A 72,089-nucleotide genomic window follows, 5' to 3' on the forward strand; every position below is an offset into this window, starting at 1 on the left:
AAATCTGACAGTCAATATCCAAGGTAGCTGATGCTAATGGTCTGCCTCTTTAAGAACTCAAGATGCTCACAAAAGGTATTGATGTGATTTTGGGGTTCTGACTTGCACATTCTGTGTGAACAGACTGGCAAGATGGAAACCTACTCCGGAACATTTCAAGGCTGATGAGTAAACTCTTTCTGTAGTATTTGCTAGTGCCTCATCCTATCAGAAACAGTGCAGTAATCAGAATTTATTTCATTATTCATTGGGGAAAAAGATTGTCCTCTATAGCCATCTGCTTCTGATAAAATCCAGTTATGGATGTGTGTACCTTTGCAGACTGAGGAGTAGAAATATAAACACAATGTCTGCTTCATTTAATGTGGTCGTGGATCCAGACTACCCTCCATAGAGAATTCACTACAACGTATGTAAAACTTCAGCTGTCTGTAATAGGTCTGTTCACAGTGACAACAGATAAGACCGTGTCATCACAGAGTAGGGATTTGGTCAGCTAGAGAGGAAGCCTGTAGATAAAGGAAAGCTCTCCCAGCAGACCTGCTTTTTGTCAAGACGGACGTGTTTCTGGACAGCTGCTTGATACACTACCTCTGCCCCAAACTGCTGGTGGGCTCCAGAACTACGTTTAGATATTTGGTCCTTTTTAGTTGAAGGGAGGAACATTGCAGGTAAGGAAGCAATGATACTCTCTTCTCTAAGGCTGTCATGAGCATACAATGAATCCTTACATGGGAGGGTTAGGCTTTTGGTTTGTAAGTTTAATTATTTCCTCTCAGCGCATGTGCAAGGTGATCTCCAGATGGACATGCTATTAAATTCAGTATCCCATTGCAGCGAGCAAATGGAAAGATTGGTTCAGTATTTGGCATGTTTTCAAGGCCAATTATTTTCTTACTACATTTTCAATATAAATTTGTAAAGGATGACTTTTTAAGTAGTGAACTGATGCCTGAATCTCAACCTTATATGCCTCTCCTCTTGTCTTGTGTCACTGTCATGATGCGTATTGCAGTACAGAGGGCATGAGAGCAGAATCTCCTGCTCTAGCAGGTGTGACCGAAAGTATTTTGGGTGCTGCTGTATTCTGATGCAGCTTGGCTAGTGGTCATTCAGCACAAATTGTTGAAGTATACAACTGGTTACCAAAAGGGAGATAAGAACGCTATTTGGAAGGGGTCTAGAGTTGTTTCAAGTTATTTACAGGAACAGGAATAACACTTAAAAATCCTAGGCTTCAGAATGGTATAATTAATAATAAGCAATAGCATGCATGTGATGGTGTTGTTACATCTGATTATGGATCTCTGACTGGAAGTTTGTAGTAGATCTATAAAGAGTCAAAGGTGGGGTAATTAGCCCTGCACCATATGCAGAGGTAAAAGTAATTGCATGCCTGTATTGACTCTTCTGGCTCAGTAGCAGGAATAGAGCCATTTCATTACACTGTAGGTGTTGGATGAGGAACCAATGCTCCTCTTTTATGCTGAGTAAACAGTTTTTCTAGAACTGTTAATGTTTTCACGGGAAGTTAAGTACATGGCTTCTCTGTATTCTGCACGGCGTGAATAAAATACCACTGGCAGAAGCTATAAATCAATTCTGAATGGTCGTTAGTACATGGAAAAATCTAAGGAGAGTTATGTTAGTTTGGTGTGTTAAGCCTGCACTCTGCTAGGCACGTTTGTCACTCTGGGGAATGTATTTAACAAGGAACATGAGACAGCACTAATGAATATGGAGGAAAGCAATAATGGAAGTAGCTGTCAGCTTTTAATTTTTGTTATTTAAGAAAGACAAGTTTATACCATATTGAAGATTTTTAAAGTGTTATGCAATTATATAGGGATGTTTAAAAGTGTTTGTGAGGATGCTGTGCTGTTGCCAACAGCATCTTCTTGGCAAAATAATTTTTTTCTTCCCCTGTGTGTTATGTTTTGTGGTTTGGTTCACTTTATCTGCGCTACTGGCAGCTCTCCAGACCCTGTGCTCCTTCCAGAAGCAGCAGCCAAAGTGAAGCTGTGCCAAACCACAACTAATGCAGTGTTGGTTTGTTCAGTTTTCTTACAGGTACAATTTACAGCACTTAGCAAGAAGTCATTCACTGACATTCACAAGAGTGGCTGAGTTTCTTGGTATATATGCTGAAATTAAAAAAAAGAAAAAAATCAGTAAAGGCCCAAAGCAAAGTCTTGGACCTCAGTACTACCTGTGTCTTAGATATGATCTGAATCTGTATCTACTCCATGATTTTGGGTCTGTTCTGCTTTTGTAAGGGAAGAGAGATTTTGGAATTACTTTTTTTTTAACCAGACTCCTTTCAAAAGCTCATTTTTCATGTGTTTTGTAAGATGGTGTCACTTGTAACCCCGAGGGAAAAAAATATTGCTCCCTTAAGCAATATCTGGTGTTCCCCCCCACATCTCCATCGCACTGCTGTCAAAAAATCAGTAGGATAGGAATGTGGATCAAAGGCAGCATACAGTAAATTCTTTCTGTTATTTGTAATAATAAAACTATTTCTTAAAGAAACACACTGACAGGTTTTGTCAGAATTTGAGAAACTAATCACAATATTTGTACGTTCACATTTAAGCATTTAGCATCTGTGGATTACTGTATTTTATTTATACAAAGCTGTCTGATCTAATTTAAGGATGGGAGGAAGCATGCTAAAAACAGATCAGATACATGGAATTGAAAAAAGTACCTCTAAATAAAAGTATGACACTTAATTCACAGACTGCCTGTATCTTTGTAGTCACTCTTGACAAGTGCTAAGTGGCAGTGTGTTATACCTGCTTTTCACATAAGGGATTATGCAAAGAAGTATCAATGGTGGCTCTAGTCCAGTATTTGTTCATAAAGAAAGTAGCAATATGTATATGAATGATTAAAAACTCCACCTTCAAGCAGTGTGAATTAATTTTCTTTTTAACCACTACTCAAAATTTTATATTGATGCTGATTTTCTCTATTGTTTGTTTCCCCCCCCTTTTTTTTATTTTTAAGTGTGTAACCTTAGATAAAGAATGAAATTACTAATCAAAGCCAACAGTATCCAATGTTTCATCTTTTTACACTGTTTGTAAAATAATTTCTCTTAAATCTGGAAGTAATGTGATATTCCTGCATCCTAGGACAGAACTGTAGGTGGATTGAAACCAAGGCTGGAGGACTAATTTTGTCAGAAGGGATAGCTGATTTTTAGGTGCATCTTTTGGAAGGGTTGTCTCTGTTTTCACTAGATTGAAGGAGTAGCCTGATTTCTTCCCAGTTTTCTAGGGTCCCGTCAGAAGCTGTGGGGGGGGTGTGTATATATATACATACACACATATTTATCTTTAAACCATACATTAAAATACTTTAAGCTGTTTTACAGGATGTCTCAGGGTGCTGAAAAAACAGAACTGTGTAGCAGAAACGGGAATATTCTTGATTTCCCATGAAGTCCTGGTTGTCATTCAGCTTTCTTTTGTGGGGGGGGACGGGATGGGGAGGAGGACAGGACGGAGGGACGGGACGGAGGGAGGGTAGCTTGGCGGGAGATAGCAGCAGATTTTTATAACACGCTACCAAAAAAAAGTTGAATTCTCTCTACATGCAGACACAGTGCTTAAAGGAGAAAAAAGAATGCATTTTGTGTCTCCTCACCTTCTATGCCTGCAAGTATTTTTATTAAGTATCTAGGGTGTAGATGTGGTATTTCTTTTCAGTCTCCTCTTGTATTTTTTAATTCTCACTGAGGGTTCATTGAAATATTTGTAAATTGGAGTAAGAGTTTGGTCAGCCTCTTCTTGCAAGAACAGGGGAGAGTGTCTTTCACAGAGCTTTTTGTGCCCTTTATTTTTTATTAGAAGCTATTTAGATTTAAGAAGTCCAAACCCAGTGTTTCAAATCCTTCACCTGTCACTTGTTTGGGTTTCATCTTTAAAATGTTACAAAGTAGGGTTTTTTTAACTTGCTGAGGTTTCCTGATTCAGAAACAGAGAAGTGAACGTCTAGTATTTCTAAAAGCAGAGATAAATACTTTCATGGTGATGAAGCTGGGTCTTTCTCTGTGAAAAGAGAGACAGTGCATCAACGTGTTTTCCTGTCATTTGTGCATCTTTTTGATGGGCTGGAATCCATGCTGGCAGCCTTGTGTGTCAGCCCTAAGTCTGGGTAATTTCAGTCTTGCCTTAACTGTGTTTTCCCTGGAAGCATTAGCATTTGTCATTACTGTAGCAAAGGGCAGAATCTTTCAGTTGTGCTAAAAGTCTTCTGACTTCCACATGTTACTTTCAAAAAGGAGAAAATGGGGAGATAACTTTTTAACATAGATTTGTCAGAATGCTTTCTGTGTTTGCAGAGATTGTGTGATGAGGTCAGGCAGTTACGCCTTTCTGAGCCCAGCTCTTTCCTTCCCAACATCTCTGTAAGATATTAACTAAGCAACAATGAAGATTTACAGGAGTTGCATGATAGAAAAAATGATGGCAGCAGCAAGCCTGATGAGACCAGCTGTTCCCCTGCCTGTCCCTCCAGCTAATTGTGTCCTCCTCTAACATGACCAGTGTGGAGCTACCATTAAGCTGAAATAAGATCAGCAGAAGATGCAGAAGCTGCAAGTTTCTGGTTGGTTTTAATCATTCACAGGGCGAATGATTAAAACCAGCCTGGGAAAAGGCGGGATGGTGAATACGTGTCCTCCCTGTCCTGTGGCAACCAGATTTTGTGATGGAAGAGGGTGGGAGGAGAAAGAAAGAAATGGTCTGTGTTGCAGTAGTCACAATGTCAGAGGTTTGATTTTTCCTAGGACATTTTCCTTCCTAGCTGGAGGCTTATGGGAAAGAGATTTCTACAGCAAAAAAATTCATAGATACATTGTGAACTGAAAACCTAGTATCTTGCTCTTTTCCTAGAACTAGATGGTGGGAAAGAGACCTAGCTTTACAGATGTTTGCAACCCTGTGTTTTCTCATTAGTTGAGTTGATTGAGCTCCCTCGTTCTTAGATGCCACCATTTGTAGCTCTTCTGTGTGCAGCATGTGTGGGAAATGGGAGGAGAGAATAGCTGGTTGAAGATAAGAGAAGAGAAGATACCCTGCAAAAGAGAATTATAGCACATGGAAACAAAGTTTAAGCTTGAGATGCAGGAGTGAACAGGGTACAAAAATTGTGTATCTCTAAAAGGAAAAGATGAAACACACTGAATTCAACTGGGGAAAAGCCACTCCACCACCCCTCAAAAATAGTAAAGACAGGACGAGGAGTGAGAAATGCCAAGGTGATAGAGTAAATTACTTCTCCCTTTCTGATTTAAAGAAAGAAGGGATTTACACTGTGTTGTTCAACAAGTTACCAAGAAGCCTTTTAACTTGGAATTCTTTGAAGGATTTTTGACTATTAAATGAAGAGCAGGGACGAGGTCGGTAGGAATGGCAGCAGAGATGATTCCGGCTGCTTTGGGAGCTTACTTTCCAGGTGCATAGGAGCTGGGGTCATGAGTCCCCATGTCACTCACTAGTCCTAGTCTTCCTGTTCACTAGTTCTAGTGCCCACTAGTCCTGAGTATTGTATTATTGATATTACTTTGGGTTGTTTTTAAGTACTTTCACCTTTCTGAGTGCTGTAGGGGAGAGTTCATGTGTGGCAGTGCTCAGTGCTCCTCTCCACAAGAGATGAAACTTCATTGCTTCGGGTTTGCTCATCTGCTGGACAGGGATGTTGCACTGAGCAACTGTGTTTCGCTGTCCCTTTGAATTAGGTGCTGACATTTACCAGCTGCTGGCCTATCAAAATCAGGGGAGATAATGCTGCACAAGCTTAGTATACTTTAAAAGGAACAAATTTTTTTTACCCTGCATCTGGTATTTTTATCTCCTCCTTTCAAAGAAGTGAAAGGCAAAGAATGACACTGATGAGGATCACAGCTTGTTTTACAGTCTAGTCTTCTCATAAGTATGCATAGCAACTTTTAATCTGAATTTTTTTTTTTTAAATAAATAGCCACCTCAGAGTAAACCATTGCTACTTGCTGTTCAGTAGCTTTTGCACTGCTTAACATTGCAGGGTAGGAAATGATTAAGAGTACTTATACCTGCTTAGTCCTCAAGGTAGCATGAAAATTGCTGTCTAAATTACAAATAAAAATAGCCTGAAGGTTAACAACCTGTTCTTATGAAAAAGTCTTTGGCCATCAGTAGTTAACAACTCACTCCCTTGTGTGTTTGTTGTTAAGTGATCTGGCAAAGTGAGTTCTTCTGGTTAAATTCCCATCAATCCCACCACCATGCAGCACCTCCTTCATGTTTAAATATATGAAAACATTTAAAATCAGGCTTTTAACAGCTGAAGCTACATGTATTTTCAGTGCTTTTGCGATGTGGAAAATAGACTTCTGAGCTTGGCCTCTAAGTCATGCTCCATGTAAATTATTGCCATGTGTGCTGGCTCAGTCGCTAGGTTATAAGGAAGGTAAAAGATGAGAGAGTAAATTAAGTCCTAACGCATTCAGTGATTTTCTGCTACTAAAAGTTATGCTTAAAAGCATGTACAGTAGGTGAGCTCCATACAGCAGGGAAGTCTTTCCATTTGCTGGTATGCGTCTTCTATGGCCTCAGTTAAAAGAATAAACGTTTTGCAGTCTTCTTCAAAAAAAGATGTTAAACAACTTTAAATTTCTTTAATTTTGTAACTTGGAGCTGTCATGCAGTCATCTGTGTGATATGCACAGTCCTTGGCACAATAGATCACCTTGATTGCTACTGGATGCACAGGAGGCTGTAACAATAGGTTCCAAAATGTGCTGTGAGGGTTTGGGGGTGAATTATGGGCAGGGAAGAGACATTGTGAAGAGCCTGAGAGAAAACAGGCAGGACTGGTTTTAATTTGGTGTTCAGACTAGCTAACATGGCTTGTTCTGTCAGGATGGTATGACGTGGACAGCTCTCATATAATACTTTGGATATGGTATGTGCAAAATACATAGTGGTGAAGGGGGAATCTTTCTTCATTTTTCTCTTTCTTGGTAGGAAAGAAAATAGAAGCTATAAAAGCTCTATAGACAGTGCTGTAAGAGATGCACTTACTCTCTAGGACAGAGAATGCTACATTTATCTTTTGCCTTTTTATAGCACTCTTTCTGGCCATGCAGTTTTCTTAATGGAGTCACACATCTAATCCTTTCAGCTGAAAGAAAAATTGCAGCATTAATGACTAACAAGGAGATAGGGCTTTGCATGCACAAGTGAGGGCCTTAAAAATATCATGGAAAGCAGCTGTAAATGCTCAGATGATTGTGGCTCTACTAAAAGGATGAGAAGTCTGTAAAGATAGAAAAGGATAACAAAATTTTCAAGTGTTTACTGAAGTAGAACAAGATTGCAGCTAACTTCTGCTCCCTTTACCATATATGCGGGTGCAGCACAGAGATCTTTGGGTTGGTTTTTTTGTTTGTTTGTTTTTTAAATAGTAACGCAAACTAGGGATCCAAAAAGAGCACAAAAGCACTCCCTGCTGGAAGAGCGTACTCCATTGTTTCACCAATTCTGTCCTTTCTGGGTCACTTTAAAACCAAACCCGTTGAGCTGTTAGTTAAGACATGTGTGAGCTAGAAGTAGTAGAAAAAGTTATACAGTAGTAAGCTCTTTCAAAATCCTGAGTTATTTGGGAGAGTGATGCAATTCACAATGAATTCATTTTTCTCCATTTGAATACCTCTATGGGAATAAGTTTGCATGCTGTACAGTTTGTATGCACAATTAGTCATTGCAGAGGATTCACAGGTACATTTTCCCAAGTTTTTAAGGTACTTAATTTATAAAGCAGCATGGAGAAAGTTTAAAAAAAAAAAAAAAAGAATAAAGTTACCAGGGAAGCATCTGTTTGGTTTTGAACTGCTAGCATCCAAAGGTACACAGGGAGCTACTGCACAGGAATCATCATTTTGGGTTTGGAGGAAAGGAAGGAAAATAAATCCAGGGTGATGCTTGCTTCTTGATCTTGCTTTTCAGATATTGAAGTATGTGACTGTGATTTGGAGAGCAAAGTATTTGTACACAGGATTTGTATTTGTTCTTCTAAACCTTCACTATATGAAAGAAAATGGGTTATAACAATCTACCAAGATATCTGGGAGAGAACAGGAGGCTGTTTCTGGGAGTGGAAAGTGCTCTTTTTTTCAAGTATGCTAAGCTTTGAAATCTCCTTGCGAAGTTTTCATGCTAATTGTGTCAAGATTCTGTGAAAGTAAATGTAATAGCTTTAAAAGACAGAAATCACAATTACTGATAGCTGCAGCATTTGAAAGTTCAAAGCTGAAGACCAGACAGAGAAGTAATAGTGATGTATAAGCCTATGTAAATTTGACCACCTATGCATCATCTAATCATTGTCTACATTTTGTTAAAGGCCCCGTTACACTGTGCCTGCTCATTTAATATGCATAACTGCAAAAGCACATTTCTTAAATGCTCAAAATTTGGGAGGGTGGGTGGGGAAACAAACTTGGCATGCTCATTTTTTTAGTTCAGCATCTCCATGGAGTTCTACATGCTCTCCTCTTGATTCTATTTAATATGTGCAGGAAACACTTTTCCTCTAGATGTTAATGAAAAATTTAAAACTTCTCAAGATGCTTTTTCAGCTTAGAGGTGTCCTTTGTCATGTGGTATTTGATAACCACCTCATCTGCTCAGAATTATAAAGAGCTCCCACTTGGGTATGTTCCTGAAGCTCACATGAAAGGACTGGAGAAGACACATGCCCAAAGTATCAGACAGGTGAGAGTATTAGATCCCCTCCCAGTAGAAAATGGTACCTCTAGATAGGAGAGGATGGGTTTGAATTTTGTACAGTGAACAGTTATCTATGTGTTCACAACATAAATAGGAACTCTTTATTTGGCCCTATAATTATCTTGAGAAAACAATATTTTGGGGGTGCAAAGTTATACAAAACTAAGTGAAGGAGGGGTTTGTGCAATGTTAGTGTGGGTGTATGGCTGTGTACTTGTACACAGATACAAACTCAGTGCTTCTGAGTTTGTCTGGGATTGGCAGAAAAGTCTTCTGGATACATTCTGCTCTGTTTTGTTAAATAAATACATGCTATAATACTGAGCCACTTAAAGCTTTGTGTGAGTGCTTGGAATTCAGTTAGTGGAAGAAGCAGCCCCCAAAAGGCAGCACTCGTCCACAGGGATTTCTCAAGTAACTTGGCTGTATTTAGCCAACAAGATCTCTCTGCCATTTTGTGGGAAGTGCAAAACAAATAATCTTTTGATTTTATTACCATGAGTTCAGAGAAGCCGTTTGTCAAGGATAAATGCAATAAGCAAATGGATTACAGTACTTGGTGCTTTCTTTTGCATCACACAACTGAATGCCCTTCTGCTTCTGTAGAATTGACTTGGGATGTTACAGTAAAACAATGCATTCAGAAAGAGAGATACTGATAAGTTTAAGTAATCTCTGTCCTTTTAAACAAACTATCGTCAAACAATGCTGTTCATAGTTTCCGGTGCTATTCTGGAACTACATTATAATTTCTAAACAAAACCAGATATCATAAAACTGTATGTCAGCTTTTCTTATATTAAAACTTTAATAGAAAAAGGGTAGCCAGCTGATCAAAAAATCTGTATCCACAGCGTAATGTTTAAATAGCCACTTTGAGCACGCGAGGGTAATGCATCACATGGAAGTCTGTTCTTCCATCTGCTGGTCTAATGATATGTTAAGTTATAACAAAACATTCATTCCCAAGGACTTGAAATCTTGTGCCTTGTATCACTGACATCATGATCCATTTCCTTCATGCATTCAGTCAGACTCTCTGATCAATCTGTAATTTTGTAAAATGGCTGCAAGACTGTGATGTTTCAGGGTTTTTTCCTTGTGGTTTTCTTCAGGCTTTTCTTCCTTTCATTTCCTTCTGTTCCTTTTCCTTCTTTCTAGTATTAGAGAGCAAAGGGTGCAGAACTGGTCCTCTGAGAATAGAGATTTGTTTTCATTTAAGGGCCTACAGAAGTCCATGTCATAAAGCCTTAGCGAGTGGAAGAAATTATTTTTCCCCACCTATGTAAGTGTATATCAAGATAATTACACTAAAGCAGACTTCTGTTTTGGATCTGAGAGATCCAATCCTCAAAGTGATGGAGGCAAATAAAATCACTTGATAATAATCCACTGGTAGTCATTCCTCTTTAAAACACCTCTCTTTTGAGTCTGAGTATTATCTTTCTTTAGCTAGGAGTCGATACGTCTTGCTATGTCCTTGTCTGAACTGCTGAAGAGTTGCTGACTGCGGGTATCTCTCTGTAAACATTGTTTTTCCCTCCACATCTTGGCATTTTCTGCATTAAGCTTTCTTTCCTCCCTGCAAAGACTTAACCCACCCCAAGCAAGGCCAGGGTCAGAAACAAGTCTCACTGCAGGGGAGTTCTTCACCCACTACTGCAATAACGCAACCCGTCTTTTCCTCAGCAGTTTTGGTTCTTGACAACATCTAACCAAACCCACTTTGAGGTTCCTCAAAGAGTAACCAGATCTTTGCCATCTCTCTTCATGGGGCATTGTGCCTCTGTGCAGGTTGCTCTGACTCCAGAGGTGGTGGAGTCACCGTCCCTGGAGGTGTTCATAAAACAGGTAGACATGGCACTTTGGGACATGGGTTAGTAGGCATGGTGGTGTTGGGTTGATGATTGGAATGATGATCTTAGAGGTCCTTTCCAACCTTAATGATTCCTAGTTTTACTTCATTAGGAAATAATCCAGCCACCAAACTGGGAAACATGAAATTAATTATTGCTTGACCCTTAACTGGTTTAGTGGTGGACTTGGTAGTGTTAGGTTAATGGTTGGACTGGCTGATCTTAAAGGTCTTTTCCAACCTAAACGATTCTATGATTCTGTGATTCTCAGAGCTGTTTCTACCTGTTCTGTACCAAGCAGAGACAACATCTGCTGAGAGGTTGAAGGTGACTGGGCACACAAAGCAGATGCTCTCATTTTAAGCTCACAGAGATGCAAGGTGCTTTGGTTTCTTAAGATCCTTTAGAAACCAGTTGCACTGTCCTCTCTGAGGGTGGAGTACTGCCAGAAATGCTGAGTAACAGTACTTGGTTCACGTGCCTAACCTTGAAATGGGTGGCCTGGATACTTACTAATTCCACAGCTAGGACGATGTCACTGACACACTTTCTATGTATTAAGTTTCAGCTGTATGAGTCTTGGAAGCATTTATGATTAATTACTGCCAGCATTTTGGCAACATGTTCAGTTCTGTATTTGTGTGGATATACAGCTGAAGCAAAGATAACTTCCTTTTCATTATCAAGTGTCAAAATTTCAGTGTAGTAAGTGCTGAGTTCCTGCCTGGCAGGTTGCTTGCAAACAGCATTTGCATTCCTGGCTTTCCAGGTGTTTCTTGATTACTTCGCTGATCAGATGCATTTGCAGCCTGCACTTCCACTGTCTCTAAAGCACCTGTCCTTGTTGTATGCAAATGCCACTGAAACAGTCACAGAGCAAAAAAAGAGCAGAAAGCTGAATTTAACTAATTTTTTGTATGATTGACTGGTTAGCTGTATGATTGGTGGTTAGCTAAATTATCGTTGTTGCAAACCTCTGTCCTGCTGTAGAGCTGTGGCAACGAATCTGTAGTGTAGGTACAGCATAACTTTAATTTTGGCATTCTGTAATCTCACCTGAACTGTTAAAAGAACTGCTCAGTCTGCCTCAAGACTGGTATGAGCTGTTTCTGGCTGACCTGGAATTTTTAAGGTTTGAGATAGTGAAAGTAAAATTAACCACTAAATATTTGACACAGAATAGCTGAATACCAAGTGAAGAATCAGAGAGAAATAGTTTGATATTAATTTTGTCATCTGGCGCAAAGGAACTAAGTTTAATTGGTGTAAATTGTATTTGTTAGGATTATTTCTAGTTAGCAATTTTGTAAACTGGGTTTCCAGTCCTGTTCTGCAGGCATGCAGAGTATTTCATCTTGCCAAGAGCCTACAGGGATGGCCCTGTTAGGAAGCAGTAAGATGATAATGGCCAGTGCAATGGGGCCTCACTTAACAGCAAGGAAATCTAGGCCCTATTGAAGTCTACGGCAAACCTCTCCTTAAGATCAGTAGATTCATAGGTCAGCTGTAGGTGCTGGATCAGAGCTGGTATTTCCTACCTATTCCAAGAGAAGGGAAGTTAATGATGCAAGATGATGAGGCCTCAGCGAGAGCTTTAGGAAGAAGAGATGTCACACAGAAAAAGCCGGTGAAAATTAGATACCACCTCGGTGGTTGGATCTAGAGGATGGGTGGGGAGCTGACCACCTGCAATCTTGGTATGGCTTTGTGTCCTATGGGGCAGGGCCATGTGAGTGTGTGGAAACTGAATTAGCACAGTAAAGGTGAAACCTTTTTTATTTGGTTACTTTTGGAGAACGTTTAAGGTACATGTTAATGTGTGGTGCACCAAAGATACCTGAATGTCTCACTGGGTCCCTCACACCTGGTCCAGAGTAGTGGCAATGCCAACTCCATCACCTTAATTATAGGCCTTAGTGACAGCAAATGTGTTTGCTAGCAGACTTGTCATTTCAAATGCTCACAGTGGCAGATGTGCCGAAGAGTAATACCAGGACTTGATATCGGTGCTTCTTAAATTTAGGAAAGCAAATGGCCAACAGCTTCCTGCCATGGTGCTCAAACCACATTCCTACAGGAAAAAACAGCCCCCAGAGTTGCTGGAAGTAGACGGAAAGCTCCTGGTGAAATATCTAGACTTTGTATGCTGAACCAGTCACCAGGAAAGGACGGTTTGGACAGTTTTCTTTGTTTCCTTCTTCTGCTTATGTTACTTAAGATTTGTGCCTGACTAAACTCTCTCCTGCTCAGCATGCCTCGCTCTCTGCTGCCATGCTTTGTTCCTGTCACATCCTTTACAAAAATCTGGGTTTTCCCAGTCTGGATCTTTAAAAAAAGCTGCCATTTTTCTCAGGTGTTACGTGGCTGATGCTGGTTTTGGGCCAGTCCAACAGCATGTCACAGGACCAAGCTGCTGGGCCCCATTCAATTGCAATAAACTTTGGAAGCAAGCATGTCTGTTATTCTGTATCCCATTTTATTGTATGGTGTCTAGGGATGCAATTATTTAAAAATTTAAAGTCTAAAATTAAAAATAGCATTCTTTTTGTTAACTTCAGCCCTCGTGGAAAATAAGTAAATGCTTACATATGCAATCAGGTCAAATACTGTTCCTGAGAATACATAGATCTCTTTTTTTTTTTTTTTTTTGAAGAGAATAAAATAAAGTAAAAGACATTAAAAATTTGTGCTTGGCAGAAGGACAGAAACATTGAATTACCAGACACGGGTTTAAGAATAAAATACGGTGTCCTGGTTTCGGCTGGGATAGAGTTAATTTTCTTCCTAGCAGCAGGCATAGTGCTGTGTTTTGGATTTAGTAGGAGAACAATGTTGATAACACACTGATGTTTTTAGTTGTTGCTGAGTACTGCTTATGCTAGTCAAGGACTTTTTCAGCTTCCCATGCTCTGCCAGGCGCACAAGAAACTGGGAGGGGGCACAGCCAGAAGAGTTGATCCAAACTGACCAAAGGGCTATTCCATACCATATGGTGTCATGCTCAGTATAGAAACTGGGGGGGGGGGGGTGGCCAGGGAGCAGCGATCGCTGCTCGGGAACTGTCTGGGTATCGGTCGGCGGGTGGTGAGCAATTGCATTGTGCATCACTTGCTTCGTGTATCATTATTATTATTATTGTTATTATACTGTTACTATTAGCATTACTATTTTACTTTATATCAATTATTAAACTGTTCTTATCTCAGCCCAGCAGTGTTTCTCACTCTTACTCCTCCAATTCTCTCCCCCATCCCATCTGGGCAGGGGGAGTGAGCGAGCGGCTGCGTGGTGCTTAGTTGCTGGCTGGGGCTAAACCACGACATACGGGTAGATACAATATGAAGACTAACCCTCCACAAAACCATACCAAGCATTTAGGGTGAAGGAGATCAAAAATCAACACCCAGCCTCTGCCTGCAGACAAAGCTCAGGTTCCTTCCAACGCTGTCTGACAAACACATAACTTCTCATACAGAATATTGAAAGCCTCCCAAAATGGGAGAATGTAAATTTCTCTCTGAAAATATGTAATTTTTCTTAATAAGCACTAAGCTACAAATTCCAGTGATGGAATAAAGCTTATACCTTCTTATCAGATATTAAAGGAAAAGCTGTATGTGGTAAGTTATAGTCCAAGTTAAAGTAACTGTTCTGTCTGCTTTTTAAGCATGCATAGAGGTAGGCAAACATGAAACGCTTTATGCTTTCATAAAACTTAGCATACAGAGATTCCAGGAAGCTCTTCTAAAATTGAAGTGAATTAGTAACTTGATGCAACAGTCACGTCTCCAGACCTCTAGATTATCCCAAGTTCTCCAGGAAAGCCTGTCTTCTAAAAAAATTGCATTAATATAGGCAATGCTTTAATGTGACCAAAAGTCCTAGTTTTGTGTCACATTTTTCCCTATAATTTAATTGTAAGTGCTTCTAAAAAGTACTGAAAATGAAGCATAAAACTCAATTTGGCTTGAGAAAATGGCCTTTCTTCCTCTATTACTCTTTTAATTGAAATACAATGTTAATTTCCATTGGTTAGTACGTAAGGAAGCAAATGTTACTGTGTTGTAAATACAGGTTCAGGGGGTCTGTGTGAAAATCCCACTGGCTATAGCAAAGTCCTGTCTGCGGGTCATTGCACACAGCAGCCCTGTAAGCAGTGGGATAATATGCATGTGCAGCTTGGACAAAGTGTACTGATACCCAGCCTCGCCCATGGAATGAGCAAAAGACTGTGTCAGTTTATGCCCAAATGTTAAGTTTTATGGAAGGGACCCAAGCTGCTTCTCTGTAGATGCTTCTCCATGGTTCTGTGGCAAAGAAGCTCCTTCACAAATGTCCGAGATGCCCTCTCAGGCTTACTCAGAATTGGTTTCTTTTCATAGCAACATCATTAGAAGAAATACAGTATAGAGAATAAGAGGTTTCATGGATCTGGGATTTGTTCTTTGGAGTAATTAACAACTCGCTGAACTGAGGATTTGGTTATCAGTATTGTCTGTTCTTTTTGGAATAACAAAATCAGTAATAGTTGCCATTAATTTTTATTCGATAGAGTGGTGAGGGGTTTTTTGTTAGCAGAACTCAGGAAATGAACAATCTTGTTAATGTGTCCTGCTCTAAGTTGTTGGTTGTCATTGCAACACTGCTCTGCCAAGGACAAAATAATAGAAAATAACTTAGGATAATGTAGTCTATAAATTACTTTCACCTGAAGAGTTAGTGTATTCCTGTTCTGAAGGGGTCCTAGAAAAATGAATGTTAATTAACCTACTGGTAGACATTTGCTTTAAAGAAAAAAAAAATTAGGAAGAGAAAATAATGTTATTAAAAGAGAACAGAAATATCATCCGGTTTTAATTATTCAACAGTATTTAGTGGTGATTAATCATTGTTGGCAATACCAAAGCAAAGGCAAAATATTTAGGCTAACATTTTGTAAAAAAAATCTCTAAATGCTCAAGTGAGATCTTGGATCCCTTTTCTTTGATTCTTGCAGATCTTTATGAAGTTGTATCTTACCTATCAACATTCCTAACAAAGTCAGAAACTCAACCACTTGTACACAGGAGAAATCAGCTGTTACATTATCCTGTCATTATGTATTATCTTCATCCATAACTTTTCACTACCATTTTTGTTTTTCAAAATAATGCACTGAATGATTTATGTAATGATCTTTCTGGCTATGGCATGTTCATGTGCTATTTCCCACAGCTCCTGCCATGAATACTCACTTCTTGTCCCATGGAATTGCTAGCTACTTCACGTCACTCTAGTTATTTCTGCTCCAGACTGAATGACTCTCAAACCCACAAACCACTTTCAGGATAGTCAGGTGAACACTTCCATATTTTTTCTGTGTTTGTGTATTTGGACTAAGCTGTGAAAGCGAAGTGAGGACCTTTTTTCCCCCCATTTTTTAAATTTATTTTTCTTTTTAAGATTCAATTAATCTGGTTTGATTTGTTAGACAAAACTGCTTATTTTTGAGAACTAAATACCCTTGTCTAACTATCATGGCTACATGTAAAGAAGCACAGTGGCTTGGACAGAGCATACTGACTCTGATGGGCTCTTTTATTTCTATTCAATTTTAGTGATTTTTTTATGTTGGCTGTTCAGCAGGAGATGTGGAGACATATCTGGGGCAATCTCTGCAAGATTGAGGATTGCTAGAATGTAGAAAAACAGTCAAAGCCATGAAATAAATCTGTGGGTCATGCAGCTTGCCAGAGGACCTTGATAAGCTGCTGCTCAAATGTTGTGTATCTTTTTAGAAGCAGTAGTTTAAAAAAAGCAGAAGTTGTGCTTTGCTTCCTGGTGGAAGGTGTGAATGAAGATGGCCCCTGGTGTCACTTGGCCCAGCTTTCAAGCTCATGACCTTAGAAATGGCCATGTGCATATCCGCTTTTGGGAGTTGAGAGACGAACTTTGTTAGATGCAGTTGACTAATTTTTTTTTAATATTTTGCTACATTTGTATTACTCTGCCCAAACTTTGCAACCACTGTTGTAAGACCACTGGGCACATATTAAAAAATTAACACATAAAAATTGTAAACTTAAGTCTCTGCATAGAAATACCCATGGTGAAAAAGTAAGCAAAAGAGACTTCTTTCTGACTTAATGATGACAGTCATGATGAATAGGCAAGCTTCACAGAAGGTGAGCCAAAGGATACAGGCAACTGGCATAAAACTTTTATTGACTGTGACATTTATTAGGACGTGACAATAAACACAACTGGGAAGTTGTTACAGCCCAGGCAGTCTGAAGCATTTTAGTTTTGGTGTTTTATAAAAAGGTAGTATAGAAAAAAGTGTACCCTATTCCAGCCCTGCAATGGGATTTCATCCTACATTTTAACTTCTATCCACTGATCAGGTTGTAGCACCATGTAGTGACGGCCAGTCTTCACTGGGAATGTCTTCATCGTTCCTTTTACTTCTCTCTTAAGTCTCTTTAGAGGGGCAATACTAACAGGTAGTGCTTTTGGTGCTGGGGAACCAAACATCTGCATGTGCAGTGGGGTAGAGAGTTCTGGGGACAGCAGCAGTGAGGGTAATGCCTGAGAACATTCAGGAGGTAGGATGCAGCTGCAGAGACGGATGCAGTTGTTCAGCTCTCCTTTTCATTATTTTAGTAGGCATCTAACCAGGGGTTCTTACAGGTTGATGTGCAATTCAGAGAGTTAGCACCTAACAACATTTTAAAGTTGCACACTCAAAAATGGTGCCTGCTGCTTTGGGATGGTCAGTATGTGGTGCCTACCCGTAGCTTGGTGTTCTCACTGATGCTTAATTCTTCTGTTAAGCTGCCATCAGTGACGTGAAGGAAGAGGAAGTAATCCAAGATGTTTGGATTGCAGGTGAAGTGCAATAGACCTTCCTCTTCTTTCGTCATCAAAACCAAGCTCTGGTATCCCAGTTCTCACTGCAGTTGACCAGTGCTTTATCTCAGGAGAGACAGCAGCATGAGATGAGGTCATAGCTGCAATAGTCTGCAATCCTTTCTTATCCATGTGGTTCTTCCTATCAGTGTGTGAGTTGCATGAGAACTTGCCTTGGCATTGCCTTGGCATCATTTTGAGGCCTTTTTGAAGTTTTTTTTTCCCCCTCATTTTCTTAGTCAGAGAAAATGACCCTCGGCTGAAGTTGAGTAATATCGATCATATAAATCAGGGATGGGACCCATCATTTATTAGCGTTTGCATAATCCTTTGAAAATCCAAACTGCAGCGTAACTGCTGTGTGTTCCTGCTCTTCCGTAATACTCCAGTAGCGGCTCTGATTGACTGGTGGAGATTTTATCGATGGACTTTGGCAGTTGACTTGCCAGGGTTGGAGTGACAAAACCAAACAGAGCCTGTTCTTTGGCCGGCACATCATCATACTCAAGGGCAGTCTTGTGTCCCCCTCAGCCAGATGCTTTACAAGCCTCGCTGGGCTGAAGACTGGAAGATTAGTTTTCTCCTAACTAGCTTAGGGTTTAGGTAATTGGTTTTCTGAGGGCTTAAAAAATAAAATAAAATTGTAAATCTCACACAAGGTCAGTGTTAGTTATTTGCTTATCTGCTCTAGGCTGTTCATGAGAAGCATCAAATGCATTTATCTGTAACATGTTTGGAAATAAAATGCTGTAGCAGCTCATGTTTGTAGCTGGAATTAGTAAATACACAGGGCTTGTTTAAGCTCTCGGTATTGACAAAGTCATCATAGTATCTTCACATGAGGACAGCCTTACAGCCTCGTCCTTTGGGCTGTTTGAACGATCAAATTAGTCTTTAACATCTGATTCCCTTTGAGCTCAGGTCTCTGTGAAACAGAATAAAATAACTTCTGTGGGTGCCACTGGAGACCTTATGAACTCTTACAGAGATCCTCAGACTGATCTTCCTAAGGTGAACCGTGCAAGGGCCGTGGTGGCTGAAGAAGCTGCTGGTGCAGATCCTCAGCTGACGGAGGCCATCCTGCATGAGGCACTTTGCTGGGCACTGCAGGACGTGAAAATCCAGTGGGCAGCAGCAGCTGAATGTAGCCGAGGCTAGAGTGGGCAGCTGGACTGCGAAGCTTGCAGGGGATTACCTACCTGGATGCTTCACGAGGAGCTGTGCTGGGCATTGACTGGACCCTAGACCTCTGCACAGGCTGCTGCCCAGACTTAAGGAGTCAGCTCAGTGCCTGGCATGCTCGGAGAGCTTGACTTTGGGACAGACTTAGGGCCATCACCTAGCACGTTGTTTGTGATACTCCCTTTCTAAAGCATGCACAAGAAACAACAGTTTGTAGTGTGACAGCTTAAATCATGTCTGAGAGAGTCTGGTGTGGTAGGTGGAGGAGAATTACTTAGTGTGAATGGTAGTATTAATAAGACAGAGAATAGGCTTTGTTTTCTAGGACCGGCCCCTGAAGATGATCCAATATTAAGAAGTTGGAAATTGAATCCTATCTCTTTCTTTTCCCCTCCCAGCAAAATGCAGAGCCACTTTTTCATGACTGCTGAAGTTGTACTTTCTCTGACTTACTGCATGGGTCTGTGCCAAGGCAGGCAGGAAGATGAATGTGGTAGCTAATCTTTGCATTCCTACTTTCCTCCTACTTGTGCCTGTAACCTTTCAATCCATGCAGCTCAATTGCAGCATAAAACGATAGTTTCCCTTATAGCAGCTTTTTTTAAATTTAGGCTGTGCTAAAACCCAAGAGATCAAAGTATTTTCAATAGCACAGGAGGAACTCATCCATAATAAAGCCCTTAAAGCTAACTTCGTAGCTGAAAGCTAACTTCATTGCACAGGAATGGTCAGTCAGTTGCTGATTGTGACTATAGGGTTGAGTTGCAGAGGTATGATAATCCTGCTTTTAAGGACACATCTTGGGCTGGAAGTAATTTGCAGCTGCAAGGCTAGTGTGGGCTTTCAGCTATGACCTACAACACAGAGTTAATTCCTAATTCCTGTTTGGCTGCCTGTCATTCAGGTGCTACCCATATGAACAGCCAGCATTTTTACACAAACTGCAAAAAGTACAGTGGGGAAGAACTGGAAGTACTTCACTGGATGTTGCTTTTGTAATCATGCTGTGCTGCCATTAAGGTTTAGAAACTAACACACAACTCTCTCAGTCCTTTGAGATATTTTATACATGTGCATGTTGCTGTTGCTTGCTTGCTCTTGCTCTCACCCCATTGTTCACATTCTAGCTCATTTCACAGGTTTCAGACAGAGTTTGATCTGGTTAGTTTGATTTGAAAGCTTCTATTAACTAAATCAAAGTGGAATAATGAAAAATTACAAACTGGAGTGACTATGGCTCAAGTTTTACCACAGGAATTGAATTTTGTATATGTCTATGTGTTAAAGCCAGATGACACAAGAACATCTTCATCCCAGCTCATTTGGGTAGTAGCTGACAGACATTCACCATTTGCTTGCTCACACTTGGTTAGGAGCACATGTTCAGGAGTATAAGCAGATACATCTTTTTTTTCCTCCCTGAAGACTCAAATGGTGATGAGTCAGTTACTGCCTTCCATTTGCACAAAAAAAATTAAACAGGTGAAATTTGCCACCATCTGGACTCGCTCACTTCCTCCTGCAGTGGCCTGTTGCAATTACTTGCTTTCGTTGAGCATTAGGCTCCTGTTGTTGCGCTTTTCACAAGACACATGAGCTCTGGCAAGGGCCAAGGTTGTTCAGTATTTTGGGGCTGAGGCAGGCAATTTTCTGCCTCTATTTTGCTTTTTTCAGCTCTGCTTGGCAGTTACGAGCTGATGACTATATGCAACAGGACAGATAATCTCAGTTTAGTTTCTGGGAACACTTGGTCAGAAATACCTACTCATAAATAGTCTATCCACTGGCTGTATCAGCAGGCAGGAATGTAATGTGCATGAAGCAGATACTGACTGTCAGAAGGGACAGATCTCACACACATTAGATGCGCATATGTGTTTTTATTATTGCAAGGACAAGACTGTTCAGTTTTGGAGAAGAGCTACACTGAGGAGGGGTTTGAACAAGACTTTGGCTTACTTTCAACTAATTTTTGTCACTCTTTTGAATCAATGTTCTTCATTAGGATTGCAAATAAATTGTATGCCTGGAGGATATTACATAGACCAGTATGTCAAAAGCATTAAGATGTATTTTACAGAATGATGTGATATCAGGAATTCATTCTGCATCCGCAGCTGTGGTAAGAGATAAACTAGGAGGTAGAAAGGAAGGAGAGCTGTTGGAGGATGTAAGCTTCCCAACAAAAACACTGGGGATACTTTTGATGGAAAATTGTACAAATTTAAGGACAAGTATGACTAACTGAGAACAATGCCCAGATGGTATGGGAAATGTAATTAACCTTTGGCAATGCAGCAGTCTCAAAATGATGAGGCAAAAATTCCTCAAGATTCACTAGTCTACTAAGATGTTCATACATAAGGTGATCAGTTTTTCTACTTCAGTATCAATGTTGTTATATATGAAGACCCAGAAGCAACCACTTAAAAATGCAATAGCCAAAGACAAGAAAGGTAAAAGTGATAATGTTAAAGAGAAAATGATTGACTCATAGTTATCCAACTTACAAGGTGAAAAATGATCCCTCTAGCAATAGGGAAAGACTAGAAGATACTGTACTTAATGAGGAAATTTGTTTCAGTGCTTCCCTCTAACAAGGTGTACTTTCTTTCTGACCTGACAGGCTGATAAACCTTGGGATGCCATAAACTGATAATGAAGCGCCATGCTAAAAATAGTCTGTCTGCTTTTTTCCTGGTTGCCAGAACCAGCAGAATCATCTGTGTAATCAATTTACTACTGAGTTTGAGACATCTCTGTGTGGAAGCCTCCTGGGATGAGAAGTGTCATCTTTTCTCTCTGTCGCTCAGAGCAGAGCTCAATGCTCATCATGTACTAAATAAGCAGATAGAATTGGGAACTAGTCATTTGATCCTGTTTGTTTGCTCACCATGTTTGGATTATGGTTAAATGTGCTTTAAAAGTTTAAGCCTGAGCATTAATTGAATGAAGGAATGTGCTCTTCATAGAAAATGTGGTATGCTTGTTTATTCTTTTAAATAGTGTCCAGTTTTATGCAACCCCTTTGAAGCCAGATCCTCAAACTTTACATTTCATGGGCTATGGGTCTCGATTAATAGACAAAACTACAGCACCTAGCTAGGGCTATTGTTGAGGACTTTTTAAGGTTTCTGTTTTTAAGTTTCATTGGTTATCATCTCTAACTATACTCTCCTCAGTGGCTCTATATATTCTCTGGACCATAGGTATCACAACAGAAGGTAGTCACTGTAGACTCTAGAAATTTCCACAGTCTTAATGTGGGGTAGGGCTGGCTCAAAATCAGTTGTTTAGAGTAGTGCAGGGGACAGAGATCCACAAAATCCTGCGTTGTGGAATGTGGAAGTTAAGCAACAGGTTATGGAAATCCTACATCCTAAACCTCCATCAGAGCATTCCTCCTCACCTACCTCACCAGCAAGCAATGACAGGAGAGCAAGTCTCGTCCTGCTCGGGAGCTATGGAAGAGTCTTTAATTACTTGTTTTCTAAGAATGGATAATGTTTTGGAGGGTGAAGTAGGTTGACATAAGGCATTGCTGAAGGCAGATAATGATTTTATCTTAGCTTTTACTTCTGGCTGTTCACAACTTCTCCAGAAACCCCAGAATTTGCAGCCCCTGAGGCAAAACTTCGAGCCTTTTAGTTATTTTGCCCTTTGGCAACAATTAACTTCAGGTAGGTTCACCTGCAACAGAGCCAATATGCTCAACCAAGTTCTAGCATTTCCACGTTCCTGGATGCTTTCTGTGCCATCAGTGATGCTTTATGTTATGCAAAGTGGTATGTGTGCATACATTTTGATGAGACATAAGTGAATCTATAATAAGATACTGCTTTAATATATAGGAATATCATAATCATCGCATTCCCAGACCAAATGGGACTTGGAATTCTTACGGAATTTGCCCAGAGTCCCTTCATCATATCCATACACATAGGATGAACTCCAAACCACAGCACATTGGCAGTGAGCTAATGGCCCAGTTCTCTCAAATACTCTTCCCTGTCACTACATATATTAGGCTTGACAGACATGCTTCATCTTCAAGAAGGGGAAAGTTACCTTTCAAGTGATAAATAAACTTCTAGAATACTAAGACCACACTCAAAATTCCTGCAGCTGTAGAAGACACAAGATGAAGTTGTGATGAAGATCAGAACTGATGTTATCTTAATGATAGGGGGCCAGAATCTGGCTACAATGGCTAGCTAGGAGTTTCACCAGGTGAGAATGCTATACAGTGGTATAAATCAGGTAAACTATACTGTACAAGTAGCCCCTGAAGAAATGGATGGCGATGGTACAACTTAGACAACAGTTACTAGACTGTTGCGAAGCTCTAACAGCACTGGTGCAAGTGGAGATGTCATCATTAAGCTGTTTTACTATCACAGTCCCGTACCAAGCTTATCATGGGCATGCAAGAAAATCTGCATCTCCGCGTTGATTTCAGTGCAGAAGTCACAGTAACACACAGATTAAAATCCCAACTGAGATCAGCACCCACTCCAAACTTCCAGTGCCTTTATTTCTCATAGTATTAAGGCTAACACCTCGTTCACTTCTAACTTTTGTTCTTATTATTTTTCTTGTTGGTATTTCTCTTTAATTTGGATAGGGAGAATAATGTTGCCCAGTCAAATTTTATCTATGCCATTTTGATTTAGTTCTGTCTTGTGATTTTGATTCACTAGTGCAGCATTTCAGTAATTTGCTTGAAAATTACTGAATAGAAATTTGATTTTATATGCTTTGTTTACATCAATTATTTTTCATTCCCAGGTCTGCATGTCAGGTCTGATTTGTTTGACCAGTGCCAAGTTCATTTGACAATTACTAAAAGCATTTTTGGTGTGCTTGTTGCTGGAAAAGGCATGGGACTGTCCGGTCCCTGTAGCATATAGTTTTACACAGCACAACACATATGCATGTAAAACTAGTTAGTGTAGGGAACTACCACTGGTTTTAATTAACTTGCAGTATTCCCATGTGCTTGTCACATCTGGAGTGATCTCTAGAGCACAAGTTGCGGAATTTGATGGAAGACTTCCCCCCCAGAATTCAAGTTTAGAGGGGAATCTTTGTGTAAACTTTGTACAAAACCACGGAGTCTACATTTTACTCCTGCTGAGAAAAATAAACTCTTTTTGTTCTCATATTAGTATATCTTCCTGTGTGGAGGAAAATGCCATGAGAGTATTTTTAGCTGCTTTTCTCTGAAGGGTAAAAAGAGAAAAGGGAAAAGAGCGGAATTTTGAGTAATTTTTCTTTAAAGAATGTTTTCAGTTTTTTTAAACAATATTTTTGGAAGACTAATTCCCTCATCAGTAAACATCAAAAACTCAACTACTGCCAACTAAAACGCTACAAGATAAAATCATACAAAGTAAATTCTCTTTGGTGAAGGAGAAGGGCTTGTTAGATGGCACCTTCAGAAACACATGGGGTGATCACACAGCATTAGAATAAGAGAAGGTGTATATTTTACGTATAAATATGTTTGTCTGGGGCATGCTTTGCAAAGCATCACGTACAAGCTAAGTTTCATGTGTTTACAAAGTGTCATCAGCTGATTTATTGCTGAATAAAACATTGGAAGGCTTGAATCTACCCCAAGAAGTTTGCAATCTCATTGTAGTACTGACAAACACAGCATCTAGGGGAGAAGAGGTAGAAGCCTTCTCTTCCTTCAGCTTAAATTTCCATTGTACTTAATGCACGTAGGCTTTAATACAGAGTACCAGATGATGCTTTTACTAATACAGATACCTTTCTGAGCATAGAGCGCTACTGAAAAGCTTCACGGGGTATGTTGTTTGGGATGCATCACATAGGAAGGAGAGAGGTGCTCCATACAGGAAGTAAATGTTAGTATTAAATATTTATGCAGATGACTAAGAAAAAATAAATTAATATAAAGGTATCTGAATGATTTCAGGTTAAACTACAATGCATCAATACAGAGGTATTCAGGGTAAGTTAATAATCTTTGTTTATTTCAAAACTGAAATCTTAAAGAGAAGTCATATTGATTGAGCTTCTAACAAAGTTTTTGTTAGCAAGTGTTAAGGCTGACATAGCCAATATTGCTGAATTCTAGAATTAAAATATAAAGCTATTAAAAAGAGAAATGTTTTTAATTTTTACTTATGTTAATTTTAAGATGTTCTTAGTATATTTTTTTAACTTTCAAACATTCAACTGTTTTTCCATCAATGGTGAGGACTATAAATGTGATATTTTTCATGAGATCGTATTTGAGTGCAGTCTCCACTGCAAGAACTGGAAGAAACAAATACACTAAAAGTGGGCAAATAATTGACTTAGCAACAATGAACAAAAGAATTAGCATTTTAGTTAAGCTATCTGTAGAAATACTGTGACCATAATTCTCCAAGTATTCCCCATTAGTAATTAAAACCATTTTGCTTTTCATCCCTGGCTGTGTTTGCCCTGCAGTTTTCAGACTCTTGCTTCCATCACCAACCAGCGCTGCCCGTGTTCTCTATCGTGCAAGCTCGCGCACAGGGAAGTTGCTCGGTCACAGTCCCACTCAAGATTTATACAGACTAGACCACTGTGAGCCATGTAAAACTACAGGTTTACAAACTGCTTCTGTTTGTCAAAGAATTAATTTACACAAGCTTTACATGAACAGGAACTCATTACTAAACCCCAGGCATGAAGTTTAGCAATATTTACACCTTTGGCAGTTTAAGCAAGTAATTTTTAGCTTGACCTTACCTGGTCAGGAATAATCAGTTGAATTCAGCTGATGTTTACCTGTGTGAGTAGAAAATGAAGCACAGTTAGGGGTTTATTATGCGGGACAGGGCTATAATTCATGCAATTTTAGCAGCCTTCCTTTTAGCCCTGCAGTGGAAATGGCAAGAGCTATTTTTGAATGTTCCCTGGGGAAGACGTGGCCTTGGGAGTACATAAAGATTTAACTTTGAGCGTTTTCCCCTGAGCTTCATCCTACAGCTGCTGAACAGTAACTTTGAGTCCAGTGTAAAGCTGGGGTAGGTCAATAGTAACATTTCCATCAAACGCAGCACATTTGGATCAGGTCTGACTTGACTTGTTCTCTTAAGACTTTGTGTTTGACAGAGGCACTGGTCCTCACACTGTCTTGGTCCTCACCATCTGCTGAAAAAATAGTTAGCTGTAAAATATCAGGGTGTAGTAGGTGTAATTTGTTACGTGTCTTTGGTCCACTTAGCTGCCCCAAAGTGTGCAGATGTAGTGTGAGTCCCAGAGGGTGCCATGAGATGTGCTATGTGGAAGGAGCGTCCCATGCTCCTGCATTACACTTTTTCTGATAAAACAAGCACCAGGAATGAAGGATCTAAATAGCAGAGAGGCCAAACAGAGCCCAGAGGTGCTGACTGATGCGGTTAAAACTGCTACTGTGGGAACTTGCAAAAGACAGGTTTTCTGATTAAATCCAAGGTACTTGCAGAGAAAGGGATTTCTGAAAGTTTTACAGTTCCTGTGCTAAAGGAAGTGCAGTAACAGTAATACGTAGTGTGCAACAAAGTACTTAGTGATTTTTAGAGATGAATCCTGGTTTTAAAGGGTTGACATGGAATTCCTTGTCCTTTGGCCCTTGTTGAAGAGAAATTAAGTTCTTATGGTACAAGCCTCATCTTAGAGGTTTTAGGCCAAGAAGTAAACATACATGTCTAGCATTTTGGTTACAAAATCTGCTTGTCTCATCTGTATAAAGTGACCTAATTTAGGAAAATGAAAGAGAATCTAGAACTTAGTTTCTAATGCAAAAACGAGCTTCCAGGCCTCTTAGTTTGTACGCTTTCAGCATATAAGTAGATACTAATTCTGTCACTGCATTTTGGTGCCTAAGTGTGAAAAGCTTGCAGTTTAAGCCATGTCCTGGGATGACACAAGGCGTAAATAAATCACTTGGAAACACTGATTCAGGGCAATGCCATCCCCACACCCCCCTGGGGGAAGCCACCCTTCAGATTCATTCTGGGTCAGACCTCAGGAGCTGTTTTTATTCATTAAACCGTATTGTTTCTGTGGGAAAGCATACTTCCCAGTTTGTACCCACTAATCAAAAGAAATGGAGAAAAGCACTTTCCCAGCACTTAGCTGGGAAACTCTGGTAAGTAGTTTCTAGTAACTCTGGCAGTAATCATCATTTTGCAGCCTTGGACCCAAAGGCAGCTTTGGGTTTCTGCCAGAGGGGTAACTCATGCACCTGTGGCTGCAGCCTGCAGAGGGTTGGTACAGGGTCAGCCCTGCTCCCCAGGTACAGCCACTGCCAGGCTGGCAGAAGGGAAAGGAGCTACCCGTGGGAAGCTTTGTCTCATTGTCCTCCAAAATTTGTCTTTAAGCAGGGCCAGAATAAGCAGAAAGTTTGTGGTCAGGAGTGGGGAATGAAGGGAGAGGGAGTGGGATGAGGACGTGTCAATGAATAAAAGGGAACATGTTAGGGTGAGTGCCTTTCTCCATTTGCAGGGATTCAGCCTGAGTGTAGTCACCCAGAAATAGGTGCAGGCAAGCCTTAGCCTCCAGTTCCAAGTATTCTTAGCTTTCTCCATTAAGGAAGCCTAGTAAGCAGAGTTTTATAGTGGCAAGCAGCATAGAGGAGGTTGGGGAAAGAAGCTGGAAAATACTTAATCATTTTGACTCCTCCACTCAAGATTATCAGCAAAACTACTACGTCCTTCCTCACTGAGGATGCTTATTTCGGAGCAGCATGTCTTTAGTACCCCCTTCCAGAGTAACTTCTACCACTTACAGTCCTGTCCTCCTTCCCTAATAGATCAGGCACAATGCATGGGCACAGGACGTAGCCCAGCTTTCAGAAGCTAGTGCACGTCGCGCTCCAGGGAGCTGAGCACGCGGGGGACCTTTAGACCAGAAGAACCTCCATTACCAAATGGCATCTGGGCTTGAAGCCACAACAGCCGGTTGTGTGGGCTGGAGTAACTGGAACAGAGTTACAAGGAGTGCCAGGGAGGCAGAGGGAAAGACAGACTGCAGCAGAGCTTGTGCGTACGTCCGGTGCGTGCAACAGGCAAGTGTAGATTAAGTGGCTATTCTGGGAGTCTGGCTCGCAATACCAACCCGTTGCCAGGAATTTACAAATGCAGAATTGGCAGCATATACAGAAACACTCATTTATTTCCCAGATTGTGCTTAGTAAGGGTGCAATTAAGCACATTAGGCTGTTTTATTCAAGCCTATGTTCTACGAGCTACTGCAGGCACGGGGAGCCCACTGACACAAAGGGCCATTGTGGAAATACTGGTTTTCTGCAACCCGCATTGCTCCAGAGAACCTGGAAGCAGCTTGCTCAGCTCAGGAGGGAGAATCTGTTGGCAGCACTGTTCAGTATGCTGAATCATAACTTCCTTCTCTTTGTCTAGTAATCCAAACTGTCTTCTAGGAAAAATGACACAGACAGGTCTTGCATTCCAACTTCTATGAGGAAAGAGATTTCGACTAGAAAAGAAAGTCTATGTCTTTCTCTGTACTTTGAAAGAAACTATCATTACTATTTCCAGATCAGCTGTAAACTGTATTTGTGTCTTCTGATTTTTATTATTAATGCAAGACTAAAATGCCACCAACATAAGTAGTTATGGTATGTATTATCATGTGACATCTTCCATTTTGACAACCAACAAAAGAAGAAAAATCTAAGCAAAATACTTAAGTTAGTAGCTGTGCAGACATATAAAGCAATTTATTGAAGTCTGCAGTGCCAAAAAGGTAGTCCATTGCTCTCATGAAAAGTGGTTCAAGGTTCAGTACATAACAAAAAAACATTGATTTATGGGTGGGCAGTGATTTTTAAATGCACGGGAAGACTCTTAAGAACTATTCATGCTGAACTGCTTTGTGCTACTGCCTCAGACTAGCACTCAGTTCTTTGATGTGCTTGTTTATAAAATTACACTTTACATGCAGCCTACTGCATGATAGCTTTTAAGAGGCCCCAGAGCTCTCTGCAGTCAGACCAGCTGAGCAGAAAATGCTATCTACTGCATGAAAAATTAGTGAACTGTGGGCTAACACAGCCAAACTAAAATTGCCTAATATTAGTGGGGTTCGGTATCACACTACTTTCTGTATGTTGGCATGCATTAAAGTGACATCTTGCAAGGAATGTGAAGTTTACTGCCCTCCTCAACTGGTAAACAAGTATTACATCTCTTGCAGCGTTCAGTTGTCTCTCATAGCTTCTTGCAAAGGTTTGATGGTGGTGTGGTAGTTGTTACAAACCGAATGCTGTTGGCCAGGTTGTATGGTTTCTTAACAGCATCCTTCTCCTGTCATCGAGTCCCAGGACTGCTGTGCCCCAGTCCTGCTCCCCCTCTGCCTTCCTTGCTGATGGCTTGATGCCAGTGAGTGCTTTGCACCTCCATAGTGAACAGGTTAGGCAGCATCTTATATGTCCTCCTGTATACTAAGCCACATGTGACTATAAGATGTAGGAGTTACTTCATCTCCTCAGGTTGCAGAAATTAATTTTTTACTCTGGAGGACTTAAAAGGTCTTATGTGCACCTCCTGTGGAGTTAAGATGTTTTTGCTGAAAGTTGCTGTACCTTTTTATTTTCTTTATTTTTTAACAAACGGAGCAAGTGAACCAATTGTACTGATCCCCGCATCTACTAAGGCTGTAGGAGAGCTGGCATTTCCCATTATGAGTTCTAGGCTTAGCTGCTGTAAAGTCTTACTTCGAAGAACAACCCTGGTACACACACAGGATCATGCAACAGGACTGGAACCAAGTCCAGAGAAAAAAATAAGAGTAGCTGATGAGCTGGGGTCTTGGGGAGGCAAATGCAGAAGGGATGGGGCATGGTCATATGCATGCCACAGGGGACAGGAGCAGCAGGTTGGGAGCCCAGGTGTGGCTGCCCTTCAGGCATCTCCCATGGTGCCAGGTTCCTCAGCTGTAATTGTCAGCTGACAGTTGCCAGCTAATTTCTAAGAAACGTACTGAAAGAAATGCAGATCTGTCCCCCATGTTGATGGACAGCGTCTAGGGCTACGACTGGAACTGCCGGTTACTCCATTAGTTTCTTTACCCAGTAGCCGCAGTGGGATTGAAACCAGGAGGGGATCCATGCAGTTCTGTGTGGTGGAGTGTGGAGGGAAGAGTCAAGAAACATTTAGAACAATTCCAGCTATGAATGCCTTGGATGACATACAGAAAACTCCTTCATGGGTGTCAGAGTTACTACAATAAGAGTTTCAGGTGCCCCAGAGTGTCCTGGACTTTTAGAAAGGTTCTGGCCATGCTATCTTCACAGTACCCTGTGTTATTTCTTAATAGGTGAAAAATTCCGAAGTTTCACAGTACTCTGGAGTTGAGAATTTTGGTGGTTCTTCCGCATTTTTCAGTGGGAAGGTGAATCTGAGAGACAAAGCAGCAAGCCATCCAATCACTGCAATGCCTGGTTTAGTCTCTGGAGCATCTTAACATAGCTGCAGTGGGATGGGGCTTAGCCACAGCTAGCTTAACTACCTAAGTATTTAGCTTCTTACAGAGGTTTGCCAACCAGTCCTGACTTCTGTCCTGCTGTAACTAAACCCCTAATAGTAGTTTAATTGAAGCAGAGGTCTTTTGTGCATAGTGGTTCTTGTCTATAAGGATCATGCAAAGTCAGGATAACTGGAAGATGGACTCGTTCTATATTGAGAAACTACTAAAAAAAATTACTATCTTAAGAGGCAGGATGGCATAGAAATGTTATCTAAACCTCAGTGATGGAAAGATGAGTTCCTGTTCTCCATTTCAAAAAACAAAGCATAGTATACACTGTAATAACTTGTTTGATAGGTTTGAAGCCAGTGAAGAATACTTTTTTCACACAGCCTCTGATAAGTATATTACAGACAATCTTTGAAACCAGTAATTTGTGCATTACTTAGAATGCAACAATTTGCATTCTGAGTAATGAACTAGGTTTGATAAAAGAAATAAAGGTGGAAGACTTTTCTCCATGAGGTGCACCATATTTCGAGATTGCAGTACGATGCAGAATTGTGTCTGTGCTCCAGATCTGCTGACCTGTCCTGAAATAAAAATCTGTCCATGAACACAAGTCACTGGGGGCCAAACTGCTACAGTAATCTGTGCAAAAGAGATTGGTTTGTACCTGCAGAATCTGTTGGGCAGGCTGAGGCAGTCATGGGCCTGTGCAGGAGACACATCAATGTCAGTATGTGGCTGGGTTTCACTCCTGGACTTGACAACCAGTTTGCCATTTCTATTGGATTGTAATTTTAATCGTGAACACTGGACTGTGGATAGACTGGAAAAAGAAATATTCTTCTGGCATGTGAAAGTACTTAAATAGGAAACAAAATTACATATCTGAAAGCTTTTTTTTTTAAATAATGGTTCTAGTTTTTTAATAATGCAGTAGTTCTTGGGAAGATGTCTCCAGATGGTAACGTAGTGGTTTTTCATGCATGTTTTTAAGTCTTGAAGCTGACTGATGCATGCTTGAGTTTCATTTCTTGAAACTAATAGGGTGACTCATGGGGGTGTGGAATAAGAAAAGTGAATGGATTTCCAAGTTTGAAACTGCATGACTATGAGAGATGCAGTATGTTCTATTCTTAGCAAAGAAAAAAGGAGAAGCGAGCAATTCACACACAATCTCTACATGAATATTTGTTTAACTTTTGCAACCCCTTGCTTGAAGTGTAAGATCTTTTTGTCTCATGCAAATATAAGCCACTCACAGCTTCAGCAGTAAAGCACCACTGCTTAAAAAGGTCTACTGTGATAATTTAATTCATCAGCATGATAATACTTTATGAGTTTAAGAAATGAGGTCAGTTCACGCACAGTAGGAAAGAGAGCAGCAAGGATTCCAGTTGTAGGTGCTTATTGTAAATGCAGATGGTTTCTTCCTTAAATTACTTTTCAGGGCAGTAATGGTAGTTTTTGACATCTCATATTTGAGTGTAATTCAATGGGAGTAGCAGTGCCTTGCTCACTGGCATTTGTTGAGTCTCATGGTTTCTCTTGATACAGAAGTTATAAATCTCTTAAAAAGAAATATAAGCATAGGAAAGAAGATATGCTGTAAATACCTTGCAGCATATAAAGAAATGTTTGTTGAGCTCAGTGGGGACGTATTGTTAGCACTAATCAGCAGTTGACTAAGCCCAGAAGTAGCTTGTCTCTGAAACAAAGATTTTTTTTGTTGTGTGCAAGTGTTTGGTGGCATTTGTCTGTGGGGCTAAGCCACTTTTCCAAAATATTTGCATTCATTCATATCATGTCAAGATGAAAAATACTTCCAGATACCTCTTAATAACCACTAAAACCCTAGAAAGCAGTCTGGACTTTGGAATGATTTAAAAAATGAAGCAGCAGGGAGAAGGCAGAGAGAGGCAAGATAATTGGATGATGTTGACTTACATTTTAACACTGGGGGTAGCAGCCAGCAGATCAGGAGAGAAAAAAGAGTGTAAGTTATCCTAACATTTTCTAGAATAGCATCCTATGAATTATTATGGGGCAAAGGATGTAGGTTGCACTTGAATCTTCAACCCGGCTCCAACATGACCTCAGATAATTTGCTTGAGTATACCGCATCTCATTCCCTTCTGTAGTTTCTTGCTTCACAGTGACAGCTAGGTTTAATTTACTAACTGTATCTATAGTGCCTGCACCATTTTTGAGGAAATAGCATAAATAACCGCAAACTACTGTGATCATCTGCATCTGTAACTGTGTAAATTGAACAAGGGAGTAGACTTGTTATTATGAGACTTGTGCTTTTCTTGTCTGTAAACCAGAGCACTGAATGGAAAAGTAACAGGAACATATGGGAGACTTGCAGTGCTCACTGAGGGGTATTTACTCCATAAGCCAGTGAATGAAGTGGGAGGAATAAATCACAACTAGGACACTCTAATCAGTGACTAAAAGAATGCTGTTGCACTATGTCTTCCCACCAGGTAAACCTGTACTGACCTTTTTCCAGCCAGGAATTTGAAATTTCTGAGGACACAGAACAGCCCTGAGAATTTAAAGCTCCCCCTCCCCCCCCCCCCCCAACTTACGGTACAAAGAAAGTAAATGCAATATCCTTACTTTTACTCTGATACCCTTAAACCCATATATATATATACACATATATATATATATAAAACCCCACATATATATAACACACTAAAAAGGAGTTTCTTCTTGTCTCAGGATTTTTCAATTTGTGATCATTAAACAACCCTGAAAATGGGATTTTTGTATAGCTGATTGAAGTAATTGTGCAAGAAAGTGAAGAGGAGAAATATACCAAGAACTATACTCTTATCAGTGACGGCTGGAACATAGTGCTGAAATTGGAGAGTCAATTCTAAAAGACAGTTAGACTTTGCCACCTCCCATCAGAAGATCTCATGTCATGGAGGTGAGAAGAGGGAGTCAGAGACTGGTACCAAAGGCAAAGCAGAAAAACTAGAACAGGGAAAAGATCTGGTTTAAATATTACAGTAGTAAGGTAGTCTTAAAATAGATTTTTGGATGGAGAAGAGACATGCAACAGGAGTGGATGTAGTAACACAGAAAAGAAAAAAAGAGCTAATTGCTAGATGTCTTCAAACATACATCCATCACGCCAAATTCAGCCACTTTTCTCTGAATTTTCTGGCATCTGAAATAAATGTTGATATTCTGGCTTCCCCCATTTAATATTGCATCTCTCCCTTAATACCATCTAAACACATCTTCCTGCTTTTGTTCTTCATTCTTCCTCTTCTGTTAAGGTATTTGTGACAGATTTCCACCTCTTTCAGATGAAAAACATTCTGACAGAATGTAATACATACATACAGGTTAAATACTGACTTTGGGGTTTTGTGGGTATTAAGATTTACAATTCCTTAATGTCAGCTTTGACTTCAGATTTGCTTAGGATCTTTGTGCTTCTCACAAGCACTATTCTTCATTATTTACCACAGGGTTCAGTATTAAAGCACGTATTATTTAATTCTATTATTGTATTACTTTCATTCACATACACTGATTTTGTGTGAAAATCATTCTTCTGAAATCAGGGAAGTATGTTATAACTTCTAACTTTCTTTAAAAAAAAGAGTTAGGTATAGAAAGGGGTTACATGTATTTGCTATGCCAAAGTGGGATATCAGTGCAGTACTGTATGCACAAATTTGCATTAACATCATTGCTGGGATATAGCTACATTATTTCTGGTGTGCTTTAAAGCTTTGCATTTAGTTGCATCATCTGATGCTTCAGCAAATGCTCTGAACTTATCAAGTGGCTGATGGATGTGTTTGTAAAGGCTTGGATGGTCACTTTATACGCAACGATAAACCCGCTGCTGTACTTAATGAGGTCAGTGAAGCAACCAGAGAAGAAATATGTAATTCTGTAGCATGGGTCTGTAAGCATGGTACTGCCTAGGCTTTTTAAGTTTAATGAAGCAGCTACTCAGCTGCTGAATATTCTTGTTAAACAGTCTCAGCATGGATTTTAAAACTAAAATGTTGCTGATACCGTGGTCTCCTTGGAGAGTCCGTGTCTCTTATTCTCCTAAAAAGTCTGCATCTTTTATGTGTTAATGGTTTTGAAATCAGCCATTTGCTTCATTTTCATTGTAAATGAGGGTCAGAGTCTGATTTCTTTCCCCGTTCTCTGAACACTATATCCCCTGTAAGCTGTCTCATCAGCCTCCAGTTCACTCTCTGGGGTATGCATGGTCTGAAAATAGCTGAAATAATCCTGTAAAGCAAATACTTTGCCAAGCATTTTCCTATTTTAGATGCCTTTCTAAGAATATAAGTCCCTGTGTGAAAGTTTGCATGGTACAAGTGGTCCAGCATCTCCATCACGTCCTCATATGCTACAAAGTCTTACTGTGCCAAAGACATCCGTTCAGGAGTCTTGAGAAAGTTAGCACTGCCATTTGCTCAAATACAATGAGATCAAATTACAAGATTTCTTTTAAAACCCAGAGAAATACCTCTGTTTAAGCGGATTAATTTTTAAAGACTCTGTTTCCTGCTGCGGTACTACACAGGTAATGGTGGTGTCCAATGCGAAACGCTTTTTTTGAGGGTTAAATGCAGTGCAAACAAACATGCCTGATTTCAACATGTGAATGTAACCCATAGCATTTACATGTGACTGTAGCCAAGTGTCTCAAGGTATGCTAGGAAGTCTTTCCCTCCTTTTGCAGAGGGATTAAGCCACCCCATACGTATGCTGTCGGCGACTGACCTGGAGAGCAAGCCTGCAGGCACACAGCCTGGTGTTCTGCCTGTTGAACCACGCAGCCTCCTCTCACCAGCAAGCACACCCAGCAAGGACCATCCTACGAAGGTATCAGGAATTTACATTCCCAGGCTCTTTGTTACCTGCATAACCCTTGCTTTCCAATTACCGTGGCTGAAAGCAGCATACAAAATACAGTCTAAGCGATGGGAAAAAGAGCAAAGCAGAGACGAAAGGCACAGGCAAGCTGTGATTTCTACCTCATCTTGTGGCATAAATTATTGCTGCATGCAGGCTGTTATTAAGCAGGTCTGTGTGACAAAAGCCGTGCACAGGATTATTAGCTAGGTCCACGCTCTGCTGTGGATTGGTGCTGGAAGGCACTTAGCAGCAGTAGAGTGTTTTCACAGGGGCTTTGGAGCTGATCGGCTACTTTCTCCTCTGATACCTAACTTTCCCTGTTGGTGGACAGGGGCAGTCTTTAAGTTTAAAAGCAGGCAAGGTGAAGATTGTATATTTCTTTGCAGCATTTGGGGGGAAGAGACAAAAAGGTTCAGCCTTTCCATTTACTACTAGTGACTTTAGGAGTCGGCAGAGGAAAAAAGCAGCGCAGAGTCCTGGCTTGCTTTTTCTGAGACGCACAGACAGTTTTTCCACAACACGTAACATCATAAGCTTCCTCTCCCTGCTGAGTGGGTTTCGGAGGGCTGGGGCGGGGAGGGGGGGACGTTTTTTTCTCATGGCTGGTATCGATCAGTGCGGCGGAGTTGCAGACAGGGAGGGACGTGCCCCTTTCCCCCGCCCCACCGCCCTGTCCTCCCTCCTCCCTAGATGGGGACCTGCTGCCCAGCGCTGCGAGGATGAGCCGCTGCAGTCACCTGCCGGGAGCCCCGCCGGAGCGCCCACACCCGCCGGCACCTGACGGGAAGACCCTGCCCGGTGGCAGCGGCGGCGGGCCGGCCGGCAGCTGCCCGCAGTATGTCATGCAGGTGTCAGCCAAAGATGGGCAGCTGCTCTCCTCCGTCGTGCGGACGCTCGCCACGCAGAGGTACGTTGGGGGTGGTGGGGCGGGCCGGGCCCGTTCCCTGCTTGAAGGGAAGATGTGGTGGTGCGCTTCATGAAGGCTTACCACGGTACAGGTGTAATTAAACCCTCATCCTAACTTTGCGATGATTATGCTACATATGTAATTAAGCCCTCACCGTTATACTCAGTGAAGAAGGGGGAAGCAAGCTGCCTAGGGATGCTGCTGCTCAAGTGCGCCAGCTGCAATAATTTGCCCTGATAGGTAGTGGGAGGCTTCGGCAGGCGCTGGCTGGCACGGGATGCTGTGTTTAGCCTGCGCGCTGCCGCCAGCAGTTCTGCGGCACGTTTCCTTCACGCTTCCCAAGTCACCGCGCTGAGTGGCCAGACAAACTATTTCTAGCAGATGTGCATGCACAAGTGTTGCTGCTTCACCCATCATCCAAATGATTGAGAGTGGCTCTTTCTGCCGTTGATTTAGAATGGCAGACTAGTGGTGAAATATACATTTAAACTATCCCCTTTGAAACACTAGCTGCTTTGGGTTGGCTTTGTTTTCATTAGAAGCAAGAAAGAGGATGCTTAAAGAGTTTGGCCATATCCAGGCTTGATACTTGGGTCAAAATTAAGTTCCACTTCACTGGTGTGAAGCTGGAAAGACTGCACAGGTCTCGAAGAAGCCTTGGATTTTCACAAAACAGCAAACATATTCCAATCCACTGCACTCGTGCAAAGAGTGAAATTACTAACTTATGCTGCACGTGCAGTGTGACAGCCTGAAAGGGCCTTTTCCCCTTTACTTGTAACAACTTTTTCAGACCCTGTGCATTTTGCACAGCTCAGATTTGTGTGCAGAGCATCAAGCACAACTTCATACTGTTTTACCAGGCAGACTGAAAGGAGCAGGCTGGCTTCTTTACACTTCCCTGCAGTTACACTTGAGTGACGTCTACCTGGGGCAGCCTGCAAAGAGCCAGAAGAGGGACAGAGGGAACAGCTGTGTGCCACCATACATTGTCCACTAGTGAGGTTTTGTCAGCGACAGTGACAAAACCTACTTTTCTGAGGATATCGCCTGAGGTGGTGTGCATGGTAGAGAGAGTTTTTGTTCCAAGACCTCAGCCAAGAGATCGACCTTCTCAGCCTTGAGACTCTTGGCAGTCAGGGGCCCTGCGTTGAGGCTGCAGTGAAGTGGATCCATGGTTCAGCAGCACTGGTGCTCACAGCCTGTTCCTGCTTTCCTCCCCCTGCAGTGAGCCCGAGCACCCCAGGAAACCATGCGACTGCCTTGCTCTTTCCCAAACTATTCCTCTGTAAAACAGAGAATCTCAATAGTTAAAATCAGAGTCTTTAGGTTTTCACTGGCAGGAGGAGCACCCATCCCCCTTTGCACATGAGCACTCTACCACCAGGAAGGTGGGTGCTTTGTGGGAGGCAATGCAGGGGAGAGAGCCACTAGCAGCAATGCAGGAGGGATGTGTTTGGCACAGTCCTCCTTTTCAGTGCCATTAATATCACTCCTTAAGCTGCTTGTGGGGTGTTGTCCCAAAGAGAGGGAAACCCTCTCCAGGAACAGGAGCTTCCTGCCTGCATACACCTGCCCAAAGTTGTGGCCCTGCCTTCACACCACTACAGGGCAAGGTGCTGTGGTTTCAGGTCCAGTAGTCCTTTGCTGTTGATCACTGAAAACAGCTTACCCTATAGGTCAGGGGATCATAGCTAGCATAAGAGATGCTACCCTATAGGTTAGGAGTGACGGCACAGATGATCACTAGCATAAGAGGTGCCCGGCTGAGGCAGGGTTAAAACTTCCCTGATGCATTCAGGGATTTCTTGAAGTGGCTGCTCTGCTGCACTGTGAAGAGGTAGGAAATACAAAGGTACAGAAGCACTTGGTCGTCTGTTTCTCATCTACCACTCTGATGTGTTTTTCACGCTCTATGTTTTTCCCCCCACAGAAGAGATATTTTAAACAACACTACCAAAGTGCCTGCAGCCATTAGCCCAGCAGCTTGGTGTACTAACTACAGAGCAAAGTACGCAAGCTGCAAATGTTTCCCACGTTGTTAATTTGTGACATACATAGAGAAGGAAAGAGAGGCTAGATCACAGCCCCGTATACTGACCAGCAATTTTCTCTCCTCCTCCAGCAGCCCCTTCAATGACCGGCCAATGTGCAGGATCTGCCATGAGGGCAGCAGTCAGGAAGACCTGCTTTCCCCCTGCGAATGTACAGGGACCCTGGGGACTATTCACCGCAGCTGCCTGGAGCACTGGCTGTCGTCTTCAAACACCAGCTACTGTGAACTCTGCCACTTCAGGTTTGCAGTGGAGCGCAAACCCAGGCCATTGGTGGAGGTCAGTACATAGCGCACATCCCCAAAAGCTTAGCTTTAATGAGCAAATGATGTTTGTTTTCATATAGGCATTGCAAAGCCTTTGCAGCTCCGCCAAAGCCAAAGCAAGCTGTGAGTTTTGGGCTTGGCAAGATGAGGGCAGGAGCTCAGGGAAAGGGCAGGAATAACAAAACCCTTACTTTGAACCAAATCAAAACAAGAGAGAAGAATGGGATCAATGGGTTTGCTTCACTGTAAACGTGAGTGAAGATCTGGGGAACAGTGTGCAGCAAATTCCTAGTATACCAGCCAGCTTGGTAGAGGATGGAAGAGACGTAAGTAACAGTTTCTATGGAATGCGAGACATCAGTATGCAGCATATTAAATAATAGGTCAGGAATAATTTTTTTTCTTGCTTTTGGGAGAGCCGTAACAAACCAAGGAGCCTTAGAAACCTAGTTTCCATGTCAAGCCCACAAGAAGGAATTGTTCTTGCTCAGTGTCTGGCATGTTTAGCCGTTTCTGAGTGACCTTTTGGCCTCCTCTTGCCTGTGCACCAGACTCAACAGTGAATTGGACAATTGTTTCTCCTTTATCAATTAAAATTCAGTTTTTGCCAACTATATGTGCTTTAATGGCTGCATTAAGTTTGCCCCTTTTTTTTTTTTTTTTTTGTCCTCAGGAAAAGGAAACAAAAAAAAGAAAAAAGCCAAGATCACTATCTTTACACCGTTAACCATCTTTTTTCTCCCCTCTTTTAATTTGGAAAAAAAAAAGTAAAAATTATGGTTTGTGTTGTAATTAGAAGTGAATTACAAATAATAACATTTTACGAAAGTAATAAGCATCATCTTACTGTACCAATTGGTGACACCGGTGCTTAGATGCTAAGCTTGGGTTCAGGACATGTCCTTCCTGTGCATCTTGATTGTTCTGTAAACTGTAGCAGAACTGGTTGAAGGAGATAGTTTTAAAAATAAGGGGGAGGGAAGGCATCTTGTTTTGCTCTTATTCACAGATGAGAGGATACAGGACAAAACTGACTGCTAGGAAGTGGGTCAGGGGCCCATGCAGAGACGGGGTGAGCAGTTCTCATTGAAGACTACCAAAATTGCTTTACGCTGGATTAAGTTAGGCATGCACATTTTGTGTCTAAGCCTAAGGATATTTTCATTCTCCCTTAGGATCAGCAAAAAAGAGATACATGACATGGTATTTAGCACAAGACCTGTAGTCTTGTCAAGCCTTAACCAGAGCAAGCCTAGGCCAGCTGTATTCAATTGCCTCTGGCTTGTTGTTTGGTGCTTCTAGCAGGACTCCAGCCTCTCCCAAGAAGCTGGTCCCAGTTTGAGAAACTCTGCTGTTGAGTGTTCTCAGGCTGTCAGGGACTGAGCAGCAAAATCTTTATGACTGAGCATTCTCCAGTGAAGATGATAACATCTTCTTTCGGCCAGCTGCTCTGAGCCTGTGCCAAGCAGTTTTCGATTGCGGTTTTGGTGCAAGGACGATGCCACTCTGAATTTGTCTTCTGAAAAGAAATATAAGTGATGCTGAGGCAGTGCAAAGTGAACAGTTTCATTTTAGAGTCCAGCTTCTTCAAGCTGTTCCTTTGCAACAGCTGCTCGTGAGGCTTGCTGTGCACAAATGGGATGTGACATTGTTCTGAGCTAATGATGATTGAAGAAGTTGAAAGCAAAGCTAACCCTGCCCAGGCTGGGGGTATCTAGTCACTTGATCATTCCCTGATGAAGTGAGGCTTCTTTTTGGCAAAAGCAGTAATAAATAATAGTAATGACAACAATAATACTAACAATAATAATGATAAAGCTCTCTTGTGTTTCTCAGCTGAGGACAAATGAGAACCAGGTGCACGAACATTTCTGAAACATAGTACACATTGTTAATTGATGTTTTTCTCTTTACTACCTAATCTTTTCTTGTTTCTCATCTACCACACCACAGTATTTTAGTGCAATAATCAACAATTACGTGCATTTGCAGAAAAGGTCATAAAAAAAAGCAACTGACTTTTTTGAAGTCCTTTGTGATCTTATACAACAAGTATGTTTTCACTTTAGAAGGGAACTGAAGCTCTACTGTTAAAGTTGAGAGCAGCAGAGACAAAGAGTGACTGAGTTGTATGCAAGGGGACAAATTAAGAGGAAAGATTATCAGTCAAACTTCTTGATTTCTATTAGTATAATTTAAGTTTGTCCTTAAAGTTTGTACTTATTTAATACACAGTGCTTTGAAATCCAAAGACCTCCCCATGCAAATAACTGCATCAAATCTGAAAGTTCCCAAAGCATGACTAAAGCAGATGCAAGCTGCCAGATTCCCCCATCTTCTGTGTCCTAAAACCACTGTCCCATCTGTCTTCCTGTATTACAGTATGAGGGCATGGAGGGATGTGTATCAGGTATAGTAGGACTACCTTTCACAAAAACCTGCTGTAATGTTTAGACGAGTGACAAGCCAGAGTGGCCACCTGCTTTTAACAATGGAAATGGTAAATGGTCCTTTCTGTGGAGGTGAATGGTGAGTTTACCAGTGCATTTTAGGAGGTCAAGAGGGACTACTGTACTCATAAAGTCATTTGTAGAGCATAGTATATAGAAGCTTATGCAGTAACTCCTCAGCAGGTCCTATGTCATACAGAGAATATATCCCATGCATTGGTCACTGACAGGTAGTATAAAAATGCTTGAAGCAATCATCATATTCATATTTTCTCCTAGAGATTGTCCATGAGGAAAAAAATAGTATTTCTGACTATTCAAAGACACTTTCTTAAAGGGGCCAAAAAAGAGGAGAACATGGTATTATGTTTTCTCCTCATCCCTTCGCTGGATTGATCACTGCTTAGCTGTGGGTGTGAAGGAAACAAATTGAGATACTTCACTTGCTTTACTTAGAAATGTCATATCTGACTTCATTCCTGCTGTTAGCACCCGGGAGAGGCTGGAGCAGTAGTGGGCTTGAAATGAAGTGACCGGTAAGTGGCATGGCTGGTTGTTCAGCCATATTCCTTCCTCCCCTGTGTACATTATTAGGGAAGCAGCAGAGGATTTCTTGCTGTGCTTGATGATTTGATCAGAACAGGCTAGTGAACCCACAGCATTTCTCCCTTCCACCCCCCGCCATGTTGCTAGTTTGCCATTAATTCATGATGAAATGAAGGCAAGTGTTCCGTACAAATTTATTGCAAGATGGCTTTTTGCCTTCTTTTAAGCAGTTGCCCATGTTCACACTGAGGATGTGGGCCCATGCAGTCAAGCAGGAGATCTTTAGCTCAGATACAAGGGGCATAGCTACAACTGTGTTCTGCCCCCTACATACATCATGTGTAGGATGCAAAAATGCAGGGAGCTCACCTTTGCTTTCTCTCCGCAGCTTATGTTGTGCACAGCAGCGTGGTTTTCCCTGGATTTCTTTTGCAAGGAAAAGCAAAGGAAAAATAGCATTCATTTTGACCTCCATTTCCTCTTTTATCCTTGGTATCTTTTCTCTGTCATAAGCTTCTCTCTGGTCAACTGAGTTTCAAACTATGTGCTTCTTAAGGGAGGTGTTCCTTTATCTATGCCACAGGACATGTTTTTGTTGTCTGGGGAAGAAATATCTCCCAGGAAACGTACAATCTGCTGTTTGATGCCTAAAACCCAACCGGAGAGGCAGGAAACAGTAGTATAGTCTGTCAGGCAGATCCATCCTCTCACCATGGCATTTGTGAAGCTTCAGACATTCTTGGTCCGCTTCTTTTTTTTAACTCAGATTATTTTCTCCAGAAGAATTGTGTTTCTGAGCGATAAATTGGGCATTATGGTGGGGATTAAGCCCTCCAGTATTCAAGGAAAGTGATTTGTTCATTGCCGTCCACCATTTGTGTCTTTTTCTTCCTGCTGCATTGGGTGGAGGAGGTCCATGACTTGTCTTTCATCAAGCCAAAGAAGCACACACCAGGGAATGCACACATTTCACCTCCACCACAGGTGCTTGTCAAAGGCTGGTCAGCCAAAAGGAGTGGTGTCCTTTACAGCTCCTTGTCTCCATACTGTTGGCCTACATGTGTCAAATGTGCCCTGTGTGATTTTACAGTTGCTGGTAAGAATTGCTTTCCATTGAGCCTTCACAGATTTTGTTAAACGGGTGGCTAACACGCTGCTGCTAAGTGCAGAGCCCCCTCATGCCCTACCTGACTTTAAGCACTTACACTGTCTTGCTTACAGACTGAGCTAACTGGGAACTCTTGCACTCCCTCCAGATGACCCTGTTACTGGTGGGACTTTGGCTCAGACGGTGGGCTGGTGCTCCTCAGCTCTCCATTGGGACCTGGGACTTGCTTATTTCTCAGTCATTCATGACTTGCTCACAACAGCTGCACTGGAGAGAACATGATATGTTGTAAAGGAGCAAGAGATGGGTTGTGATAGAAAAAGAGGCTTTTTCATACTGAAGATCACTGAGTCCTTCTGTTCACCTCCCTTCTGGAGGGCACCTGCCAAGCTCTGGCACAGAAAATTGAAACCACCATCACCAATCAGACATAATCTACTGGACCATAAGCTTTCTGTAGCATCTTTGGAGCTGCCATTTGGAGTCACATTTTTGCTAGACAACATGCTGATATTGAGGCACTTGGCAGGCATCAGCAGAGCAAGTCGAGCCATTTCGCTTGATTTCAGAGCTCCTCCTTCAGATTAAGGGGATTGTCTGGAGACTTCCACAGCCCTACAGTCAGTTAAAAGGAGCTATTTGCCAGTAATCCAAAAGACATTATCCATTTACACATGCATGTTCCCCTCAATCCCAGTGCTCATGATACTGCAAAATTCAATTCAAGAAGTACATGCAAGATGTGAACCCACCTCTTCTACATCTAGTACTTCTACCATGTACTAGATGTCCAGCACCCCTGTACAGTCTGCTGGAAATTAGAGGTGTGTCGGATGTGTGCTTGGGCACATGGATAACTTATTATGAATGTGCCTAGGGATGATGCATGTCAAAGAAAAAAGCAGCTGCTGCTGAGTAGCCCGACTTCTTTCTCCCCTGTCTTGGTCACCCCACTGCCAGTGAGGGCCTGGCTACTTTGACACAGAGGACCCAGGCTGAAGCAGCAGAAACTCTAGACACTGGAGGGAAAAAAAGTCTATAATATGGCGGTTGATATATGTATTATAGGATCACAGAACCACAGAATGCTTTGGGTTGGAAGGGACCTTTAGAGGTCATCTAGCCCAATCCCCCTGCAGTGAGCAGGGACAGCTTTAACTAGATCAGGTTGCTCAGAGCCCCATCCAACCTGACCTTGAATGTTGCCAGGGATGGGGCCTCTACCACCTCTCTGGGCAACCTGTTAGACCTGATGTTCCTTGTGACAAACCTGGAAGGATCTCAAAACAGTGAAATCAAACTTCACTAGTTTCAGTAAATTACTTTTATACACCTTCCACTTTTATATAAGCTGCTTTTTTAATGCAGCCAATCCACAGAAAGAAATCCACTCTAGAAACTTGTGACATTATTCACGTAGATGCTTTTGATATGTTTCAGCATAAAGATTAGGCAAGCTTTATATGAGTATTGTCTATCATCTTCATTTCAATTTCCATATTGCATCTATATTGCTTCCACTTGGCTTAGTACAGAAACAGGCACAAAACATGGCAGTACAAATGTATTTATGTGCAATAAAATATTGTTAGAAAATCACCATCTATAACATAAATATGGTATAAGAACTTTATATGACCATGTAAGTCAGGCTTCTATTGCTTGTCAGTTATTTACATGTTTTAAACCAACCAGGATTTGGCATCTATCGGTTCATTTTTTGCAAACAAACAAGCAAACAGAAAGCACATAATTAACAATATGAAACTCATAAGCAAAACAGCATGACTAGAATTAAAAATAAAGTCAGGATAATTATCACAATATTGGGCAGAAATTAACTTCAGTTTTTCCCAGTCTATTGCTGGCTGTACAGCTCATGCTAGATAAGAAAAATAAATTTTAAAATACCCTAAAACCTACATCTATGCATGAAGTAGTTAAGATGAGCTTATATTATAATTTAAAACTTCCAGAAGCCTTACACTGAAATATGAATTTACTTTTTGTGCAAGACATTGAGTCATGCTGGTTTTATCTGTTGGGATTCTTTTTACTTATTTTTGCTCTCCACTGCTCAGTGAAGCAAGTCATTAGCATTAAATTACTGTAATGAAGAGACACCAGATTTGCTGTACATAGTTTGTAGAAGGATCACTCTTAAAGGCAGAAGGAAAATGGTGACTCAGTGTAGTCTCCAACAAGGAAAACTTTTATGAATCTAAGTTTGGAGGAACTGCAGCTGTCAATACAGCACAGTAGGGCTGGGAGCAGATAACTTGAGTGTGTACATCCTCCCTCTCTTCTTTGACCCAAAAAGGGCAAAATAAGAAGAGCAAGGTGATGGAGATGCTTTTGTAACTAGTTGTTGTCAGCTGCGAAAATGCGCCCCTGATACTCAAGTCACACAGGGAGAATTTGAAGCAGCCATGTAGATTTCCAGTAGAAGTATGTCTGAGTTAAAGTATTACGAAAACAAAATAATAAACTCCCCTACACATGTAGTTTTAAAAACATAACCTCTTCAAGACACACTTTCTACACCTAGACTACCATACTCTATTCATTCGTAATGGGGGAAAATCCAGAGACCAAAACTCTTCTCTCTCCTTTAAAGAGAAATGAAATAGTCATTTTATGTTCTTTACAGAAAACTTTTGCTACAGTGCTTGACTGTTCCCAAGCACAATCTTTCTCATAGTACTGGCAGCAAGAATGCAAACAAGAGCAACCCTTCCCCCACCCGCCCCCCAAGAAAAAAAGAAGAAAAGCAAAATCAGTGAAGAGGCTGTGTCTTCAAACCATCACATCTGTAACTGCTCTTTCCTACATTTAAAGGACTAGCAATCAAGGGCAAAAAATGTTGAGGGATGTTCCCAAGAGAAAGTAACTGAACAATCACAGAGGAAATAACTGCTTTGGAAAAGGCCAAATGCTATTCTTTAAGGACTAGCAAGATGAGGAAGGATGCTGTGGGTTTTCAAAGGTACAGCTATTTTTGTTTTAGATAATGGTATTGGTGACTTTTCTTTGGACATCATGATTCTGCAATTCAGTTCTAAACTGCCGAGTTACCATCTCTGTCCTGCTCGTAGCTTTTCCTACCACCAACAGGAGCCAGTCAAAGTTTGCTTTTTCTAGGGGAAAAAAAGTGCTAAGATGAAAAGTTTTATTGCATCTGTTTTTCTGGAAAGCTACCAAGCATTTATTATCTGTCATGTCTTTAGTTTCCATATATTTGAGCTTGTAGATCAGGACATTTGCAATGTGTTGAAATATGTGTTGCCAATAGCAAATCTGCTTTGCTTTTGATTTAAAATGCAAAACATAGTTTTTGTTGATTGATTTTCTTGAAGGCATACATTTGTCCATCTAATTGGGAATACATTAATCCAAAATAGAACAGCAGCTTTGAAAAACATACAGATAAAATGGAGTACTGCTTCTCCCAGAGTCCCACATAATCTTTGTTCTTTGCACATCTTGAAAACTTTTACCTGATACAAGCATCACCTGAAATATAAACTAAAAGTGGATAGTAGGAAAACAGAACAGCAGTAAGCTAGACTAATGTTAAAGAGTACAATATTCTTTAATTTGACCTGCAAGAAATTTCATAGACTTTTATAGTGCAACTTAGCAAGCTCCATTGTTTTCACTATCAGAGAATTACTAATCCTGTTTTTAGACATTAAAGTTGTATAATTCAGAAACTGAACACCACATCTACTGGCCACTGTATTATTGCTACTTGATGGAGCATTGTATTATCAAACTCCTCTTTTTCAGCTGGCAAACTATCCGAAGTCTTGATTGCAAATTCAGTTGTGGTGTGATAGCAACAGCCTGCTGTACTCTCCTTACACTTACCTACCACCTAGCGTTGGTTCCTATCTGCACTATGGTTTATTCTTTTTACAAAACAAAAAAAATTAAAGGTGTATCATACACCACCCTTACAATGAATAACATATTCCTTCCGCTTACAAAAACATGCAAATGAAATTCATTTGCTATTTCAAAAAGTAGCTTTGACTCATTTAGACATCCACAATTAAAATATTCCCTGGAACTTGAGTTAAAATAAGGGTTAAACTTAAATAAGAGCAGACTCAGTTACAAAGAGGCCACAATATCAGCATAACAAAATTACAGGGATCAAATCGTTTAGTTTATAGCTGTCAAAGAGACAGGCCTCTGTCTCTGGGACCAAAGGAACATCTCTGTGAGCTGTCACCATGGCCTTTCTAAAAGCACCCACTGAGGACAGTAACACTGTGCCAGTAACTGAATGTTTGATCTATGCAGGAAACGCAAAAACTGAAATACAAATATTTTTTCAACTGAAAAGTAACTGTCAAGTGTTTGTTTTCCTTGGCAAAACACTAACCTAGAAAAGTTTCCAGTCACCCAAAATGTTTCATTGCACTGAAAACAAACATACATACTGTTCTGGTCTGGGAGACTTTATTTTGAGTTACATGTAGTTAAGCTTAGTTTCAAAACATTTCACTGAAAAAGGTTAAAACAAATTTTTCAAGTAAAAAAGTATTCGAACAAAACTGTTCAGATGTAATTTTTTTTTGGCCAATAAATGGTCCTCCTGGTCTTTAAAAATCTTCTTCATTCAAGAGAAACACTCTAAAAAAACAGGCAGTATCAGTCTGTCTTTGCTGAAAGCCCAAGGCAAAATGCTCCCATTGGTCACTGCTGGCATGAAACCAGAAATGACAATAATTGCTAGCAGTTTTGCTTGTGTGCAGACTGCTTTCATCAAGATCCACTGCAGAGCTATCAGCATGAAGAGAACGAAATGAACTGATATGTTTGATGTGTAATAAGCTATTTTTAGTTCAAAGGGAAGCACATTTAGGGAAGACAATTCCTTCCTGTCTTCTCCCCCCAGCTTCATATGTGATAACTATTTAAATACCCTTAACTAAAAAGCAGTGTGATGGATTTTCTTCATACTCTGTGGAATCTTTGCTGCTATGATAACTCCAGCAACATTTATGTAAAGTCAGTTTTCCAAGGAAAATGTCTTGGAACTAAAAAGGGCTTCCCAGTAGAAACACATTGTAGCCTTAGGATCTGATCTGGAAAACACTATGCATATACTTTACTTAGCATTTGTTAGTCATCTAATTGAAGTTAGACCTATGGAGGTGAGTGCTTCCAGGATTTGGCAATGGTGAAGCAGCTTGTGGAGGTGTTTTACAACAGTTGTCTGCTGGCAGCTCATTTTGGTTAGGTTGGATAAATTCCCAGTCTTAGTTTCTCCAGGATGTTCTGGTTGCCGGTTGCTGCTTGTTCTGATGGTTTCCTTCTCCAAATGTAAAGCTTCACTTTGCTGGCACATCGTATGAATGCTTCACCCTGTCTCCCCTTTCAGACGAGCCGTTCTCCAGTCTCCAGTTATGTTTGCTTAGGCAGGATGAAGTAAACCAGTTAAAAGGAAACTGAGCCCATTTGTTCATTCTTGGGAGTCTAAAGTTTCAGATTATTTGTCAATGTCAAACAAACGTCTCTGTACATTCGCACTGAAAGGGCATTTTGGACAGTTTCATAGATATAATCGTTTCATGTGCAGTTTTAAATATCAGGTAAATTTTTGGAAGCCAGTAGTGGGCTCACAGACCAAAAGTTTCCCAGGGACTGTTGCAAACCCACATTAAGTTCCTGAGCACTAGCATTTACATTCTGTTGAAGGAAGTGTGGAGACCCTCTGATGAAGGTCAAGAGCTCAATTTAATCTTTCTAGGGCAGATAATAATTTAAATTCAACTCTACTTTGTGAAGTAACTGCAACAGATCCTTGTACGTGTATTGCACATGTCAGCGTGTGAGGTGAAGGAGCCTCAGGCATGTTAACAGTGTTTTCTCACGTCAAATCCCTTTCAAAACGTAAGCAAGTTCCTTTATAAAACTGTGTCAGCTTTGGGGTTTTTTAGCCTCTTGGGATGCTGTTCCAGAGATGGATCCTCTGAAGACTGGGAACTTTTTCTGATTCTTACCCTAAATTTATTTATGGCCAACTATATGCTCACTGCAGGGGGGTTGGGCTCGATGATCTCTCAAGGTCCCTTCCGACCCACAGCATCCTATGATTCTATGATTTTTCTTAAGCCAACATTGTCCATTGGCTTAAGTAGCACTTCTCCTTCACCGATGTCTGCCTTCAGTTCTCCCTTCTTTTGGCCATCCCCAAGATGTATTTAGAGCATGACTTTGCTGGTTTTAAAGTCCCTTCTTGTGGTTGTGGGCTTTCCATTTTCTTGATGCATTTTCTGTTTTCCTGTGGAAGCGATCCTGTCTGAGCACAGGAGGAGATCGCCAGTGTGTCTCAGCAAAGCTTTTGCCACTGCCTGCAGGCTTCGGCATGCATTTTGCTGGGCAAAGAGCTGCGTGGTGGAAGATGTTGCCCTGCCCAGACCAATTGCTGCGGCTGCCCTTCGGGGAGTGCCTGTTCCCCGATGGATGGACGGATGGTCTGGGTCATTGCAGCAACACCTGCCCCATTTAGCTGAGCTTGGCCGGGCGGAGAGCCCCTGTGCTGGAGCAGTGCGTGAGGTCCACACGACCGTGGCAGCAGCACCCACTGCCAAAGGGATGGCAAGGACAGCTGGTGGAGCAGGGAGATATCATGCAGCCACAGCCATTAGCTCAGGGTTTGGGAGGGGTGTTTTGCTCCAAAGCAGACCCCATTTGGTATGTGTCACTGTGAGGGACAAGGTGGGACCACACGTTTCTTCGAGGGCCTGGATTCTCATCAGGTGTATATTAGTCTCCAGGCGCAGGGTTTCTTTGCTTGTGAGTCATGAGCCAATACTGGGTTGTGCATCAGGCGCTGCGCTTACCTGTTCTTGAATTAGTGCTTGCTGCCACTGCTAAAGTCAGTTTGTGTCTTTGTTACTCTGGCTCTCCATCTGTGTATCAGGAACAGGAATCACTGTTCACTTTAAGATGGCACTTGATAAAATAGTGCTTTGTCAGGCAGGCCAGCATTTTGCTTCAAACATGACCCTTTTTATGCCCTTTTTTTTTCCCCCCAAAATGGAAATTATTACTGTGAAAGTCTCAATTTATTGCAGAAATAATTGAGCACATTGACACATTTTAATAGGACAGATTTCAGAGTGTCATAGTGCAGATCCGACAGTTGCATCTGGCCTTACATCTCGTTCTTTGCCAGCAGGGTAGTCACTACTGTACTGCCACACTAATTAATTAGCTCAGCACTTTGTTGGGATAGTTGTGTGGGTTTCAGTTTCACAAAAGGATTTGCTGACTTGGCTTTTTAGCTATAAAGTAACTTGACAGTGCACATTTCCAAAACAAAAGACTGAAACCTAGAATCTAAACAGAAGCAGATTTAGAAAAACGTGTGCACTACTTCAGGAGAAAAATACGTGCTATGACTGAAATCCATGCAGCTATTGAAATTACTTGTTCGTTGCTTTTGCCTTCCACTCCAGAACAAGCTAATGAAATTTCTACAGTTTTTAAGGTTAGACTGCAGGGTAGTGGGAGTTTTATTTATTATTTAATACTACTCTTGTCTGTCCTAGGCTCATCTAGTATCTGAATTGCTTGGGTTTGATTCTTTGTTCATAGGGGTCAGACAGGACATAAGGAGTGCGGGGAGCCATTAGCCTGTGAAGCAATCTCACACCATTTTTGTCTGCTCAAACTTTCAATCAAGTTAGATGGCACAGTGTAAAATGCTGTCGTAATTCAAGTACATTGTACTGTGTCTCGTGAAAGTCGTGGGGCGGAGATGACAACACATGCCTTAATGAGTGTGCTTCCTCACGTGCGTGTGTGTTCTTGCTGTTCTTTCTTCTTGCTCAGCTCTATAAACAGTATGTCTTGCACTAGCTGAGCTGCATGGATGTCAATGGGATCACAACAGACTGCAATTCGAGGATGCAGCCTCCACTAAATGGACTCTGAAATGTTGCAGTGCATTCTTCACCGCCCAGTTGCAGGGGGGACAGTCACCACATAGCACTGAGATAAGGAGGTGTTGGCGTTTTAAGGTCTGCCCTGGGAAAGTGGTGAACACCTGCAATTCCCACTGAGACCAAGGAGAAGTGCTGGTGCTCAGCAATTCTCTTGCGGGTCACCTTTTAAAAAAACACTTTTCATAAAACCTTTTCACAGTTACCTTTTAAAAGCAGAATCTCCACTACTAGGCGCTTTCAGTTCCTCTCATTTTCATGGCAGTTTCGCATTACAGGTATTCATGGAAATTGAACAAGCTGAAAGTGGCAATCAGTCCTGTCTAGAAGCAACCAAATAAGACCTGGAAATGTTATGCATGCGCCCTTGGGGGTGTTTTTAAGTAACTGGAATGAAAGCTCCAAGGAAAGTGGTGTGAGCCTTTCGCACATGACTTTATAGTGTTCTCTATAAAGTTACAATAAAATAAAAAGTTGTTCAAATGTAAACATATGTCTCTTTATTTTGTACAAGTTCTAGTGAAGCAAGCTCTGCTTGCAGCCTCTTCCTGTTCTCTCCCCCATACCAGTGGGGTTGGGGGGGTGAGCAAGCAGCTGTGTGGGTTCTTAGCTGCTGGTTGGGATGAACTCACCACACCTGGTATTCTGGTATTTTAAATAATCTTGAGCTTAAGATACCGCCTGAAAGTTAAAAACCAATATTGAGCCTCGCTCTTTAACTAGCATCTTCCCTTATAGCTTCTTATAGTAGTACATAGCAGTTATGAAGCACTTCGCACTTCCTTAGGATTTTAAAAGTATTTAAGCAAATTAAAAGCCTACATCCTGCAAAAAATGTCATGAACATATTTTTGTGTTCTCCTACACTGCTGAGTCATGCATGAAAATGGATCTTAGGCTGCTGAGTTAATGTGTTGCAGTTAAATCTCACAAAAATCCTGTGAAGTAGATAATTTTTTATTTCCATCTGAGAGATGGTGAGGCTGAGGCAAACTTGTCTGCTGATTTGTGTCTTTCTGCTAGTGCCAGATGAGTGACTACGTGTTCCTGGTTGCACTCAATTTCTTGACTGTTGTTTTACCCCATATGAAGATGGAGAGATAAATGGTGTATTTGTTTTCATGTTGTGGGCCAAGCAGGGTCTGAAAATAATAGAGGGGTAGGATACCTAGATGAGCAATATTCATTAGCTTGCATAATGCTCTTAGCCTTGCCCTCTCGTGTCAAAACTCTTGAGTCCTGCTGTTCCTCTGGGTCATTGCCGTAGCACTGTAATAGGGAAGAAGAAAAAAACCTGAGGTGGCTGGGAATAAAGGGCATTAACTGGTAAAGGGATGAAGTTGCCTCCCTCCCCAACCTTATTTTCTGCAGCTAAAGAGACAGGACTTATACTGCCACATAAAATATGCTGGGAGAAAGGAGAGGGCCAAACAGTTTAAGGATGCATGAGCCTTATCCACATCCACTGGCACAGAGCTGCAGTGGCTTTGGTTTCTTGTTGCGCTGATGACAGATAATGCAATAGCTCCCTGGAGGAGGATGACTTTCCTTGCTTTCAGCATGGCCTCTGCAATCAGAGCCGGGGGCCTGGGAGGGACGTGCCAGGCTGGGAATTGATAACTGCGGCCGCACAGGCAGCTGGGGTCGTGACAGCTCACTCCACCTTTCCTGCCTCTTCTCAGCTTTGACTCCTCTGCTTCGATCGTGGGCCCTCTGGGGCAGATGCAGTCCTGGGTGTGTTTGCCCTCAGTGACTAGGCTAATATGCACAGCTCCCAGCCTGGTTGGTGTTTACAGGTGCTACAGTGAGAAATATTTGCTATCCTTTGTAGTACTGTGCATACGATTATATGCTCAACAACAACAATAACAACAACAAAAAAAAGGGATGCTGCAGAGTAGTTTTGACCAAATCCTACAGCTTACATCATTGGCAAAAATTGCAGGGCTTAGTAGTCTTCCTGTTCAAATATTGACTTGAGTGATGAGGTTTTTTTTCTTAAAAGGCTGAACTTCTTTTACCTCTGCTATCTGAAATCCTGTTTGTAGAAACATGGTCATGTAGGCTTGATAGCTGTTCAATCAACTGCTTCAGCAGTTGACTTTCAGGCACTCTGTTTTGCAAAATTAATGTCTTCTTAATAAGAGTAACCTTGTGTGCATTCAACTTCGCTTGCATGCAGATAGCTGAAAGCAAGTTGAAAATGGCCCTGTGAATATTACAAGCAGAGTAAAAAAAAAAATCTTAAATTACATACAAAATATTAACATTTTCTGCACTCGAGTTGTCAGGAGAGCATGTGATTCTTTCCACATTAAGAAGGGAGTTTCTCAAACAGTTCAGCAGCTGAATGCCAGGGGCTGTGCTATATAAAACAGTTTCCCTTCTCAAGGCAGCTTTTACTACAGCTGAATAAACAATGCAGTAGGTACGCATGGCTAGAGGTGCACATCAGCAGGCAGCAACGGGGAGAAGTTCGGGAGGGACCTCTCTAGGAACAGCCAAAGCCAAGCCATGTCCTGCATGTGGTCCATGTTCCCTCCTCAAAGGGGCAGATCTGTGTTTTGCAAGCAAGCAGCTCATCTCGGGTGAAACGTCCTCCCTGTGCTGACGCTTGCTTTGTCTGCATTTTGCCTGCAGTGGCTGAGGAACCCAGGCCCCCAGCATGAGAAACGGACTCTCTTTGGAGACATGGTGTGCTTCTTGTTTATCACTCCGCTGGCGACCATCTCTGGCTGGTTGTGTCTCCGAGGAGCAGTGGACCATCTGCACTTTAGTAGTAGGCTAGAAGCCGTTGGCCTCATTGCACTCACTGTCGCACTCTTCACTATTTACCTCTTTTGGACCCTAGTAAGTATTGGCTTTCTATTCCACTCACAGGAATAAGGGAAGGAACAAATCAGAAAACTAATTACACAGACTGCTGTAGAGCGGGGGGACCATTGTACAGAGCATTGCTTACATTTACCTTCAGTACTGATAAATTTCAGTTACATCTGCAAGAAACCTCTTGGTTCTGCACCATTCAAATGTTCTGGAAAACCAGAAAGACCATTTGCCTTTGGGGTCAGTAATTCCAAAATCCCAAACACCAGAGAGGATAGCAAGAGGGAGACAAGGAAGTAACATGGAAGAGTTCAAGACAGATGCTACAGGAGGGGGTTTCATCAAAGATAATGTGCAAAAGGTGAAAGCACAGTGCACACAAAAGCTTTAGGTGAAAAACCTGACTGCCACAGAGGATTCATGTTTTTTTCTAATCCAACATCTGGCCAGTTTTACAATTCAAAAGCCTTGGATATGGGTGCATCCAATGCTTTCCACATAGCTCATGCTCGTGGCACTGTGGGAAGTCCATGGCAGAACACACCTTACACCCAGGTCTGTAGAAATGTAGCTGCCTTTGCAGTGCAGATTAAATTGCTGCCTTATTCCCATCCTGCACCCAGCTGTGCCGGCACTTGCATGCTGATCCATCCTAAAAGCCATTTATTTTGTGCCAAGTTGTTAAACTGAAATCAGTTCCTGGCCCCAGCACACCAACAAACAGTTGGCCCAGTAGAAATCTAGCAGTTCACTGCAAACCCCAGGTTACTGTTGAGTTTGACATTTCACACCTCTAGCTCTGGTCAGAGGAGAACAGGACAGTGGATGCAGACAGGGAACATTCACACTAACAGGGTAATGGTTGTGCGATGGTACAAGGCTGTGCAGCTCTGAGAAGAAAAGCTCATCTGAGCCTGTGCTGCCCTGAGTGGGGACAAGACCATCCTGCCTGTGGTGCTGGCACAGCCCCTAGTCCCGCAGGGCCAGCACCCACCTCTCCCCCTCAGTGGGCATGGCCACATGCTGTATGGCTGGCCCCTTCCAGCAGTTTTTGATCAGTGTAAACTGCTGAGGAGGTAGCACTCTAAGAACCACATTAACAGAGGTAGCCCACGGCAAGAAACCCCTATGCTGAGCCCAGAGTAAGCTTGGAAAAGGGGAGGTGGAGGGAAACACAAAAACCCCACACTACCTAACAAGCAGCTGCAAGAAAGCTATGAAAGGTAACATCTCATTTACTTCATTCATAACAGTGAAACCCAGTCTCATCCATAGAGGACTGCAGGGTAATTTTAGCAGCATGCAACAGTAGGGAAAGCTCAGAGTTTTGCCTCAGCCTCCTGCAGTTTCTCTTCTTGTTTCTGCTTCCATTTTCTGTGAAGCAGCAGCACTCCCCTTCGACAGGATGGCCATTTACTCCAGCAGTGAGGTGGCAATTGTATTTCCTCCAGTGCTGTGTGTAGACATGTCTGGCAGGTATTCAGTTCAAGCAAACATTGTTCAAATTTCCTTTGTGTATGACTGTCTTAGAAACCCAAATGCTGTCCAAATTACCTAATACACATAATTCACAAGCACCAAAATGGTTGGAAGTTGTAAAGGGTAGGTGCTAAGTAGGTGGATTTAATTACCCATGACACATGGATATATCTGACCTTGCTCACTTAAGACTTCTGCAGCATCTCAGTTGTAATCCCTAACATTGTCTATTGAATTTGCATTGGAAGTGGCAAATATTCCTTCTATTCACTTTATAATTTTTATCCCTTCAAAAGCATACAGAGAAATGTGTTATTGGCACTTGGAGAATATGGTGATAGTGAGCCTGATGTAAACGCATACCGTGGTTGATTTAATTGAAATACAGTATCTTTAATGTCCACTCAGTTGTAAAAGATGTAGTTCCACTCTAATCTATTATGCAGACCAGCAGGAGGTGGATGGGCTAATGAAGCACTATGTTCATCAGGGAAGGGCAAGGCAGGAAGCCTTTCAGGGGCACAGTAACCCTCCTGTTCAGCATGGGGTTAATTCAGTGGGCAGAGCAGAAAGACACGGTGGGAAGGACTCTCAGGCTCTCTTCACAGTACAGAAGGTGCCCTCATTGCCCTTGAAGCATTAGTACTGGATGGAAGAGTTTTGAGGAGGTTTAAATATATCTGCAGATTAAGTCAATAGGCTTGAGTGACAGCATTTTCACACACTTTCTCAGAGGGCAGACAGGCAAAGCCAAGGTAGAGATTTAAAGCAACTACTTTACAAATGGCACTGAGCACCCTACACATGGAAGGCATGCCCTCTCCCTGCTCAGCAGCCTGAGACCCATCATTCATGCAGGAAAGCACCAGCCTGCATTTCGCTTGGGGAGGGCTCCACAACTCCCCTTGCCGTGCAGCAGGGAATGGACCCACACACGGAAGTGCTAACTCCAAAGGGCAGGTGCTGCTGAAGTGCTTGATAATTTTTGGAAATGGGAGAATCCTGTACTGCTTGCTTAAGTTATGGCTGTGGAGGGAATATATTGAGTGCTGTGGGGTAAATTATACACAATGTGATATAATGCTCCTTTAGGTCCTGAAAAATTAAGAAACTAAAACTTCATTTTACTTCCAATAAATCAGCTTATTTTCTCTGGAGGCAAAAACTGGCATATATATTATTTACACGCCACAGTTATCCCAGTGAGCAGAGAACAGGAGACATGCTATTTTTAGCATCCAAGAAGCTATTTTATCCCTTCCCCTAAAACAGCCAAGTTCTCCATAAAATGCTGCTGCTTTTCCTCTGCATTTAATCACTGTAACTGATGTACACACACAAAAAAGCCTGCTACTCCCAAGAAGAAAGCTTCAGACACAAACCAGAGATTGCTATTTAAACCAAGAATTCAGGGCCACTCTCTGCTTTCTCTTGCATGCAGGTAATCTTGACTCCTGTAAGATCAAGTGGCCAGTAGGACTACAACAGGATTTGGCCCTGTAGCTTCCAGTACAACATAACTGCTGGTTTAAAACAAAGACTAGCCCAAATTAATTCAGAGTAAGTTAGAAAGATAGACAACCCCCCACACCCTTACTATCCTATTGAAGAGGCAAACAAGGGAGTTTAGCATGCCAAGGACGAATGTAAATCTGGCCTTTGTTCAGCATCTCAAGAGTTTAGCACCCAGTGTAACAGCTTAGGGTGAGTAACTGTGGCTCTGCCGAAATTCAGTAGCTGATATCACTTGGAAACTGCCTCCAGGCAAGAACCCATTGTAAACAAGCTGTCAAACTTAACTAGCATATCCTGTGAAAATGCCTTAAACAAACAAGCAGTTAAAGCCTGGCTTAACAACGCAGCCATTTCTCAAAGTCTCATGTGATGCTACTTGAAAAATCAACCTAAACTGTAGCTCACTCCTCTGAAAGCAGTCACTGCATTTTGCATGGCATTCATCCTTGCAGGTGTTTTTTTTCCACCTCCTCCCTCTACTGCATGATTTCTGCTGATACTGCAGTGCCTTTTTAAAAGAGATTTCTCATGTTCTTTCATATACGATATTCCACAGAAACGAAGATGCAGACTGCTTTACCTTCAGGGGGAGCAGAGGAGATTGAAAGGTGGGGAATCCATTCATCTGTTGGAAGAGCTGTCTTTGGGCAACTGCTTAGTGAACTAAAGCTCTACAGGTTTCCCGTATTAACAGCAGACAGCTGTAGAAAGATCTAATAAAAAAAACTCCAGAAAGTCTTTTTTGTCCCTAGTAGGATTTTATAGTAAGGTAAATAATTTATATAGTTAAAAGCACCCTTTTTGCAGTAAGGAAAGGGTTGTGAAAGAAAAATTCATAGGCACGTATATTAGTTAATATCCCTCCATACCTCACTGTCATTGCTGTAGGGGTAGGAAAGCAAGCAGCACAGCCCATTTTGACAGCAGCACACAGAGCCACTCCTCTGCAGAGTCAGCAGCATCTTCCACCCACCTGTGCAAACCAAGCATATTATTACCTCCAGCCTTTATGGCACCCTCTGCCCTCTGAATAGCATTGACCTACATAAGTGGCACATGTGCATAAAAATCAGTGACAAATGACCAGCTGCACATGAAGACAGAACAGCTAACAAGACCATTCCTTCTGTGCTCACTGCATGGGTCCCTCCTGCCCACAGCTCAAGAACACAATAATTGTCATGTGGCTCATTTCACCCAAAAGGTCCCATGCCAGTTTACAGGTGGTTTGTTTGGGTGTTTTGTTTTTTTTTTTTTTCCAAAACTGCACATGTACCTCATCTTACACAGACATAACTCTCTCACTTGGCTGTCACTAAAATAAGCAGTAAACTTTTAAGAAAAAAAATACAGAGCCAAGCTATCTTGTATATCGGTAGCAGTTAGTCATTGCTCTTCCACTATTGGCAGAACCACACTAAGGTTGAAATTGGTTAGCTGGTAACAATAAAAAAAATTCAAAGACAATCTAAATTGAGTTACACACATTGTGGCAGATGGCTCACACTCACTTTGATGCATCTGTGCCATCTTGAATTTGATGCATTCAGCAACAAAGCATTACAAGGTAGAAAATAACAACCCTGTCAGTGTTTGCACACAGCTTAGCTACCTGCAAGCCTTCACCATCCAGCCAATTACTTATTTGTCAGTTTAATAACTTGCAGCATGACAGTACCCCAAACTCATTCTTATTGCAAGTGACTGCCAATAATTCTAGTTCTTGGGAAAGACAGAAGCATGATGTCTGATTTTTTCATGTTACAAAAAAAGGGAATGAGAGGAGGCAACAGCTGAAAGTAGGGCACAGGTTGCTTTTCTTCTCTGCTGTAGCAGCTTGGAGAACAAGCCACCTACATGGTGGGTCTCATCTTTATCCCACCCAATTTAGGCTGTTTACCAGCTTTTTGTTCCACTTGAAGGCATTTCCCCCCACCAAACCCCAGCTGATTCCTTGGAGGACCACAGTGACTCTAAACACAGTGCATCTCTCTTCTCTCCCCAGGTATCCTTTAGGTATCACTGTAGATTATACAATGAATGGCGTCGGACGAATCAGCGAGTGATACTCCTAATCCCAAAGTCTGCCAACATCCCCTCCAATCAGCAGTCCCTCCTGGGCCTGCAGTCCCTCAAAAGGAGCTCAAAGGAGACAATTGTTTGATTTGGGCAGTTCTGCACAAGGGCCTGTACTAAAAGTATTTTCCTCAAACTCACTGGGGTCAGACTATTCTGATTTACAAACTCTTTGCAGAGGAATAAATAACTGTTCGAATTCAAATCATGGATGCTGCAATCATATGATATTTGCTAAGCTGCCAAACTTGTTTATTTAGCAGATACTGTATGGAATTCTACAAACTCATGTTAATACTTGCATCATCAAGTGATGCAAACTTTTTTTATTGTTTAAAATATTAAACTATGATAATCAACAATGCAAAACAGGTTTTAAAAGTGCTTTGTTTTTATCTTTTCCTGTTCCTAAAGTAGTAATACTGTAGGTAGCTGAACAGTAACCAGTGCTGTTTTTTCTTTCCTAAAGCACAGCAATGGTATTCCCCCCATTGATTTTATGTGAAGGTCCTTTATGCCAATATTTTGTATTGTTAAAACGTGTGTAATGAGCTCTACAAATTGGCATATTATTTAAATGCTATAAAGTGATTAGAAAATTATCTTCTCTGTTTCCTATTTGGTAGGGAAGTTACGATAGGAAAATTCTTTAGTAATAAATATAGCATGCGCAAGAGAAAGAAGTGATACAAATTGCAATAATCTTCCAACTTAAAAGTATCCTAGTACCTAGCACTCAGGAAAAAAAATAAGAGCTTATTTGATGTGTGTGCTCTATGGAAGAAAAAGCTTAGTACACAAAACCAAATCTGTTAGCTTCTTTATTCTGTCTTTCGACCAGTCTAGCTGTAGTCATGTTATTTAACAATACTCTTTGTAACTGTCAATTTCATGGGGATATAAGAATCAACTACCTATCTAAAGCAATAACAGCCTCATTCAGACATAAATCTAGTTTCACAGCAAGCCAAGATGTGTAAGAAAATCATGAACCTGCAGATCTATACTCATTAGTCTGACAATAAGGTCAGGGGTTGGTCATATGTTTGGCAGCAAATACCTCTCTTCCAGAGAAAACCATACAAGATTCTGAAGACATGGATATCAAACTCTGTGATGGCCTAAAACCCATAGTGCTTTTTCTTAAACCCTCTTCTCAAAGGCAACTATCCGGATAGCAGACAGAATGTGCACATAAGCAGAGAGTTCCAGGTGAAAAGAAAACCTGCTAGCCAGGGGTGCAGAAGTAAAGCAAGCCTAGCTGTGTCAGGACACTGTCAGACAGTGTTTTAACGCCTACGCATTTGCTTTAGGTAAGCTTTCTTCAGAGTTCTGTTACTACTTCTGCTTCTTTGGGAGATACCCCAGAAAGTTGACCTACGAAAGAAGTGTTATTCTTAAGTAAGTACTATTCTTGGTTTTGTTTCATGAAACAAAATATTAGGATGGTACAGAATTAAGTAGCAACTAGGAAAATTATTCAAATAAAGCTGCAAGGTATATGCACACAGATCAGCATAGTGACTTGGCCCAGCTTATCTGTGTTATTTTAAGTTTCATTTTTTGTTTAAAGACAGGTTATTTAATCTGAAGAAGGCATGTTGAAGCAGCCAGAGAGAAAGTATGGTCCAGTTTAGCAAATACATTACTACTCTAGTTTCTCAGCTTGATGTACAAGTACAGCAAAACTGACTGGTGAAGACACTAGCAATAGTCTCCCATGCATTTTCTTGAGAAGAAAAAAATGCCAGAAAAGATCCAGTCATACACTTGTCCTTTTGCATTAAGCCCATGAAAAAAAACCTACAACATACATCATATTCTTCCTTGTTTTTCCTAAAACATTAGAATAGGAAGTTGGGCGATATTGTTATTCCCACTTATGTTCTGAACTAAAGATTTGCAAGACAGAAGGTTCCTCCTGATGAGTATTGCTTTTTCTTTCACTAGCTGAGGCTGTTGTTACCACACCAAGTCCAAATTTCAATTAACAATGTTAAAACTGGATTACAGCAAATATTCAACAACAGCATTACTCATTTTCATCTGAATAGATGTGAAAGACAAAATTAACTGCAGCAGTAGCTACAGCTAGCAAAGCTCCACGCAGTACAATGACACCTTTGTTATGCTATCCTTAAAGAGTTCCCAGTTAAGCAAAAAAAGTTAACTAATGAAAGGATGAGGAAGGTAATTTTTTTTTTTCTAAATAATGTCACTCAGTTTCCTTCTCAGCAACATTATGCTTTCTTCTCATGCAGCTGGCCTTGCCATTTACATTCCTTTTTCCACGTAAGAAGTTGTATAGAAGGAGCAGTATTCAAATCAGTATTTTGAGCTGCAAGTGATAAAAGCAGCAGCAACTTAAGCCACCTAAAAAAAACCACCTAAGAAGCTGCCGACATAATACAGTTTTGTTCCTTCCTTTCACATCCTGCTTGCTGGTGATAGAGATTGCCATCCTAAGCTTGTCAAGTTAAACCCACAGAGAGTCCACTACAACTCAGTATTAATGATGAGTGCAATGCAAAGTGAGGAAGTTTTACTACTTCTACATAGCCTTTTCCCTGCAAGACTAGTCTGTCACATTAGATAAACCAAACAAGACACAATTAAGGTAAGGTTAAGCAGTGGTATTTGTCAAAATGACTGCCAAAAATTTATGAGATTCAACATCAGGAAGCTATGTGACTTCTTGCTTCCTGTTGTAGTGAGAAGAATAAAACAGAGGAAGCAGCAGTATAAACTACTTCGGAAGAAAGGGAAAAGCACATTCAGTGGATAGAAGAAACTGATACAGAAGGATGTAATTGAAGATTTAGAAATACCATAGCCACCTGTTCAACTGGAAGGAAGTCACAGCATAAGAAGGATTAAAGATACTTAAGGTTTTTTGGTTTGGGTTAGGGTTTTTTTTTCTTTACCTGACTCTATAGTTCTGCTGGACTGAGACTTCAAACTGTCAGTTACATTTCATTTATTAAAAACAGCTTTGCATCAGTTTTACAGTAGGAAGTCACACAGGGCAATGTGACAATTCAGTACACGAAGGGAATCAGGGTCAATATGTGCAACTGGCCTTTGATGCAATGGATACCATCAGAAAGATATGAAAAGCTACTGGGAGAAACACACTAAGAGAGCTAAAAAACCCTCTCCCTTTCAAACTAAGGTAAGTTTAAAAAACCTGTTAATAATTAAGCTCATCATCTGTTACTGTTTGTGAAACCAAGCTCCATTTAACACACAGCTGGTTAATTAAACAAGCATTTTCCTTGCAAGCAGAATTGAGTATTGCCTATTTACTGCCAAATACTGGTTTGGGGTATTCAAAAGTATCTTTAAAAACTATTAGACAATGCAAAATGTACAACAGAGGCCCGCAGCTTTATAAATACCTAGCAGGCCCATAAAACAAGCAAGCCTACAGTATGAGTATATAGTATGTAACATAACTGATGATGACACCACACTGTGTACTAATTCATGGCTATTATTCCACATTCCAAATTTAATTTCCACACACATTTCCACATAAGAAAGCTTTTTCAAAAATCTCTCAACAGCTGCCAAGTTTGTTAGTACTTGTGATTGCTTTCAGTTCTTAATTTTTTACTGACAGCCTCTTACACCTCATTGTGGCAATGCTACAGAACATTTTTTCCTCCCTTTGATGTTGCAAGGTTATAGAACTGATTGTGATTTTTCTTGAACTCTATTGTAAGTGTACAAAATACTTTCCCAATAAAACTTGTTAAAATACAGAATCAATGTTGACATTCTATCTACAACATCCCATTACAAACAACAACAAAACACACTGTCAGAGTTGCAGAGAAAACCAACACTAGTTTCATTCCATCACTTAGTTATGGAGAAGGTCAGGCTTGCTTGCCAATAATCTTCTCTGTTCATAAAATGGGAACAGGCAAACCAGCTATGAAAATTCACATCCAAGAGTTAATTGGTAACTGCAGGAAAATCCTATCAAACAATCAGCTTAAGCCAAAATGCCACCAAATTTAACTTTTCTTTCTTCAGGGTTAATCACACAGAGAACAAGTGCTGTATTTATGGGACCCCATAAAAGGAAGCCAGAGGAGAGCAGCAAAGGACTCTGAGCAATAAATGCACACTAAGCAAAACATCAGATAAAATAGCTAATTTTTGCCATAATCCTATTATGGATCTAGTTGAATATGATAAATAATTAAGTGTCCCAGTGTTTCTTTGAGGTTAACCATCTACCAGGAAAGGCTAAATAAGCATTCACATCTATCATACATAGCCTCCATTCCCTTTATAAAAAATCACCAGTTAGTACTAGTTGTCCTGTTTGGGACAAGAGTTTTAAAAGCTTTTATTCCCCATCAACTACTTACTTTCTTTGCCTATAGAAAAATACTTCATAGTCAACTACCATGTAGCCATTTCTGCAAAAGCAGCAGTATTATTTTTTCCCCTACTAGAAGTACCTATACTGCTTACCATGCAGTATGAATATAAAAGCCACTGTTTCACAGATTTGGAGTTTCCCCATAAAACACACACCCTTTTCACTCCAGAAACCTTCAAATTAATATCAAAATGATACACTGGTAAGACAGTTAAATTTCTCCATTGAAATTTAAGACCAGCATTTAAAATTGCTTCTTTTACAGAAGCAGTCAACTGAATAATTAACATCTATTGAACAGAAAAGATATTTACATATTCATTTTCTGTATTTTGCTGTCTCTAGGGCAAATACAATGTACATATATGCAGCAGGGATAAAGAGGCATAAGAATTTGTAGCACAGAGCTAAAATTGACTACACTATGTAAAATAATTTGTAGCACAGGGCTACAATTGATTCCACTGGGGTTTATTAATGAACTTGTCCGCTATAAACAAAACAAAGAATGCAGTTTACAGGTTTGCTGCTTTTGCTGTGAAGGGACACACCACTACCTGCCCCCCCCCCCCCCCCCAATCAAACTTCTGTAGAAACAGGACCAGCTGACAGGAATGCATACCTTGCTTCAAGAGCATTCATCATACAATACTAGTCCTATACAAGCCAAACCACTTGTTTCCCAAACAGATTTATTCTGGTTTTCACAGGAATGAATGTATTTGAGCAGATACATTTCTGGTGAAGTATTTTTCTAGTTGCAAGCAGTAAGTTACTGAACAGTTTTCACCTGTTAGGATGATACAATTTGTATCTCTTGCCAGCTATGTAACAGATCAGTATAATCCATATCTGTTGCCAGCTCTAGAAAGGACTGAAATGTACCCAAAAATAATCTTTACATATTACTGTAACAGTAGTAATAAAAAGATCCCTCAAAATTTTAATCACAAGTGAACACACCTACAGAGCTAACTAGGATATTGTTTGCTGCTTCTCTGGCTCATTACCTGACTAACAGCCTCCAGCAAACATGAACACATTTCACATAACATTGCATATAGCCAATGAGCTCTTTTTTCAGTGGTCAGAAACCTTTACCAAATCCAGCGTGACTTCTCTCACCCAGACTGGTGTAGGCTATGACAGTAACCACAACAGCCGAGGCGGTATATTTTGAATGCGGTTCCAAACTAACAGGAACAAGATCTCTCACAGACATTGTGTGACAGAAGAGAAAAAAATTAGCATTGCCATAAAAATCTGCATTTGCTGCATACAATGCATACCCCTCCACAAGCTTGAGGCTGGTGTTTTCCACTACAGCAATGAAAGGTCCACCCAACCTTGCAGTAGTCAAAATGCACTTCTGGACTTCAGTGTGGGAAGACAGGGAAGAGGTAGAACAGAAGTTGTTCAGTGCAATAAAGCAGAAACTTTCAAAAGTTATTATAGAGCTTGCAGGGAAGTGTTAGAAGTTTCAGGTTTTTTTTTTTATATTTTCATAGTAAGATCTCCACCTGGTGGTAGGATGTTTCACTCTAACTAGAGTGAACACTCACGCACACACACGCTCCCCAGAAGGGTCATCGGTGTTTCCCAACACTTTATGCTAGTTTACAGAAATACTTGTAACAGCAAAATAATTTTTCTAAAATCAGCATTTCCCCCATTGTCATCCATCACAAGAGTGCTGATTTACCAGAATATTCACAAGACACATGTAGAAGCTGTCTTTATAGAGAAAATTAGTTTCAAGTAGCAGCTCCTAGCTACACTGTCCATGATCCTGGTGACAAAAAACAGGCTCTCCAAAAGCTATAACCAAGAATGCTTGATTATACTGGCAGGTTCCTACTATGAATTAAGAATGAGGCACCCAATGCCTACATGCAAAGTGTTTTTCTTTACTACTGATTGGAGAGATTAACAGTCCTATCTAACTGGCCCAATCAAGTCTTTACTGGAATACATTGCTAGCCTGTGCTATTAGTTTTGAAAACAACAAACAAGGAATGGAATGAACAGTTTCCTACAACATACATGTTCATTTATGTGGTATATGCCTACAGATATCTACAGCTACAATGAATAGAAAGCCATTATTCCTACAGATCAAATTGAGGAATATTCAGAACATTACAGGATACAGAGTGATACTTAAAAGACACAAAAATATTTATATTATGTAAACATTCAAATATAAACAGGAAATTAAATCAAGTATTACATTGTGGTTTAACACAGTTGTTTAAGCCAGCATTACTGTCAAAAGAAACAGTCCCCCTAATCCTCATCCATCTGCATAACCCTTGGGCATCCCCGCTCCCCACCCCCCCCCCCCTGCTGGCACAAGGTTGAAACACCAACATGTAGCTCACCAGAAAAAGGAACTTATCCAAGATGATAGACATGTTTAGAAGTCTTAAAATTTGTCATGAGACTAATGCTAGGAAAAAAGCTAGGTTGGGTGGACCTTTCATTGCTGTAGTGGAAAACACCACATCAACTTCCAAAATTCTGGCCATGCATTTAAAAATACTTCCAGACTAAGATGAAGTTAACTATTTACAGTATTTCTAAGTTCCTATTTATGTTATTGTGCCATGCTTAAACTGCTCAACCTGGTATTTGTATGATGTAGTAAAAGCCAGTCCAGTAAGAACTACCATATGTGCAAAGACAATGCAGAAACAGTTATGCAACAGAGTTTGAATAAAGCTCTAAAGAACTAATTTTCCAAACATCAAGCTATGTTACCCATTATTTAGAAGAAAATTTTTACTAGTCAATTGCCACTGTTCCATTTACATGGACCTTTCGCCAGCTTCAAAGACTATCCGTTCCAAGTATTCAACACTCATTCAACTTTTAGCTCAGTTCTAGGAAGAAACAAATTCCAAAACCTTTACTTGATAACATCGTAAACAGAGATATTTTATTCAAAGCTTTTTCAGACATTAATGCAGAAAGGACAGAAAAACTTTCCACATTGACAAAATTACAATTGTTTTCCATACAAATGTAGACTAAAGCCCTAAAAGATTTGTTTTTTGTTCCTACAAATTGTAAACAAGACAATCCATAGTAAAACAGCATTCTATTTGTTAAAAAATCACATAAGAAAATTCAAGCTGGTTACACTATCTTAACAACACAACTAACATGTTTAACATGAATCCTCCTGCAGATTAAGAAATCTAAATGAAGGAAAAGAGTACCAAAATAAAGGAGTTTTACTGCATCCTTCATTCTCTGAGTGCTTACATGATCAGCTGGGCTACGTTCTTTTTTTGTTTTCATTTGGTTTTGTTTGCTGTTTTTAAAGTTTTTTTAAACAAAGCTGTTCTTTTCTATTAAAAGAAGTTTTATAGCCTTGATTGCGCTGTAGGAAAAAAAGTCTTCAGTACAAAAGAGTTCATAGTATCGAAAATGCATTCCCCTTCCCCAACAGCACCTAAATATAAAGAGGTAAACAGCAACTGGCTAGTCTAGAGTGACATAATCTAAGAAAATCGATCCCCAAAACAGTGGAATATTTCTATTCCAGCAAAGTTTCAATATAAAAAAAAAAAAAAAAGACTGGCATATAAATCTGAGGGACAGGGACATCATTTTTCAAACAGTACATTGTTCAGAGTCAACAATTCACATCCTGTGAGAAAGTTACAGATACTTCTTTTACAAAACTTCCTTTTCAGTGACAAAGGAAGTTAAGGCCATCAGACTCACAGGTTAAAAATTCACATACAGAAAATACAAAAATACGTTGTGCTTCCAAGAAGGCTCTGTTCTGTAGGCAAGGATTACCATGATTTGAGGAACCTGGCTGACTGGAAGTTTACATGATCACACAGTTTCTGGTAGATGTCCTTGGGCCTCCCTGTTATGAATAGAAAGAGTAATCTTTGAAAAAAGAAATTCAGCAGTAAAGATTTAGCAACTCAAAGTAATATACTGTACATTTTTAATATATGAAATTATTAGCCTGGCATGGTCTAAGCAAGAGTCAGCATGCAAAGCTGTACAACATCTTATCCCCTGTAAGTAAAGAAAGGACATCTAGCATTCCTTGAGAGGTCATGGAGGACAGACACCAGGAAAATACAACTTAAATAATTATCGTATTTGAATCTCAAGTCAAAAAGCATCATGGACTTTAAACAGGTGGTGAATACTGCAGGGAGCATATACAAGTATCTTGAGAGTTTTTATCTAAAGAAATCTAATCTCTCTGTAACATTTTTGTAAGTAAAGCTACTAAGACAGAAACCACAAAGGCAACTGGATGCACTTCGGTACTTTTGCATAACTGCAATAAAAACCCGATTCTATATTAAATGCCACAAAGTTAGGATTCAGTTATAGGCAAAAAACCATGGCTGCCAAAAAATACAATGTCCAACACAGCCAGCTCTCTCCACTTGTTGTCTGTTTACACATGCACATTTAATTACTGTTCAGTATTATGTTTTCTAATTGACATTAAGATACATACTTACTGAAATGTAGCAAAATTTTAGGCAAAGGTTTTTTTTTGAAGAACTGGTCAAAACAGTAAGGTAATGGATAAAACTCAGAATGTGAACTATCAAGTATGTTATATCTCTATTTTCCCTTATATTTCAAAACATTTTATATTGTCACTGCAAGTTCACACCTTTCCACTGCCTTCAGAGTTGCATTTCTTCAGTATGCAAGAGACATTTTCTCTGATAATGTCTTCAAATCTCTCATTCCCTCTACCAGAGAAAGTGAGAGATTTAAGTTCTCAAAACTTCAGGTAAATTTAGGTGTACCTGCTTAAGCCAAACTTGGCCTGGGGGAAATCTTATCAGGAACAGAGTTTAAGAAAACAAAAATCCCCAAATCTTTTAAGCTTTAAAACCTTGTTTTAAGAAAAATCTACTTCTCTCCATCAAGGGAATACGTGAAGTAGTATTTTTTTTGTACTGGTTTTAGTAACACAGCTTCACACTGTCATTAAGTTACTGATTAAACACAACAAAAATAAACAAACACCCACACCCAAACAGGTGTGATATTTTTCCAGGAATTCATGACTCATATATCCATTTTTTCCAACCTAAATAACCTTGTTAATCTAAAACAAGGTAAGATACCTGCTGGCAGTAAAGGTCTTCTTCCTCCACAGCTTCAGCTGCTGCTTCTTCACCTTCCTCCTCTTCCCCTTCACATATAGTTGTTTTAAACACAGTGCTTCTCTGAGCAACCTCCTGCAACAGAGTTTTATTTTTAAGACTTGACTCCTCTAAAGATCTGGTGCTAATCTACTTAGATTTTGAGAAATCAGAGTTCCAGCTGTTAGGAAAGCTACTTGTACAGCTTTTGTCTATATACTTTTCACGTACTGCTGTGCATAAACACCATTCATAACACCGTAGTTTTAAGTCTCTTAATCATAAAAAGTCTTTCTAACAAGACACTCAAGTCCTTCCAAAATTTGCTTTTTATATATTTAAATATTTTAATTGCAAGACGTCATAGCTACTGTCCTACCCAAAGTTCTAACTCCCACCTTAGCAGAATTGATGCCTCATTGCTTAAAGGGAGTTTCACTATCACATTCCCCACCCCCCATAAAAACACAGTTTTAAGGAAAACTGATTAGAGACAAATTACTGAAGAGTTTACTAAAACCTTTTCTTTTCAAAGCATATTCTAAGGCACTGCCCAATTCCTGGCATGAGGGCAATGTGCAAACAAGTAATTCTTCTACTACTTATACTCAATATAGGGAAAAAAATTTACACGCTTCAAATAGATTGCATTCCAAAATTGTGGTTAAGACAGACAGGGGTACAGTATGCTTGGTTGGAAAGCAAAAGGAGAAAACTTGACACATGAATGCACATGAGCAATGGTTCTACCTACATCTTTATAGGGGATGGCACCGCAGAAAGACAAGTTTAAACACATCTGAGGTACTTTACCTCTCCCTGAGAGTTTTTCAGTACAACTTTCACATCTTTACCAGTGCCCCAAGAATTCTGATTCTTCCAGATGAGGTCAGTGGGAGGGCTAGCAGCTACTCCAGCATTTGCAGCCCAGATCTGTTAGAAGAAGTGACACATGAGCGTTATTTGCTAGCCTTATACATTTCCACGTTATTTATTGAGTTAATGTATTCCATTTACGTGACACTGGTGAATCTCCTCCAGTTAAGAAAATACAAATCTCTGCCTACCTACTTCCAAAGTTTCTTACAATAAAACACCCCAATGTTTTTTCACGCAGAGACTTTTGAATATGTAAATACACCTCTTTATGGTCAAAATTACTGCTCCATATAGAAAGTAAGTTTCACAAAATGTGGCTCTGCCCGACTTCTTCCCAGCAATTGATACAACTAATGCCCAAGACAAATGTAGGTGATTATATTCTGAACATGTACATAGAAAGGACAAAACTAAAAACCTTGTGTATTATTGACATGCAGAAGTTGGCCTAAAGCCCATTTCATCTGAACATCTGAAGCTTGACAACTTACTGTAACAGTTTGGCCTGCCTTTAGTATGTATCTTGAGGTATATCTGTAACTAGCAGAAGTGTCTCCTATTTTTCGGATCATCTCCCAACCTCCCATAGGTTGATCCTAATAAAAAGGAGAAAAAAAATTTTCAATCAGCAGTCATTTTCTGTTACACGCATAGGATATTTTACATGTAAGGCCATGAGGGACATAAAATTTCTGTAAAAACATTTATTATCACTTGATCTTCAGCATGCAATTAGAATAATTTCAGTTAAATTTTTCTTGCCTCTTATTTCAAGTTAAACCTTAATACATCCTACTTTTCAGTTCTGATGTTGTATTAACTGATGTTTATAATTTACCTGAGTTTTGTTCTAACTTGGTCCAGAAAAATATGTAAATACTAAAATCCCCTTACAAATATATAGTACATTTTTTTGAAGCACAGAAGGACAAACAGGCTTCGTAGAAAACAAAATATTCCTGTCAGTCTTAAAATGTGTTTCTACATATGCACACCTCCCACTACATACTCCATTGCAAGACCTACATTTTTTCAATTATTTTTTGCCTACCAACTACTTGAAAAGCACAAGCAAATTTAATAGAAAAACACAGAAGTCATCATTACAGAATGACTATTTCAAAGCAAGAGTAGGTATTTTTTACATTCTGCCACCAACAGACAGTTTCCAAATTAAACAGTTGCCACTGGACTCTGAAAACAGACAGTTAAGATATCTAAAATAGACAATCTTATTTAATCTTAATGGATGCTGACATTCAGCTGGTCATTGCAACAAAACATACCATACTTAGAAGACTTTATATATTTTCTCTTTTTTTATATATATAAACTGTCAAACACTTGTGAAAATTTCTCAAGTACAGTGTATTACTCTGCACTACATCCATGACTACTGGTAACAGAACTGATGGTCCTTCCATGGAACAATGAAGGTGTAATTAAGTTAAATAAGGGGGGAAAACCCATGTGGTACACAAAGTGCATGGGGAGGGAGGAATCCCGTAAGCTTGAAAAACTCAAAAAGGAAAATAAATGGCACATCCTGACTCACTAGTAGTCTTTGATTTGTCTGCATTTAGTCATCTAAACGCTTGGCTGTCTAGACCAAGACAGTTGTCAAGGTTTCTTCCATTCAGTAAGTGAAGCCAGCACTCTCAGCCAACACCCCAGGCAGGTAATTAAGATACATATGTACCACTATCTGCAGGAGTCTGTCTGCCTCTTTGCTGATTAGAGGGGACTGAGACACCTGGAACCAGAATAATCTTTGTCATAAAACATCTAGATGAGCTGCCTTTTAGTGAAGGTAAAGGATCTGATGACATTAGACAAAGCCTATGTGCCACTGAAAACAAAGAATGCAGCTAACACTTCTACACACAGCTGAGGCACAGAAAGCACAGGAGAAGGCAGGAATTACTTAGACCTTCTCCGAAATCAAGGCTGCAAGAAATTAGGTCTTGTAATTCTGGTGTCGTAATGAGTCAATGCTGAATTCTCTCTTCTCCCAGACAAAGGATTTAAGAAATTATAGTCCCTCCAAACCCTCCTGCAATGACTCACAGAACTGTACACAGCATAGGACTTTTTTTCTTAAGCAGAAATAAGTAATATCGGGGGGGGGCACGGGGGAAATGTACTGAATATAACAGCATCATTCCGAGGGCAACACATGGAAAAGTCTTGATTATTACTCAAATGAAGTGCCCTTTGATAAATAAGAATGTGTGTTCCCCCCAATACAAACTCCACCCTATTCATAGAATAATCTGAGTAGCCGTAATAAAGATGCCTTTGGCATGGGAACTGCGGGCTCATAAAAACTGTGGATGTGGCCAAGGAAGAAGGAAAACTATGATTTAGAGAAAGCTATATGCATGTACAAGGGACACAGGAAATTAATTACATTTAGACATTTATTTTGCATCAGCATGTGTTTCTTTTGGGCTTTTTAATGCAGACAAAGTTCTTAAAAGGCTTCTGAAGTAGCCTAATGTCTGCTTGCACTATTTCCTATCAGTGACAATGTTATCTCTAAAGCTTTACAGGCAGATCACTTGCAAGGCAGAACTCTGAAGAGTGATACAACACTTTGGTGGGTGGGCAACCCAGCAATAAAATGATTGCTATGAAAAGCATTAAAAATCATTAGGAAGAAGTCATCATCAATCCAGAACACTGTATGAAAGCTTGTTTTGCAACACACTAGTTTTAGTGCCATCTCTGATACAGCATGCTTTAGCTGCAGGGTCAACATGAAGCTGGAGGGCTGAAAGGGTGCTAAGGAAACGTTCTACCTCTAATCAGCCCATTGTAAAATTGTGGTATGTGTGCATTTTCAAACCTGGTCAGAGGTGTTCTTTAAGCGGATGAATTTTCCATCAACATCTATCTCCTCAATAGAGACACTGCCAGTGGCAGAAGCCGAGTGGGAAATGCTAACACTGCTGCTGGCTTCAGATTCCTCCACATCAATCCTCTTCCTCTTCCCTCTGGTTGTACGCACACTACGGCTCGAGGAAGCCCGTGAAACTGTCACTCGGGAAGATGGGCTTGGAGAAAGTTTCAACCTGTATTGAAGAAAGGATGAAATATGCATACATCACATTTCATTTTTTCCACCTTTTTTTTTTTTTTAAAAAAAGAAACTTTCTTCTTTTCTCCTCTTCTTCCCATAGAATTATATAGCAAAAAGGTAGACCAATGTAGTAAACAAAGCATGTTACATGAAAAAGTGAAGCTTTAGGTACTTTTTGAAGAACTGAATAAAATATTGTCAAACAGCTGATTAATGCTTTTGGAGCATAGAATACTGATGGATTACTACACTAAGATCATAAAGGCATCTCTATGCATGTGTTAGACTGCATTCCTGGGTAGATGGAACAA

At 40.6% G+C, this 72,089-nt stretch overlaps 2 protein-coding genes across 2 annotated transcripts in view; one reads left to right on the plus strand and one right to left on the minus strand.

Moving 5' to 3' along the window:
* The first annotated feature begins 18,496 nt into the window (after positions 1 to 18,496).
* MARCHF3 (membrane associated ring-CH-type finger 3) lies at positions 18,497 to 58,368 on the plus strand. The gene is made up of 5 exons (XM_075727100.1): positions 18,497 to 18,648; positions 35,709 to 35,999; positions 38,125 to 38,332; positions 53,025 to 53,234; positions 58,210 to 58,368. Exons 1-5 carry the CDS (start codon positions 18,497 to 18,499, stop codon positions 58,366 to 58,368), a joined length of 1,020 nt encoding a protein of 339 aa, XP_075583215.1.
* Positions 58,369 to 66,273: 7,905 nt separating this feature from the next.
* LMNB1 (lamin B1) overlaps positions 66,274 to 72,089 on the minus strand; it is a 24,984-nt gene continuing 19,168 nt past the window's right edge. Inside the window, exons 9-13 of the mRNA XM_075727101.1 lie at positions 71,545 to 71,770; positions 69,188 to 69,292; positions 68,631 to 68,750; positions 67,800 to 67,913; positions 66,274 to 66,559 (exon numbers count right to left, since the gene is read on the minus strand). Coding sequence (XP_075583216.1) covers positions 66,518 to 66,559; positions 67,800 to 67,913; positions 68,631 to 68,750; positions 69,188 to 69,292; positions 71,545 to 71,770 — 607 coding nt within the window. The 3' untranslated portion in view covers positions 66,274 to 66,517. The remainder of the gene's footprint in view (positions 66,560 to 67,799; positions 67,914 to 68,630; positions 68,751 to 69,187; positions 69,293 to 71,544; positions 71,771 to 72,089) is intronic.

The sequence above is a fragment of the Pelecanus crispus genome, chromosome Z (genome assembly GCF_030463565.1).
Source record: "Pelecanus crispus isolate bPelCri1 chromosome Z, bPelCri1.pri, whole genome shotgun sequence".
NCBI classification, from domain to species: domain Eukaryota; kingdom Metazoa; phylum Chordata; class Aves; order Pelecaniformes; family Pelecanidae; genus Pelecanus; species Pelecanus crispus.

Bases quoted from the DNA above. Each gene is read 5' to 3' on its own strand.
- MARCHF3 (XM_075727100.1), top strand. From the start codon at position 18,497: ATGAACTCTTACAGAGATCCTCAGACTGATCTTCCTAAGGTGAACCGT. The intron at 18,649-35,708 runs GTGGGCAGCAGC...GGTATCGATCAG, and splicing joins CTGCAGGACGTGAAAATCCA to TGCGGCGGAGTTGCAGACAG. The intron at 36,000-38,124 runs GTACGTTGGGGG...CTCCTCCTCCAG, and splicing joins CGGACGCTCGCCACGCAGAG to CAGCCCCTTCAATGACCGGC.